We start from the raw sequence: 72,089 nt of genomic DNA, 5'->3' as shown, positions 1-72,089 counted from the left end.
TGGCAAATAACAAATAGGATCCTAAACAGAAGAGTGCGTTCTATCCCAACCATTATCAATGGACCAGAGGTCATCTCGTCAGCGTCAGACAAGGCCAAACTATTTGCAAAGAACTTTGCAGCTAATTCTACCCTATGCGACGAAGGCCATCAACTCCCCATATTTCCTCCTATAACACAAAACAAGCTAGGTAACATACAAATATCCGTGCATGAGGTCGCCAAGCTAATAAAAAACCTAGATTCCAGTAAAGCAACTGGCCCTGATGGCATCCCAATTATAGTGTTAAAAAAGCTTCAACCAGAACTTGCTCCCATACTTACGAAACTATTTAAGCGCTGCCTTAAGGAGAAGTGCTTTCCGACCCCCTGGAAGACCTCATCAGTTTGCCCTGTATTTAAGAATTCAGGTGATAAGTCATCTCCCTCTCAGTACAGACCAATAAGTCTTCTCTGTGTTATGAGTAAGTTGCTGGAATCCATATTAAATAGAGAAATAGTCAACCACCTCAGCAGGAATAACCTTCTTAGTGACACACAATATGGTTTCCGCTCTGCAAGATCTACCACAGATGTGCTGACGGTTATATCCCACAGGATTAGTTAATCTCTTGACAAAGGCTTCCTTTCTAGGGCAATTGCTCTTGACATATCAAAGGCCTTCGACAAAGTATGGCATAAGGGTCTACTTCACAAGATTTCCAGCTACGGTATAACTGGAAATGTTTTCTCAATCATTAAATCATTTCTCTCCGATAGGCTCATAAGAGTAGTGGTAGATGGTCAAAAATCGGAGGCCTGCAATATAAATGCTGGAGTCTCTCAGGGGTCAATCCTGGGCCCAACTCTCTTCCTGATCTACATCAATGACCTCCCTAAACACATACTTAAATCATTCGTTGACATCTATGCTGATGACATCTACGGCAACACATCAAAGGCTGTAAATGACGAAGTTCTCTCTGATTCTCTCTCCTCTGATCTCAAGCGCATGGTTCAGTGGGGGAAGATGTGGCTAGTTACCTTTAATGCATCCAAAACCAAACTCCTATCCTTACATCATCAACACTCTGATCCCCAGCTGGCATCAATTGGGATGGATGGCTCTCGTCTGGGTGAGGCCCCGTGTTTTGACAAGCTTCTGGGTTTGACCTTTACTCCTGATCTGAAATGGAACACGTACATCAAGTCTGTTGTTGCCAAGGTCGCTGGAAAGATGGTGGGATCCTTCTACCGCTCCAGAAGATATCTCACTACTGATGCAATTCTCTATCTATATAAAAGCCAAGTACGGCCAAGGATGGAATACTGCTGCCATATCTGGGCAGGAGCTGCCAAAAACAACCTATCATGCCTTGACAGAGTACAAAATAGATTCGTGGTTTAGTGGGGGATGCCCTTTTCTCTACCCTGCAACCCCTCTCCCACAGAAGAGACGTTGCAAGCCTATCCTTGTTTTATCGTTATTTTCATGGCAGGTGCTCGTCTGAACTCCAATCCCTGGTCCCCCCTCGCCAATCTTTCACGAAAAACACCCGTCTAGCTGAATCCACTGTGAAAAATTTCCCCCACTCTATATCTGTGCCTAAATCAAAACGCGGATTTCATGAACAAAGCTTCTTTCTTAGAACTGCACGCCTGTGGAACTCTGTTCCGTCTGCCTGCTTCCCTCCGGACTACAACTTGGATGTCTTCAAGTCCAATGTTAACAAATTCCTAATGAACCGCCCCCTTTAGTAAACACTTCATCAAATCTCCTCACTAATGTAATGTACTTGCAATAACCCTTATCCCTGAGTGGCTTCTGGGCCTTGATAAGTGGTGATCTCTTTGTAAAAAAAAAAAAAAAAAAAAAAAGTAAATTTATTGAATATATCTTTTTTTCAAGAAAAGTTGCATTTTGTATTGTTTATTTATTTTTATTAGGTACGGGCAAAATGAATGCTGACACTCAAAATGTATAAACATTTTGACCCCTCCCTATACTTAAAAAATCACCAAAAATCAGAAAATAAACCAATTTTAATGAAATTTTCAGTATTTATCAAATAATGATCGTGGAATATAACGGACTAATTGTTTTTATTTAAATCTGAGTGGAAATGTATTATTTTGTTTAAACAAAAAACAAATTTACTAAAGTTATGGTTTTCAGTAGTAAATAAAAAACGCAAGAATTTATTTTTGCTTTTTTATATAAATAAAGCATCGTAATTTGTAACAATGAAAATAAAATAAAATAATTTTTACAGGAATATTACGAAAAAGTCCCTAAAGTCCGTATTAATGAATTCGATATAACTCAAAGAAAAATGAATTTCTCAAGCTACCGATATTACCATTGAATTAAGCATTATTTATTTAATATTTTCGCACAAAAAAATTATAATTGCAAAAAAAACTTTTCTACTTTTTTTTGAAAATTACAGATTTCGCATAATTTTTATATGCAAGATTTTAATAATTTCCTTGCTCGCAAGAATGTGAAACTTTCGGCGTAATGTAATTTTTATATAATCTCGAACAATAATTAAAAAAAAATTAATTTAAAAACAGAAACATAATAAATAATTAAATTAAAAAAGGATAATTTATGCCGTTTAAAGTTTATGAAAGTTTAAATTCTATTAATAATTGTTTGAACTTTTATGACCTTCACCTTCACCGAGGTGCACGACTTATATGATCTTCACCGAGGTGCGCGACTTGACACACAAAAAAAAAACAGCCTCTTAATCACCTGCTAACGCACGCATCACTGTAACGTCCAATGACAACAACAACAACAACCTTCTCACTCGACCTGCCTTTTATACCACTATCTCAATCCCTTCTCTTGCGCATGCGCCTGTAGATTCCTGACAACCTCGAGACTTCCACTTATAAAAATCCAAGTTTTGTTGTCGCGCATGCCTATACAAGGCACAAACACGTGGGCGTTTGTTTTGTTGGTAAGTACTACACTCCCCCCTGATCTGATGATCACATAGAGTGCACTCCGGGGGTGGCCTCTTAGTTTGTTGGCTTCTGCGAAGGGTGGTATTTACAATCTCGGATTCAGGTTCTGGTTCTGGTTCTGGGTGTAGTTCTGGTTCTGGTTCTGATCCTGCCTGATCAGACGAACTACAACTACCACTCTCTTGCTCGGTGACCTCACTCATCAGCAGCTCATCATCTGATGATTCATCACTCTCTGTAGTTGTGGGATGTACTTCACTAGCTCAGCGAAGATCGCGCACATGGCGTGGGGTTCCATCAACAAGGACCGACTGCTGGCTGACCACTCCAGATATTCGTCCTCGCTTGAATTTGGTGGTGCACCGGTTTCCAGGGGGTCTAACCCAAACTGGATCCCCTACCTTGTATTTGTAATGACTCTCCTCGTCGATTGGTTGGACAGTGTCAATGCCCTTTATCCTAACACGGTATTTGTGTATGGCATTGGCCGGTGCTGTTGTTAGTGTCTTCCCATCCTTTGGTGTGATATTATACCAATACGTGGCCTCCGTAATGGTGCATTGCTTTCTGGCAGCAATTCTCTTGATGCTGCGATGACTCCTCTCAGCAATGCCATTCCCTGATGGCACATGAGCACATCGCAGTCGTAGTCGGACACCCCACTCATTCAACAACTGCCGAACTTGGTGGCTACAAAAAGCAGCATTGTTGTCCGTCAATATCTCTTCCGGCGCACCTCGCTCAGAAAAGATAGATGACAGTTGGCGGACAACATTCGCTGAGTCCTGCCTGGTCATTTGCCGCCACACCGCAAAACGAGTGGGTCCACAGTCGATAAGGGTTAGAAAGGGCTTACCACTGTAATGGGTAATATCCATCGCTAATCGTTGCCACACATGCTCAACTTCCAATCGCCCCTTCTGCCATTTCTCAGGTGCAGGATCGATAGACTGGCATGCATCACAGTGCTTGATGATCTGCCTGACATCCGCCCTTGTCACTGCCAGGTCCGCATGCCTCGTAAAATACAAAGTTCTTTTGATACCTGGATGTCCACTCTGCACATGAATTCTTTGTATTTGGCATGAACTAATCGTGCCAACTGCGCAAGATCGAGCAGCGAACTCCACGCCTGTCTTCACAGCTTCATACCATTTGTGAGGCACACGGGTTAGTTGGTCTGCACGATTACAGTGTGATGCCACGAGCGTTAAACTCACCGACAGGTCATACTCTGATACCAGACTCTTCAGGGTGTTTAGCCTCCGCCAGATAACATCTCACTGGCTGCCTTAGTGCGGACTCTCGTTCGTCCCGAAAGAGTGTCGGACACCCAGTGGTAGACGCAGAGATAATCTGTGTACAAGTGTAACTTCTTTGACTGCCATTGCAGTGCCAGATTTAAACCCTTCACAACAGCATCCAGTATCGCCAGGTTGATGTGTTGAGCATCATTCACGGGTCGCAGCCAGCACGCGTCTTCAATTACATTTCCACGTTGCTCCAATAACACTCCCAATACCAAAGAACTAGCGTCAACCCACACATTCACAGTGTCCCCATTGACACACCATTCTCCACGGGCAGGGTCCTCCTTGTTAACTCTCTCTAGGGTTTCTGTCGTCATCAGAGTTAGAAGAGTATCATCAGATACATCATCCCAACCTGTAGTTACTAAACTTGTCCTGCGTTTGATGACGCCCACAGCTGCTCGGAGCCAGCCACACGCTGGTAAGTGACCAATAAGTTTCCCACACAAGGAAAAAATAGTCCGCCACATAATAACATCAGGGATGTTTGGAATCTCACTGCCACGCCTCTATCGTAAGGTACCGTCTTTCCCGCAAACATCCAATCCTAATATCCGTGCTCCATCCCTCAGACGTTCGGGATCCTTGCACTCCAACCCAAATTGAGCTAACTTTTCTCTGACATGCGACGCAGATTGTACGTCTTCATTGACGTACACATCGTCAATATAGGCCGATGTTGCGTCCTCAGTAGTCTTTTCCTGCGACAACACTGCATTTACGATGGTCTTCATGATTTGCAGTGCCACATTCAGCCCAAAGCCAAGTCGAGTAAGGCAGTATCTCTGACCCCGGAACCACACTGTCTGGAACGGCCACAATGTCTCATCCACTCGCACCTGCAAATAAGCCTTCCGCAAGTCTACTATAGACACATTGGAGCCCTTCTGGCGCCATTCTCTCAGCTTGCTGGCGCACACATCAGCATCGGCAGTGTACGTCTCAATGTATCTATTGAGTTCACGATAGTCCAGCACCGGACGAACTTTTGATTTGTTATGCTGGACTACCGCCATTAAGGGAATCAGACCCTTGGGTAGTCCCAGCTTGTTGGGGTAGGGGATCAGCCATCCATCCTGGATCCATGCCTCAAGTTCCTTTTCGTATTCATTACGGGCCTTGTCGGGTATCGAGTACTCTGCAATGCTATTCTTGAGTTTGGTTGGCGCCCTTCCTTCTGACCACTTCCACGATGCAGTCCATGCTTTTCGGTGAGGGTCGTAGTCCACCTTAAAATCAGGCCGATCAATGTGAACTGCAGCACACACTGGGGTTTCCAAAAATCGTACAGTCCCATCTCTTCCGATAACCACTCCCCCCAGTGTCTTAATAGCATCATATCCCAACAGTACATCGAATCCCAGCAAATCCCCTCGCATCACCAGCACATTAATGTCTGCGGCCACACCAGAGTCTGTGTGGACTTTGACAGTTCCGACTCCACAGTAAGCTTGCGTATTGCCACCTATTGTGGTTACTTTGATGTTCTGCTTTGTCCAGTTTCGACACAACTTGGCACTTATGGTGGTGTGTGAGCACCCGTAGTCGAGAAGAGCTGAACAAGGCACTTGGTTCACGTACACATTTATTGTCTGTTGCGCCTCAATTAAATCTTGTCCGGGGAACAGGGCGGCGCTGACGTCCTGCCCCCTGATGCATTTCCCCGCACAATTTTGGGATAAATGTCCATAACTACCACATTGGAAACAGCGCGGGCGCCCCCGCCCCTTGTTAGTACAATTTCTTGCAAAATGGCCTCGCTGGCCGCAGCAGAAACATCTCCCATTGGTCGTGGGTCTCAAACTGGGACTCTTTTCAGCATTAGTCTTGGCTGCCTGCGCCATCATTACAACCGGTTCCCTCAGGTCCTCCTCATCTCTGATAATGGCTCAAGCGTGTTCTAACAAATGTTCCATGGGCGTTACAGATACGCTGGTGGAAGCCCTCAACAGTTGCTTAACATGGGTGGGAAGGCCGGCCACAAACGCATACGCCAGTGTTTGCTCTGACACTCCATTGCCAAATAGAACTGCAAGTTTCTTCAGCTCCACGAAGAAGACGTCAACGGTTTCTCCTGGCATGAGCTTCCTAGCGGCAAATGGTTCATAGGCCGTGCAGGGATCCATGGCAAATGCCTTGTATAAAGCATTTTTTATACAGGTAACATCAGCCTTCTCCACGGCACTAAGTTGCTGATATACACTTAGGGCGCCTCCAGCCAATCTCAGGGGAATCACGGTACGCACCCCCTTTACTTCACAGAGGCTGCAATCAGCTCAACCCTTTCGACCCAGTCGACAACAGAAGTGGATCCGTCGAATTCGGGTATCAGTTTTAAATCAAACTTTGCCCCAGCCATAGTTGTCCAGGAAAAGAGACAAAACGAAATAGCCGAAATAGCTTATGACCTTCACCTTCACCGAGGTGCACGACTTATATGATCTTCACCGAGGTGCGCGACTTGACACACAAAAAAAAACAGCCTCTTAATCACCTGCTAACGCACGCATCACTGTAACGTCCAATGACAACAACAACAACAACCTTCTCACTCGACCTGCCTTTTATACCACTATCTCAATCCCTTCTCTTGCGCATGCGCCTGTAGATTCCTGACAACCTCGAGACTTCCACTTATAAAAATCCAAGTTTTGTTGTCGCGCATGCCTATACAAGGCACAAACACGTGGGCGTTTGTTTTGTTGGTAAGTACTACAACTTTTATAATAAATTGTCATTGTAACTTAGTGAATTAAATTCATTGAATTTAATTGAGTCAATTAAATTGACCTTCCAACACTTAAAATACATTTGTAGTTTTATTAAAAAAATAATTTATCAACGCATTTAGAGTAGTCGATGAAGCAAAAACGAGGGAAAAAAAAACAAAAAAAAGCAATAAAACAAAAACAAACAAATATTATCAAGGCAAGCTATCTTTCTACATAACTAAATCAGTTTTTTGTGTGTGCTCTAACTTATTTTTAAGTGTTTTTTTTTCTATTAAAAAGTAAAGTTATCAGAAAGCCTGCAGAGTTAGAACTGTTTTGGAGTTGCATAAACTTTCGACTCCAAAACAAAGTCGGTCAAAATTCTGGAAGAGCATAATGGCTTCATTGTATTCTATGATCATTAATTCGTAAATACTAAAATATTCATAAAAATTGGTTGATTTCCTGAATATATATGAATTTTTAAGTGCAGGGAAGGGTCCGCAACTGCAACTGCAAAAAAAAAAAAAAAATGCTCGATAAGCCGGAACATTGTTAAATAATAATGTAATTATGTCATTAATGTGGTTCCGTACTTCTTTGAATTTTGCCGCCATGACTTTTTTGGACACGAAACTAATTTTGTTGCTACCATGGCCATATTATTGGATAATTATTATTCTTTTTTTAGCAAAAGTTAAGTACATTTATTGTATTAATTCATTATTTTAAGACTTTAACTTAATATTTCAGTTGGAAATAATTCCAGAAAACTTATATTTCTCTTGCCAGAAAAATGTAAACACGATATTTTTCATGATGAATTTTTACGTGAAATGTACGGTTTTTCAGATTTGAGATAAAATTATTCCATGTATTTTTTATTTCAAACACTTTTTTTTCTTTGAGAAATTAACTTTAATCTTTTAAACATAATCAAAAGTAACCGCAAATTAAAAAAAAATATTATGATTAACCGGCGTTCAAAACCAGGTCCCATACCTAATCAGCCATCAGAATTGCCCGTACCTAATTTTTATTATATCTATTTTGCATTTTTTTATCAACAAAAGTTGTTTTTATCTTTTTTTCAAGAAAAGATGATTTTTTTTTTTATCGTAACTTGTGAAAGTACATTTTTTTCAATAAAACTTACATTTTTGAGCTTTTGCTTTTTATGGAAAATTGACAGTAAACGTTTTTTTTTTTTGTAAACAGAACTTGTTTTTTATAACAAAAGATAAATGCTTTTTATGAAAAACGTAAATTTTAAGGTGAAAGTACAAAAAACTTTTTGTTCAAGAAAATTTGCAAATTATTTTTTGTCAACAAATGTTAAAAACATAAACAGAAAAAATACCCCCCTCCATCACCCAAAAAATAATTAAAAAATTACATTTTTTATATAATACAAAAAGCAACAAAAAAAATGTCGGTTTAGTGTTTCAACATTTGAACAACGCTCAGCTTAATCCGGCGATTACCGATCGAGCTTGAATCATAATTGACGGAAAATCCCGAGGATCCTGGTCAAATTCTGCAAGAGTACCATTTTTTTAATACAACGTAAGTAGAAGTTTGTGGTGGGTTCACAATGAAACTTATTATAACTTTAATGTTTTAATGTTATTTTTTAACATAAAAGTAATATTTATGTTTGGATATAAATTCCAAAACACATTTCACTCTAAATAATTTAGGTGACTGAAATAGGAATCAACCACAATTAGTAAAATTGTTCTTGAACAATGACAAACAATTAAACAGATTCTTCAATAATCCGGTTTCGTGTATCCATTGAGAGGTTCTAATATGGGGGATAGATTTACCAGAAGATTTTATTTGAAACTGAGCAGCCCCTAAAAGTCATTAAGTATTTTTTTTTGCTTTTTGCATTTTCTTTCGGAAGATTAAAAAATTGAAAGAAAACGAAAAAATATAATGGGTGTGTGCATTGTACAAATATAATTGGTGTCACGTGACCGGCGAATCACTGGCGGTGATAATTCCCCATTTCCATTAGAAGGAAAATTCTGAAACTAAACCAAAGGAGAGGGAGGCCTCTTCAGTCTTGGATGACAACCTTCCTAGAGCTGGTGACTCAAACAAATTACCGGTTTGCAAACCTAAACTGCTTAAGGAGTAGATAGGCTCTGTCTATCGCCCAGCTTCCATACTCCTTCTTTGCCTATTAGTCAGGCGCAAAATGCTATCACAGTGATTCGACAGAAACACACAGTGGTAAATCTTGTTTCTTATCTATGGCAATGAACGCCGTTTTCCCCACTCCCGACACATCCCACCCCTCAAAACTGGGCACTTTGGAGTGCTTGAGTACCACATATGCCTGTGCAATTAGATTAGGTTGACCTTCTTCTGATGGGTTGAGGGTACCGGATTGACAGTTCCTGGCTGCTGTTTTCGACTGGTAGGACAGGTGCTCTAACTCTTTAGTGGCGCTTAGAGCGGCTGCTCCATCAACAGTTGTATAATATCGAGATGTTTGTAGTGCCATGTCGTGCATGGAAAGGGACCCTGCACTCATCTCCTGTGAACTTTCTTGAGACCACAATCCTAGTTGAAGAACGGTCAGCTGATGGTCTACTTGTGTTGCATGTGTGATACTCTGCATAACCTCCTGTTCAGCTCCCCCTTACCTAAACTGAAACTCTTTAAAAAATATGACGACAGTACGATCTAAAAATGAGCTTAAACCAGGCTTAGGGTCAAACAAATCCAACTTGCCTCCTCCCTTGAGGCTTGCATTTACGAACATCCGTGAGCTTAGAACTAATTTAGCTGATGTTGAAGCATTTCTCTCAACAAATACCCTGGATATCTTAGCAGTAAGTGAGACTAATCTACGCTCCTCCATCCCCTCAAAAACGACTTTAACATACCTGGATATCTCCCACTCTGCACGGACTTAGAGTTTACATTTGACTTCCCTTGACTAGAGAAACAAATCTAGAATCGGACGATCAAGCCTTTATGTGTTTTAGACTTAATATGCAACATAACATTAGCTACTTTTACTTTCTCTACCACTCTCCCTCGACCCAATAAACAAAGTCTCTGAAAGCATAGATTCAGCACTTTCCCTCGACACTAACGCACAAGTACATGTATTTGGTGACTTTAATGTCCACCAAAAAAACTGGCTTGGATTCTCTAATTACACAGACGCAGCAGGCAGCAGAACACATAGCTTCTCTATATCTCACTCCCTATCACAAATGGTTACGTTCCCAACCCGTTTTTCTGACCAGCAAGAACAACACGCATTACTTCTAGATCTGTTTTTGACCACAGTTCCCGATGATTGTATAACGAATGCCGACAGCTCAAAACAAGGAGATATTATAAAAAGGCTGACTGGGAAGCTATCAGAGATCTTATCAGAGATGCCCCATGGGAAAATATTTTTTCTCTTCCTGCTGAACAGTGTGCAAATGGGACCACTGAATGGTTCAAAACTGCAATTGAAGCACCCATGTAGAAATTTTATAGCAAGCCCCACTCTCCCCAATGGTTTACTTCAACTTGCACAACTGCCATTGCTCAAAGGCAGCATGCTTACCGCAGATTTAACCGACATAAGTCCAGTTCAAACAGACAGAAGTATATAGAAGCTAGAAGTAACGTTAAGAAAGAAATAGTGACAGCTAAGAGAGAATTTACTGAAACCACTAAAAAACGCATCGAAGCACAAAAATTAGGAACTCGTGACTTCTGGAAAATCTACAACAGTGTAGTAAATAATGGGCAATCAACAATTCCCCCACTAACCAACAATCACGAGGTTGTTTGCTCAGTCGGTTTGCCTCAAACTCCACACTGGACCCTCTCAACCACCCCCTACCTGACTTTCCTATGTGGACAGACATCACGCTAGACGATCTGAAAATCACCCCTGCTCAGGTGCATACTATCATAAAAAACCTTGACACTTCAAAAGCATGTGGACCCGATCTCATCCCAGCTGTGCTATTAAAAATGTGCCCAGCCAAAGTAGCTCCAGTTCTCTCCAAACTCTACAACAAATGCCTTAATGAATATTGCTTTCCAGGCTTTTGGAAAACTGTTTCTATGGTACCAGTATTCAAGAATTCTGGCGAAAGAACAGACCCATTAAATTTTCTTTCTGCCAAAATATTTGAGACCTTAATTAACTATGCTCTAGTGCATCACCTTACAGATGCTAAACTTCTGACTGACCAACAATATGGATTTAGACAAGCCCGTTCCACATCAGACATCCTAATTGTAATCTCTGAACGTATATACCACTCACTGGACAAAGCCGGGGAGGGCAGAGCAGTAGTTCTAGATATATCCAAGGCTTTTGACAGGGTATGGCATGAGGGTCTCCTCAGGAAAATTAGATCCTACGGTATCACTGATAGAGTACTTAACATAATTAAATCCTTCTTAGATAAGAGAAAAATCCAGGTTGTCCTCGACGGTCGTACATCTAAACAATATGACATAAATGCGGGCGTGCCCCAAGGGTCTATCCTTGGACCTCTGTTGGTCCTAATATTCATAAATGACCTCCCCGACAAAATTGCCTCTGAGATGGGTATATATGCTGATGACACCACACTCTATAACAGGCATGACAGGAAAACAAATGAACACATATCTAAAGAAATGGTAGAAACACTAGAGGATGACCTCCAATCTGTAGTGGAATGGGGACAAAAATGGATGGTCACGTTCAATGCTGCCAAGACTAAACTAGTTTCCTTCAATAATCACAAGAAACCTTCTCTACCACCAATAGCAATGGCCAACGACTCTTTATCTGAGAGTACATCTTTCAAACTCCTTGGCCTAACGTTCACAGGAAACATGAGTTGGAACAATTACATTGAGAGCATTGCCAGAAGAAGGTAGGCTCTCTCTACTGTGCTAGAAAATTACTAACACCGAAAGCATCCTGTACCTCTATAAGGCCACCATTCGCCCATGTATGGAGTATTGCTGTCATATTTGGGCTTGTGTATCTGCTACTAGTCTCTCGCTCCTAGATTAGGTTCAAAAGAGTCGACAATCTGATAGGCCCTGAACTGGCATCTAAGCTTCAGTCTCCGTCCCAGCGATGAAATGTCGCATCCCTCTGCCTGTTCTACAAGTATTTTAATGGAGAATGCTCTGACGAACTGCACTTGGGCCCCCACGACGTGAACACACTCGACAAACCCGACAGGCTGCTAAATCCCACCCCCACACGGTAGAGATCCCTAGATGTAAAAGATATTTCTACTCCAGTAGTTTCTTCCCCAGAACTTTTTTTTTTTTTTTTTTTACATAGGCATCACCACATTATCAAGGCCAAGAGGCCACTCAAGGGTAAGGGTTAAAGAGTGTACAGTAGAAATTGGACAATATAGTAATCATTAGTAATGAAAATTCGGTAAATTTGATAACTTATATGGAACGGCTCATCAAGAACTTATTTACGTTAGACTTGAACACAACCATATTGTAGTCAGCCGGAAAGCAGGAAAACGGAAAACAATTCCACAGGCGTGCAGTTCTAAGAAAGAAGCTTTGTTCATGGAATATACGTTTAGGTTTAGGCACAGATAAAGAGTGGGGTGAATTATTGATAGTGTTTACAGCTAGACAAGTGTTTCTTGTGAAAGTTTGGTGAGGGGGGACCATAGATTGAAGCTCAGTCGAACACTTTCCATGAAAATAACGATACATCAGAGACAAAATCGCAACATCTCTTCTGTGAGATAGAGGTTGCACGGAAGAGAAAAGGACATCTCCTACGAGGCTACAAAGTCTATTTTGAACTCTATCAAAGCAGGACAAGTCCTTTCTAGCAGCTCCTGCCCAGATGTGGCAACAGTATTCCATCCTTGGACGTACCTGGCTCTTATATAGATAGAGAATAGCATCCGCAGTGAGATATCTACCGGATTGATAGAAAGATCCCACCATTTTTCCAGCGGCCTTGGCAACAGATTTGATGTACGTGTTCCATTTAAGATCAGGAGTAAAGGTCAAGCCCAGAAGCTTGTCAAAACTTGCGGCCTCCTGAAGACGAGAGCCATTCATTTCAATTGATGCCAGATGTGGATCAGAATGTTGATGATGTAAAGAGAGAAGCTTGGTTTTAGATGCATTAAAAGTAACCAGCCACTCCTTACCCCATTGTACTACGTGCTCAAGGTCAGAGGAGAGAGAATTGGAGAGAACTTGGTCGTTTACTGTCTTAGATGTGCTACCATAAATGGTAGTGTCGTCAGCATAAATGTCTACAAATGATGTAAGGATGTGATTTGGAAGATCATTAATGTAGATCAGGAAAAGAGTTGGGCCCAGGATGGACCCCTGAGGGACACCGGCATTAATACTGTGAGTTGGAATTCCATTCCAGGTCCCTGCTTCCCCTACTGTACTGACGTGCAGTTCAAGTGTAACGTGAACAGACATCTTGCTGCCCAAATCCCCACATAGTACCCCAGTAGTTGTTGCCCCTGATAGTAGCCCCCTACACCAAATTGGCAATGTGCCTTGTTTGGGGTGAAAATGTAATAAAAACAAATTTTTTAAATACAGAAAACCACCTAATTTATCAAATAAAAATTAAGTAGAATGTTATAATTAAAAACACACATGCGTATGATGAAAATGCTATACCAAAATGTCAATGCAGTATTTTTTTTAGATTATTGGTAAGTAACAAACATACATTTCCATATATATATATATATATATATATATTTTTATAAAGTAATAGGGTTCGGTGTGTTTCTGTCTGTGTGTACAGCTCTCCATCATCAACGAAATATAAAGGAGGTAAGAGGGTAGATCTCTCCTGGTAGAGAAACATTAGAACCCATTTTAGGATGTTTCTGTTATAGGAGACATAAGAATATATGCCTAATTTCTTTATATACTAGTCTACACCCCACCCCCATATCGAATGACTTATGTTCATTTGCATATCACATTATATTAAATCTCTTTAACTAATTACCTCGACCTTATTACATATTGGAAATATTCTAATCATTTCAACTGTACTATTTACAAAATCTATTTAACATTTAATTATTTAATATATTTTCATTTAATTTTATATTCGATTTATTTCACTTTACGTATATTATCAAAACAATTCATTGGCGAGCAAATTTCAATTTCGTTCCGTTTTAATCTTTTATATTTTACTTGCCAATATAATTGAAAGAATACAATTCAACTATCGTAATTTTATATAAATAAACAAAAACAAATATTTTAAAATAAAACTTTATTAAAAAAGAAATAATTTTATTTTTAAATGAAAAAAAATCAATTTAGTAAAATAATTGTATTAAACACCCCCAGCCTTGTCAGCAAACCTGTAAACCTATAAAAGTTAACATTTCGAATGTAAACAGTGATTTTTCGATTTTCTTAGCGCTTGCCGCAATTAAAGACAATTAAAACGGAACTAACTTTATTTCCATTCTATTTTTTAAACAACCCCCAAAACATAACGCTCTCTTCCAGTTATAGCCATTTTTTTTTTAATTAAATAAAACAGGTCAAAATAAACAGATAAGCGCATTTTCTTTTACATTTTTCTTACAACCATTGTCATTTAACCAACTGCAGGATATCGTTACTTTTGTGGGGTTGTTTTGAAAATGGCACGGAGATTATAATTTCGTTCCAATTTAATCTTTCTGGTCGAGCCTATTTCGAAAGCCTGTTTATCATAGGTTTGAACTACAAATAATTTATTACATTTTGATTATTACTATCTTAAGACTTAAAGCTTATATTTATTTCATTTTTCTATTTATATATTGAATTAGTTATTTCCAGTCTTATTTAAACTTAGTGCTTTCTTTAAACCGGATGAACCTTTTATAAAAATATGAGTTTAACGTAAAGAACACGAACAAGGTTTTATTCAACTGAATTTCTTCCAGTTTACTAACAAAATATATAAATTTAAAAGAGATATAAATAATAAAATAAAAAGGTTATGTAATTTAAAAGAAATACACGTACTCACAAAAGCAGAACTTTTTTTACACATTTTTTTCTTTAAAACCATAACAATGAGACTAACAATTACCTAGATCTTAGTAATTATTTGTTTTAATTGTACTGTTTACTTAGTTAACCTAAGTTGGTATTACATTTATTTTACATTTACTTTTCTTTTTAATTATTATTTTTAGACTGTGACGTTTACACCCGGAAGTAATGAGTCACACGTAGGTCGCTTTTATTCATTCCTTTTGGTCAAGATCAAAGTGTAGTATCTGTTCCGGCAGATACTGCAAGCTATGACTAGCTATGACTAGCAAAGACCAGATGTGGGGGCAACCCCACATGCCTGACCTTTAACCAGCTCCCATTTCCCACCTCTCGGGAGCTGGTCCCCTTTTCCCTTCCCCTCCCTTCACTCCTCACATTAAAAATTGGCCTTGTGCCTAATTTGCTAGGTGGGGGAGCAAATAAATACCATCTGTTCCGGCAGATACTGCAAGCAAAGACCATATGTGGGGGCGACCCCACATATAAGACCTTGGTCAATGTAGGGGCAACCCTTCATACCAATTGTCACTATCCAGCTCCCCTACTCCCCGGGGAGTTGGTCCCCATTTCCCCTTCACTCCTCACATTAAAAATCGGCCTTGTGCCTAATTTGCTCGGTGGGGGAGCAAATAAATACCATCTGTTCTTCAGATGCTGCACTTCATTTTCTTGTTCTCTTTCGGTGGAGGAGAAATCCTTCACGACTGAGACAATTTTTATTTTTGTACCTTTTCTCCACGTTAAAAAACGACCCTGGTGTCTAACTCTGTCCCGTGGGGAGGCATAGTAAATAGGTACAATATAATTGTTTATAATTGTACTATTCAGAAATATTATTTATAGTTCGTCCATTTCAGTTAGTATACATTTCCTTTATGCTTAATTAATTTACAATCATTAATATCGTTAAACAATTCCGTTTAAAACCGAAATTATGCCACCCAAACGAAGTAGAAACGAAAGTGAGGAAGAAAGAATGGAAAGATTGGAAGCTAATAGACTAAGAGTTGCTGCAATTCGCCCCAATGAAAACAATTCAGATAGAGAAAGACGTCTAGAACTTAACAGGATACGTCAAAGAGAAAGGAGAGCAAGACTGTCAGATTTGGAAAGAGAAACCCAACGTGAAGCTGACAGAACTAGACATGCTGTAAGGCGGTTAAATTCATCACAAGATGAAATTCAAGAAAGGCAAAGATATGCACTGGAAAGAGAAGCAATATTACGATCGAATGAATTATATGAGGTAAGTAGACGTACACAAGGTCAGTTGAGAGTGGCTCAACGACATCAGAATGAATCGGAAACCCAACGAAGCTTTCGCCTATACCAAGGGCAACAACGAGAGGCTGCATGGAGAGAGAGTATGACTTTGCCCCAGCAATTGACAGAAAACGAGGCAGCTAGACAACGAATGACTGCTTTGAGACACCATGAAATAGAACACTGCAATAGAAAAGGATTGCTCTACAACAAAAATGACTCTCTCACTACAGCTGATATAGGAAAAATGGACAAAGTATGTCAACATTGCTCAGCTGTAAAATTTAAAGGAGAAACCCCTGGTTGTTGTTGTTCTTCTGGCAAAGTTGTGCTTGATAGCTTTCCACCACTGCCTCAGTTGCTTCAAGATTTGCTCTCCGGCAATGGTCCCATCTCTAAAGATTTTCTGCAAAATCTACACAGTTATAACAATTGTTTTGCAATGACATCATTTGGTCACAAAATTGCGGCAGTACATGGGTGGAATCCTTCTTTTAGAATTCGAGGCCAGGTTTGCCACCAGATTGGGAGTCTTTTACCACCTGAAGATGAAACAGCAAAGTTTATTCAAGTCTACTTCTTGGATAGTCTGGAAGAGGAACTACATAATCGGGGATGTGACAGTAGACTCAATAGAGACATTCTCCAAAGTCTGACTGAATTTTTACATGAGAACAACAGCTTTATTTGTCAGCTTAAAACAACAAAGGAGAGGATTGAAGAAGAACACTTGGTAGAACATAAAGTTGTCATAAGGGAAGACCGAAGGCCGCAAGAAGAGCATCCACGGCGATTCAATGCTCCAACAACAACGTATGAGATTGGAATATTAATGGAGAATGAACCAACAGCTAACCGGGATATTGTCTTGCGTTTTAGAAATGATACATTAAAATGGATCTCCGAACTACATCCCCTCTACGATACTTTAATGTACCCGTTAATGTACCCCTATGGTTCTCCATCTTACAACATCTACATGAAGGCATCCAATGGGCGAAAAGTTACCCAACAGCAATTTTATTCGTACCATTTAATGACTCAGCCTGGAAACTATTTTCTCTGGTACCGAAGGCTATTTCAACAATGGCTGGTGGATGTGTACTGCAAGATTGAAACAGAACGTTTACAGTTCCTGAGGCGTGAGCAACAGACCCTGAGAGCTGACAATTATAGCAACTTGAGAGATTCAATTCTTAGGGAGGATGGGAATCCAGAACAGTTTGGTCAACGAGTTGTACTTCCGGCAACTTATACAGGAGGCCCTCGATACATGTTTGAGCGTCAAAGTGATGCCATGGCATATGTTCGGCGAATGGGCCGAGCCGACCTCTTCATCACGTTCACAACAAATCCAAAGTGGACAGAAATTACAGAAAATTGTCTTCAAGGGCAAGACCCTCAGGATCGTCCAGATATTGTTGCCAGGGTTTTCAGGCAGAAGCTAAAAAAGTTACTTGAATTTATTAAAAAGGGAGGATTTGGCAGGTTGAGGGCTTTCCTGTACAGTATTGAATATCAAAAAAGAGGACTGCCGCATGCACACATCCTCACCTGGCAGGCCCCAGAGGACAAACTTCTACCAGAAAAAATGGATCTCTGCATATCTGCAGAGATCCCTGACAAAGAGGAAGATCCTGATCTTCATGCTAAAGTGATGGCACATATGGTGCATGGACCTTGTGGACCATTTAATCCAAATTGTCCATGTATGATTGACAACAAATGTTCCAAAAAATACCCAAAAGAATTTCTTCAGTGTACCAAGCAAGGCCAAGACTCTTACCCCAAGTACAGGCGAAGAAAACCAGAAGATGGAGGCCAGACTGGTACAATAAGGATGAAGAGAAATGGTCGGTATGTTAATCAAGAAATAACAAACCAGTGGATTGTTCCGTACAACAAGGTCCTCCTTCAGCAGTTCAACGCTCACATTAACGTAGAAATTTGCAGCTCGATCCAAAGCATCAAATATGTCCTCAAATACGTGAATAAAGGATGTGATCAAGCAGTGTTTGAACTACAAAGAACTGATGGAGCAGCTAACCAACAAGGCCAAGTACAAAGTCACATTGTGGATGAGATCCAGCAGTTCCAGAATGCAAGGTATGTCGGCAGTTCAGAGGCAGCCTGGAGGATATTGGAACATCCCATCCATGAACATTTCCCCCCAATTGTACAACTTTCTGTTCATCTTGAAAATGGGCAGCGTGTCATGTTCTCAGCTGATACTGCTCTGGAACGAGCCCAAGGTCCACCGCCTGCCACAACTTTGACAGCATTTTTTCAACTCTGCCATGAGGATGACTTTGCAAGGGGTCTCAAATACGTAGAAGTCCCTGAGTTTTACACTTGGAACAAATCGACAAAGAAATGGATGAGAAGAATGCGTGGGGTACAAGTTGAAGGTACTGAAAATGATGATGTATGGAAGGCACCATGTATTGGAAGAATCTACACGATTAGTCCAAAAGCAGGGGAGTGTTATTTCTTACGCCTGTTGCTCAATGAGGTTGCTGGTCCAACTTCATTTCAAAATTTGCGAGCATACAATGGTCAGGTGTTTGAAACATACAGAGCAGCGTGCCTTGCTCGAGGCCTTCTAGAAAATGACCATCACTTGCATCAAGCAGTAGGAGAGGCAAGTGCCACTCAATCACCTTCAAATTTGTGATAATTTTAACAGCCTGTGAGCCAAGAAATCCTCTTGAAATCTGGATGGCTTTTCGTGATGTAATATCTGAAGACATTCTTCACAGATACAGGCAAGAAGTTAACAATCCAGAAGCAGATTTTAATGAGGACATCTACAATAAAACTCTTTGTCTAATTGAAGAAAAAGTTCTCCTTATGTGCGGTCAACCATTGGCAAGCTATGGATTACCTGCACCAATGCAAGGGAGAGATGAAAGACTCACGAGAGAGTATCAACGTGAAGTTACTTATAATCTTGAAGAACTTCCCTACAAGCAGAAAATATGCAAGAAAAACTGACCGATTCTCAAAGAGAAGTTTACAATTCATTCATGGCAATGTTGGAAGCACAAGGTGAAATGAACAAAAACATGATGTTTCTTGATGCTCCAGGTGGTACGGGCAAGACTTTTGTAATCAATTTGATCCTTGCAAAGATTAGATCCATGAGAAAGATTGTGCTTGCAACAGCATTCAGTGGCATTGCTGCTACTCTACTACAAGGTGGCCGCACTCTTCACAGCACTTTTAAAGTACCCTTGGATACTCATCGAATGGATCAGCCAGTTTGCAAAATTACTGGTAACTCAGCTTTGGCAAATGTAATTAGAGACACCTCTGCAATCATTGTAGACGAAGCCCCAATGACGCACAAGAGTGCTTATGAAGCAATTGACCGAACACTGCAAGACATCACAGGAAACAAGAATCCCATGGGTGGCATTCCAACCTTATTTTGCGGTGATTTCCGTCAAATCCTCCCAGTGGTTAAAAATGGCACAAGGGCTAACATTGTCAATGCAAGTTTGAAACAATCCTATCTCTGGAGGCACGTTATAGTGAAGAGACTGACTACTAATATGAGAGCCTATATCTCTGATAACACAGCTGCAGCAGACTTCTCAAAATTGCTTCTCCAAATCGGTAATGGTCAGTTTCCTCTCACTTCTTCACCTGACACAATTAAGATTCCAACTGCGCTTGGTAAATGTGTCGGTAATCAGAAGCAACTGAAAGACAAAGTGTACCCAGACCTGCAAAACAATGGAAAATCACCGGATTGGCTTGCTGAGAGGGCTATTATTTCGCCATTAAACAGCAATGTGAATCATTTGAACAATTCAATAATGGATGAATTTCCAGGAGACACAAAGCAATACAAGTCAGTTGATTCAGCTACTAATGAATATGAAGCTGTTCACTACCCTGTGGAGTTTTTAAACTCTTTGGAGATATCTGGAATGCCTCCACACATTTTAAATCTCAAAATTGGATCGCCAATCATGATTCTTCGATCCTTGGAACCGCCAAAAATAACAAACGGAACCAGATGTGTTATCACCAGATTGCACACCAATGTACTTGAGGCCACCATTTCCTGTGGTCCCTACAAAGGCGAAACCGTTCTACTGCCAAGGATCCCCTTAGTTCCATCGGACTCAGTACTTCCATTTAAATTCCGGAGACTCCAATTTCCTGTGAAGGTGTGTTTTGCAATGAGCATAAACAAAAGTCAAGGTCAGACATTTAACACCATTGGTGTAGACTTGACATCAGACTGCTTCAGTCACGGTATGTTCTACGTCTCCATCAGCCGGACAGGAAGTTCAGAAAAACTCTACATTCTGGCTCCAAATCAAAGCAGCAGAAATGTAGTTTACCCTGAGGCTCTTTAGTGAAAAGTTCGAGAAATGGATATGAGGAAAAACTGACATGATCTGATTGTGGTAAGTTTTTAGTATTGAATGTGCAAGATAAAATTTAAGCAAGAGTTGAAAATGACTTCAATGAAAAATTTACTATGTAACATCAAGTAACCTTCCTTTTTGATGAAAATGTTTTGTGAAGTTCCTGATTGAATTTCAGTCACTACAAGAGGTAGTTAAAATGTTAATCACCTTATGCAATCGTTGCTCTTACAACATCAACTTACTGGAAAGGTGCCCACAGATTTTGGTACCCGAGTGCGCAACAAAGCTCCGTGCGAAGCACGGGTATCTTTGCTAGTATATATATATATATATATATATATATATATATATATATATATATATATATATATATATATATATATGTATATATATTATGATTATAGACCATTGTAATAAATCGTTTGGCAGTTTTCTGCAGTTTCATAATAAATCCAATCATCAAAAGTGTATTTCTGACCCATATGCTGTATATTATTATTATTATTATTATTATTATTATTATTATTATTATTACATGTGTCATTCCAAAAGTAAGGCATTCTACCTTGTTACTAAAAAAAACTGAAACTTTGAAGTGCTACGAAGACAGGAATAGTACCATTTAAACAAGCGACCGTTTATGTTTTAGAATTTATTTTTCTACATAGTAATCACCATTCTCAATGCATTTTTGCCAGACTCTTTTGAAGCCTTGGTCGTAAAAATCAGGAACGCGCTTTGTCACTCACATCTCTGCCGCCACTCTGAAATCGATGAACCCGTCTCAACTGCATCGGCTTCGTAAACGTTCAACAGACGCCGGTGAATGGTGATCGCTTCAATTTTGCTGCACGGAGGAATTCACTGACTCATCTCTGCTTCTGACGCACTTTCACGGCAGAGGTTGCTTTCTTCCACATCGTCAATGTCTGCAACAGAGAGATAGAGCTTTCGGGTTATGAATGCAAAAGTTCAATCATCATAACAATGCAATTTGTAATCTCCTCTGATCCATTTGACCGAAATATAAAAAGGAGGCATTACTTTTGGAACGTTCCTCGTATTATATATATATATATATATATATATATATATATATATATATATATATATATATATATATATATATATATATAAGATAGTTTTACAATGTTATTGTCATTAGGATTAAAGTGGTATAAAAACATTTGTCTATTTTTGTCTGTCTTCTCCGAGAGATTCATTTTTTCTTCATGTCATTCGCTATTTAAATGTGTGTGTCTCTATGTAGATAGATACGCCATCGTAGGGGGAACGAGGGATGTTGTGGCGTCGACGTCTACACCGCCGCCGCCGCCGCCACCAGGATGAGCTGAGAGGCTGTCTATGATGTGACGACAGCCGGCCCTTTCATGTGCCGTGCTGTCAAAATGCTGTACATCAAGTGTCCCAGTCGCAGGTATGGCAGCAGCGGTGAGATCCGTGTTGGCATATAAATGGATGTTACAAGGGCAATTACTTTTCATTTGGTTGAATTAACAAAGCACTTGTCGTTGGTCAGCCAGGATGTATGTGTCTGCCATGGGTGAAAGAGAGAGAGAGAGAGAGAGAGAGAGAGAGAGAGAGAGAGAGAGAGAGAGAGAGAGAGAGAGAGAGAGAAAGAAAGAAAGAAAGAGAGCTTGGGGGTGGATATCGGTCATTGTCACATGTCTAACACTTTCTCCTTCCCTTCCTCTCCGCCCGGGTATTATCCCCTCCCATCCCAACAACCGGACCATCTTTCTGATTTTCTCATGTCACGTATCATTCTTTTCTTTTTTCTATGTTTTTTTTTTATCTAATTTATTTTTTTATTTTGTAAGATTTATCGCTTTCTTGTTCTTTTTCTTGGGTGTTTGGTTAGTTATTTGTCTGTTTGTGTGCTTGTCTTGTATGCAACTGGTTATTATGGTGTTGTGTCCAGTAAATGAATAGAAAGGCGGGGTTGAAATCTATCTTCTTCTTCTTCTTCTTCTTGAGAGAGAGAGAGAGAGGGAGAGAGAGAGACAGACATACAGACAGACAGACAGACAGACAGACAGACAGAAAGAGAAACAGAGACAGAGACAGAGGGAGAGAGAATGAATGTGTGTGAAATTTAGACGTGAAGAAGTTAGACTGTCTTATACATCCCTAGACGCACACATGCTAGTTATAAGACTGTGATACTCGGATTAAAAAACTCAAGAATTTTAACGAATCACTTGTATAAATTAGAATATAACGTTTAGATTTTAAAAGATAGAAAAGGAATGCTGTGGTTGGTTAATGCTACATTGGTTAATGTTCTAGTTACTGTTACTGACTTTCCCATTCATTTATAATGGACTCTTCTAACCATTATAAAAACCCTGAGTTAATATTCTCGTGGGGAATTATCGCGACACAACGCGAGATTACAAACTGCCTAACTCAACAGTCGGAAATAATCACCAACTTTCTCGTGCAATATATTCTTGCTACCTAAACCTGTTGTTCGCGTCTTTGTTTGTGATCTTTTCCACAACAGCTGGCGATAAAGACTCAAGAACGCACGTTGAGAATCGAATTTAAAATATCACAGTGTTCCACAAGAACTAATGATAAGGTGTTCGAATTAACAACGTAGTATTCAATGGACACGCCTCAACAACATCGACCTTGCGATGAAGTATTCAAACGAGCAAATAAGACACTAACAATGAACCATTCAAAGAATCGGTACTGTAAAACCGGACGACTAAACGTTTTAAGGACCAGAAACTTTGAAAGTTACACTGAACTTTACAAGATTCTACAGGATTGTTTTCTAGCAACCACCAACTCTCATTTCGCCGCACCAATTAAAAAAAAAAAAATATATATAAATTAAAAAAAAAAAAACAGATAATAAGATAGATTGTTCAACGGGTAAAAATTATTTAAAAAAATCAACTTACGGATTTGAAAATTCCGTAAGTTGATTTTTTTAATTGAACTAAAATGTAACTTCTCGTCCCCTCCCCCTTTTTTCTCGCAAAGAGAAAATTAAATAAAACAATAGGATTTGATTTTAACTTTTTTCAGCCAAAGAAATAAAGGTGAATAATTGAGAGAAAGAGGTCTAATTATTTTTTTTTACCTCAAGATCTACATTGTGTTGATCGAAAGTAAGGAAAAAAGGCTACGCGGAAGATTATAAAATATTTTTTCACACGTTCAAAGACGTATTCATTTTTTTCCTAAGAAGAAGGATTTTTAAAAGAAAAACATAAGAAACATTCGAGGACTTAAAAGCAACTTTGGCACATTGGTGGAAATATCAAATGGATTAGCAGCAAACAAAACGAAAGACAGGCTGAATGGGTAAAATATCACATGGAACAACAACAAAAAATGAATGAAAGATTTCAAAAACTGGAATAACAAACAAACAAAAAACTTTGTTACAACAAACTTTTAAAAAAAATAAAAAACCATTGTATTTTGCATATGCAAGAGTATACCTAGATTATATTATCATAATAAGTAAGACTAAAGAACAACATTGCGAACATGTCCACAGGGGATTCTCTAGAATGCAGGATTTTGGATTTAAAATAAAACAAGGAAAGTGTCATTTTTTATGGAAGAAATAAAATACTTGGGAAACGTCATCGACAAAAACGGTAGTAGAAAACCAGACCCGGAAAGGCCAGAGCTATAAAGGATTTGTCGGCTCCCAAAATATTACAGAACTAAAATGTTTGTTGGGGTGGGATTCGCAAACTATCAGGCATTTATTCTCAATTTGTATAACCTACGGGCCCCACTAAACGATCTACTAAAAGGAGACAGTGTGTATGAAAATGCACACCGGAATGCTAGGTAGCATTCAACAAAACTCTGACGTCAGATTTATTTCTCACAAACTATGACCCAAAACTAGATAGTCGCTAGCGATACAAAGCTCACATGGAATTGGGGCCTGCATCTTACATAAAATGCCAGATGAAAATAAAAGAAAAACGATTGCACATGCTTCAAGCTCTCTGCTTCCAGAAGAAAAGCACGTTTCACATATTAAAAAACAAGTTCTTGCTATTATCTTCACAGTTACAAAGTTCAACTGATATTTACGCAGATGATTCTTTATACTACAATACTACGGACTGACCATTGACCTCTATTGATCATCTTTAGGTCGAAGAAAGGGCTATCTGTCTAGACAGCGAATAAACTGCTAAGGTGGGGCACTATTCTGCTTACTATTTTCTAATGACAATTTCAAGTTAGAGTACTTCTTCTCTAAGCAGATCGGACATGCAGACGCATTTTCAAGGTTGTTCCCGAGACGGAGTGAACCTCTTGGAGACCCAGTAATTGCTTTCTTACGTACCAATAATAAAATTAAAACTATGATGTGCAATATTATCAGAAACCTTCCGGATTCATTACATTAAATTAAATGCAAAGCACAAAAAGACTAATTTATCAGTGCTACAAAGCAGAAAATCACAAAGAGACACCAAAGAGACACCAGTGAATAATGAACATTTTTCTGTGGGATGACGTCCTACTATGCAGTGAGAAGGTCATCATACCAAAAACAAAAAGGGATAATGAAAGATTTTCATATGGGTCACCCAGGAATAAACAGAATGAAGAGCCTCATGCGTAGTTACATATACTAACTGGTGATATAAAAAAAACATCAAACATGGTCGACTCATGCAAGAGTTGTGTTTTGATGGTTAAGGCAACTATAGCCAAAACAGACCCTGATCTGGAATCCAAATAGATTTTGCAGGGCCACTGGAGGAGGTGATGGACAGCTACACAAAATGGCCAGAAGTGCTCAGATGTAAGAGATCCACTACCGGATCATTATTAATTTGCCCAGTTTGGAGTTATTGACTGTTTAGTAAGTGACAACGGGACTTAATTTAAGTCTTCAGACTTCAAAGAGTTCTGCAAGACGGGCCAAATTAATCAGGTCTATAGGATCATATAGTTAATATTCTCGTGGGGTATAACAGCAGCACAATAACTTAACAGTCAGAAATACTAACAACCTTACTTTGTATTCACTTTCTTGTACAATATATTCTTTTTTACCTAAATCCATGGTTCACGTCTTTCTTTATGACCCTTTTCTAGGGCCACAACAACACATGAATATACCAAAGTTTTCTATTTAACATAAGATTTAGCTGAGTTGAGAGGAAAATACATGAACCAGTAGATAAGGAAAATAGATGGACCTGTTCTCAGTGTCGGGGATAAAAATCTGTAATTCTGCAATTTGGTAAATAATTGTGACCAATAAGGAGGACTTCATACAGACCAAGCAATTCTGGTTCATTATCTCCATGAAGAGTTTCTGATGGGTAGTTATTCTATACAACAAATCCTGGAGATGACGAATTCTCAGTAGACAGCTGTTCTGTACAGGTTCCGGACTTTATAACTTTGCAGCCAAAGAGCAGAAGATCCTTCTCGTGTTGACACGAAGAAAACATATGCAACGTTGCTAAAATGCTTTAATTTTTATGAAGCAATTCTGATTTCTGATTGGTTGATAGGAGAACTTGAATTAATTTGATTCGTCAGTTCCTAACAGCAGCATTTATAAATAAAATCTCCCAACTGTGAGGGACCATACCCCCATTACTCGTCTGATGGGGAAGGTCTCCTAGCGGCTTCGGCTGCAGCGAGACAGGGTAGTACACGTCAAGGATTCGTCACTTGACCCTCAACCCAACAGGTGAGGGGCCGGGAACCGGCCCAGCACCTGTTGGACTGAGGTACGCCGCCTGGGTAATGCCTAGGAGGTTAACCCTCCCAGGCCTTGCCACCAGGCTTTCCGGTGGGGCAAGTTTATTGCTTGCTGTCTGAGGCGCCCCGACTGGGGAATACCGATGGGGTTACTCAGGCAATTTTTAAAATTGCAGGAGTGCCCCTCCTTTAGGGGAGCCTGCGGGGTTCCCACTTTCCGGCCTTGTGCCACATAATGCTGATGTGGGCAGCATTTAAATATATACCCCCATTATTCGTGGTGGGGATGAGTCTCTTTACGACTTCGGAGGCTTGGAGACTGGGTAGAAAGTACTCATCAAGAATCTGTTCTTGACACTCAGCCCAACAGGTGCAGGGCCGAGAACTGGCCCAGTACCTGTCGGACTGAGGTACACTGCCTGGGTATCACTCAGGAGATCAACCTTCTCAGGCCTTGCCACTCGGCTTTCGGATGGGTTAAGTTTATTGCTTGTCACAGAGAATGTAACCGAGATGTTCAGGCAACTTTTGTCGTGGCAAGAATGCCCCTCCTTTAGGGGAGCTTGCCTGTATCCCAACTTCTAACCTTGTGTCACATAATGCTCTGGTGGGAGCATTTAAATATCTACCCCAAAGTCAAAAATATTGCAACAATATGAACTAATTTTACCTTCGCTAGGACGGGTAATGTACAACACATATTTAAAATATTTTTACCTACCCTCGAACGGGTAATGTAAATACATATATGAAACAATTTAACATACTCTCGACAAGTATCGTAAAACATATATGAACTAATTTCTCTTCACACCAACGCTACTTAGTTGTAAGAAAAAATGAAGTCATTTTAGAAGATAGATCAATTTTCGAGTAAAATTATTATTTCAATACGGTCCGTATTTTATACAAATTAGTCTTTTGTTCATTAAATTGTTAGATTAAAGTACAGAATAGCTTTTAAAAAATTATCCTCCCTATATATGACTTTCTAAATAATAACGTTATTATTTCAGCACGGTCCGTATTCTGTATAAGTTTTTTTTCATTAAATTGTTAAACGAAAGTACAGAATAGTTTTAAAAAATACCCTCACCTCCCTATATTAAGAATTGTTATATTGTTAGGTGAAAGAAATGATGGATGGCAAAAAAAAAGAAGAAAAAAAAGAAAGAATGATGTACAACAGTGAGGGGGAGAAAGAGGGGAATAGAAAGAGGAGTGGGGGTGACAATTATATTAATATGTATTTGACAAAACTTCTGAAATGACGTATTCATATTATTTACATGTTTCGGCGAATAAACCACGTTATCACTGTTCTAATCCTCCCAACGTTTGTCCAATGCACTTTCTGGTAATCTTCAAAGGTCCTATTTTGACAATTTCGAAGTGGCCTTTTTAATCGGACTGGTCTCAATTCCGTGTCTCATGCATGTTGGATATCTTTTATCAGTTAAAAGGTATCAAAACGAACGAATTGAATAAAGGCTTCAGTGATAACAACAAAGATAAGACTAACAGTTCGAAACATGTGAATAATATTAGAGAAAATGAAAATCGAATTGGACCAACTAACGTGCAACGTGTGTTTATTATAAAATAAAATACGCATCATATACGTTTGAAGCCAAAACAACGCATTATTACAAAATAAACAGACATTTATTTTGTTTGAAATTTATATTGAAAATATAAATTTCAATTTCAATTAAAGTTTTGGCTTCAAACGTATATGATACGTATTTTATTTTTTTCAAACCCAACCAGCGCTTCTAGGGAACAAAAAGCTTAATGCGTTTATTATACTTTTGCTAAACAACTGACTAAGTGTAAAATGTAAGATTAATAATTCCCTTTGTGAGACGCATGAAAAGCATAAACGTAGAGGAAGTTTTTATTAAACTTTGAATAAATCAAAGTCAAGGTCTTTGTCATGTCTGTAAGTTAAATGAAAGTCGAACTGTTTAAAACTACAAGAGAAATAGCATTTCATAACGCCACAACAAACCTTTCTAGATTAAACTACTTTGTCTCATTGTTAACTAGTATAGTTATTGGTTGGCATTGAAAGACAAAAACTTCTAAAAGACCGCCAGATCAATAACAAAAAATAAAGAAGGAAAAAGCAAAGTAGTTTTGTTTTATTAACTCTGCTTGAAAAGATGTCGATGTTAAAAAAAATAAAGTTTCAGTGTACTTTTCAACTTTTATCCAATGAATGTGACACTTGTTTTAATGTTAGAACTCTACCTTTGCCCTTGTGGGCAATAAAACTATATTTTTCTTCAGTCTTGGTGGTAGAACAGTCTTGTCTCATGAGAAGGCTCATAAATTTAAGCATTTAAGGGGGATTTCATCACGTCTAGCTAAAAGGAAAGTTAAAAAAGAGCCGTGACATATTTTAGATTAGAGAGCATGAAAATAGAATATTTTATGCCTTATAAAGCAGCTGGGAAAAGGTTAGAGAGATACAAACTTGTTGCTGAAAAAAAGCAGAATTCTTTTTTATTCTATTTATTTTATTAGAATCTCCTTTTTTTTCCCTTTTGATGTGACATTTCTTTTTATCTTTTTTCTTATAGTTTTTATTTCTTTTTAGCTCAAAATTTGAAAAAGTATTTCTGGGTGGAGGGCAGGTTGATTACGTCGTAGGCTGAAGCAGGAGTTGGTTTTCAGATAGAGAGGCCAGTTTACAAAAACAGAAAGTTAAATAGAAACGACAGATGCGGTGAGGCGCGAAAAAAAAAAAAAAAGAGCAAGCGAAACAAACAAACAAAGAATAAGATTCAATTGTTGAATCGTTTAAAAACTTTTATATGGATTTTATTTTTCTTACAATCGCGTGTTTAGAACAAATAGTTCTGTAAAATATAAACACTTTTAAGGGAAGTTTTAAAATAAAAATAAATATGATTTTTTAATTTGGTTTCCATTTTGTTTTCTGTATTTTTAAAGAAGTTTATTTTCTCTTTTAGAGAGATACACGTTTGTCAAATTTGTGATTAATAAACACACTTTATTTGTCATTTTCGTTAGTAGAAGAGAGAGAAAAGTGTTCGATGCGTTTAAAGATAGATTTAATATCATGCCGACTGGTTAAAGAGAGGACAGTTCAGTTCCATTTGCACATATTTATAGCAAGTAGCCGTCGGTCCGAAGGAAGCCGGTTAAAGGAGAAAGAAAGGGAAAAGTCTTCAGTTTGTTTGCGTGTTTGCGTGTTGTCGTGGCTGAGTGTGAGTTGTATCGACGAGAGCAGTTCTTTATCATGATAAATAAAGTTTGAGTGGGTATTGCACGTGGAAATAAAGGTGAGTTTGAAGAGAGCTGTATTCATGTTTTGCCTGGGGGCCGAAGCCCCAGGCGAAGTCTGCTCCCAGGCAGGGCCAGGATCAAAGAGGAAGAAAAGTTTGTGATTTCGCCTTTTATATACTCTGTCACATGATTGAGAGCTTACTTGTGATTGGACAAGCCAGGGAGAAAATGGATTTCAAATCTCGAAGTTGTGAGAAGTTGCTCTTGCCTGTGTTTGTAGCAAGTGTCGGCTGCTACAGATACTCCCTTGTTGGATTCGTTTTCAGAAGAAAACCAAAAAATGTTTATCGAAATAAAAGAAAGGTTCTTTTATTTGTGCCAGTTGTAATTGAGAAAATTCGAAGTAGTGAGGATTTTGTAATATCTCCGTCCGTGACAGTTGCTTGCAAATCCGTTCTTTTTTTGTGTGTCAACACGAGGCGTGTTGCTTGTGACCGTGTTCAAATTCGTTTCGTAGAATTGAATATAATTTATAATTTCTTTAAATTTGAACGATTCCAGTGGAATTTGAAGTCATTGTTGCTCGTTGCTAAACGTCAGTGACGAGTTGGATTGTTGACGAGTTTACGTCGGTGGAGGTTGTGAAATTTATGTTGTGCGCATAAAAGGCAGGCAGTTGGTAATAGCAAAAGATAGTATGAAAACAGTGAAAGTCCAGGCCAGATATTAGAATTTTTCTTACACTAAGTAAGTGTAAACTCTTTTTGGAGGTGTTTTTTATGTTTTTTATATGTTTTTTTTTATATGTTTTTTATATGTTTTTTATATGTTTTTTATATGTTTTTTTATATGTTGCTATTGTGAAAGAAAAGGTATTTTTTCTTTGTTTTGTTTTGTTTTGAGGAAACGTATCCGGTTGAAACGTTTTATCATTTTCCATGAAAATGTACGATGTATTTCAAGTGAAATGTATTTCCGCTAAAATGCGTTTAGCTTTGTTCATGTGAAACGTGTTTTTGAACATGTTTCAGCTTTGTTAGTTTATTGTGTTCGACGAGACTGTTTTGTCTTTCTTTTCGGTGAAAATGTCCGGTGTTAGAACAGTGTTCTAGATAATTCTCAAGTGATAAGTAAGCGACATTTGAAGATTGTTTTCGCTCGTCCATGTAAAGTGGCATTTTTTTTTTTTAATGCTCCTTTGTTTTGTTCGTGACGAGTATGCGGACAAAATGAGTTTTATTTTTAAGGAAACAAATTCGAAATGCGAAATGCGTAATGCGAAATGTAATGATGCTGAGAAAAAAACGGAATGGGGTTGCATGTTCATATCACGCCAGGGTCACTAAATATAGAATATAGGAGACAACAAAATGGGGTTGTGTGTGTATGTTCTTTAGCATAATAAATAAAGTTTGTGTGGGTACCGCACGTGGAAATAAAGGTGAGTTTGAAGAGAGCCATAGCTAGCTTGTTGTACTCAGGTCTGTTTCCAGGCAGGGTTAGGATCAAAGAGGAAGAAAGGTTTGTGCTTTTGCCTTTTATAAATTCTGTCACGTGATAGAGAGCTGGCCTGTGATTGGACAAGCCAGGGAGAAAATGGATTTCAAATTTCGAAGTTGTGAGAAGTTGCTCCTGCCTGTGTTTGTAGCAAGTGTCGGCTGCTACACAATTAAAACAAACAAACAAACAAACAAAAATTAAATATTATAAAATAACGTTGGTATGTATTAATTATAGAGATTTGGTATCGATCTTTCTGAAACCAAAACTATACTATTAATTCTATTAATAATGGAGATTTGGTATTTGTCAGTCTGAAACCGAAACTATACTATTACTTCTATAAATAATGGAGATTTTGTATCTGTTTGTCTGGAACTGAAACTATACTATTATTTCTATTATAAATGGAGATTTTGTATCTGTTTGTTTGAAACCGAAACTATACTATTAATTCTATTATAAATAATGGAGATTTTGTATCTGTTTGTCTGGAACCGAAACTATACTATTATTTCTATTATAAATGGAGATTTTGTATCTGTTTGTTTGAAACCGAAACTATACTATTAATTCTATTATAAATAATTGAGATTTGGTATCTGTTTGTCTGAGACCGAAACTATGCTATTATTTCTATTATAAATGGAGATTTTGTATCTGTTTTAAGAATTAAATCTTTGCTCAGTTTAGTTTATTATTTCAGATTAATATGCTATCCATCAGCCCAGGAAAGGAGAATTGTCTCTCCTGTTTTCATGATAGCATCTTCATCTGAAGGAGGGGAGCCGTGTAATCTATGTTTTATTGCCATTGAAATAATTTATATATTTTCATATGCATATATAATTTATATATTTTCATATGCATATATAATTTATATATTTTCATATGCATATATAATTTATATATTTTCCATGTTATTTATGAAGTTCCAAGGCATAACAATTGAAAAAAAATCTATCAGTTTTTTTCATCAAACTCAGTAAAGACAAAATAAATAAAATAAATAATTATCACTAAGTAGAACAATATCAAATAAATATAGTTTATATAGATCTAGCGGATACACCAAGCGTTTCCAGGAAATCTGTGTGGACTCCTGATCCCAGAAACTAACCTAATATTCCCATTTTTTTCCATTTATTAATTTCTGACATAAGATAAAATGCTGCACAGATGCAGACCCCATGACATTATTGTATTATAATATAAAATTAATACCACGGTTGGATTCTTTGTATCATTTTACTCAAGAAAGTTATGCTAGATCTTGGTATAGAACTTCGTTTTTGATTGCACCACAAATGTATCGGAAGCATTTCAAGATTTTTTGTGGTTTCCTCATTTACTGACTATATAAACATCAGTTCGTCATGAAATAATTTACTGACTATATAAACATCAGTTCGTCATGAAATAATTTACTGACTATATAAACATCAGTTCCTCATGAAATAATAAAAAACAATTCTTGATTAAAGAAAAGTCATATGTCTTTGGAAAAACGTGCACTGGAAAAATATTTGATGATTTTTTATTTAAATTAAATGTTTATGTTTTGTTTATTTTTTTAAATAAAAAAATAAACATTAGTAAATAAAACAAAATTGAATTATTTTCAATTTTTCAGGAAAAAGAATATTTATATCCCAATCTATAGTCAAAAGCAATGTGTATTTGTAAATAAATATTCGACCGGTCGTACAAAACTCTACCCAATGAAAAAAAAAAATGCTTTCTTTATTTTTTCTCTACCAATTTATTCGTTTTTCTTTCTTTTTTTTAATTTTCCAGTTTAGGACGTTTTCTTTTGTCCTTTTTTTTTATTTCTTTATGTGAGTCACAGTTGTTCTCTTTTAGTTTCAATTTAACCGCTACCATTTTTGGTGTTTTTAACATTGTCACCATTTGCTTAGCAGCTATGTTTTTAACATTGTCACCATAGTTTAGCAGCTATGTTTAAGGGGGGAAAAAGCAAAGTCAATAGTTGGTGCTTTTTTTTTCTTTAGTTCATCGAAAATAACATTTTTTTTTTCACAATATTTTAAAAATAAAATTTAAAAAGCATTTCAAGACTTACATTGGAAAGCAAATTAGGCAACCTCAGCAGTCTGAAATGAATTTCAAGAGACATCCTCCACTAAATAAAGTCGCTGGTAGATGATTTTTTTCCTTTAGGTCATCAGAAATGATAGTAATAATTGACATATGAAAATATACAAATTATATATGCAATTACATATGAAAATATATAAATGATATATGCAATTACATATGAAAATATACAAATTATATATGTACTTGCATATGAAAATATATAAGTTATATATGTACTTGCATATAAAAATATACAAATTATATATGTAATTGTATATGAAAATATATAAATTATATATGTAATTCTATGATTTTATAAATTCAGGAGAAAATATATTTCACACTCTTCTTAAGTTTTGTGATTTTCCTCATCTACTGGTTATATAAACATTAGTTTCACATGAAATAAATAAAAAACTATTATATTTGTGCAAACACTGGCAAAGCATATTTTTCTGTCATTTTTATCAGTTTCTCAAATGAATAAAGAATAGATCCACAAGGTTTTATGAGATTTGTTGTTCCCATATAGAAGTGTCAGCTTTTGATCTGGAAAGTTCAGTCAACCTTACACCCTACCTTTTTGACCCCTTCAGGGTTGAGACACCTGGAGTGATTAAAGACAAATAAAACCATAGAACCCTAGCAACACAAATAGCAGCTATTGTATTTTGTGTTCCGTCTTCTCACATTGATATTCGGGAACCTATTGGGGTAAACTGTATTACATTTTACTGACTATCAGTGAAAATTATGTATATCTGTTCCACGTCCAACTCCTAGTATTGTCTATCTTATTCTCTCTTATTCTATGATGGTTTGCCTCCATTTTAATTGTATATTGTCTCGCTTCAGTGACTTTCTTTCCCTCTCTTTCTCTCCCTGTTTACTAACAGATAAAGATGATAAAATAGAAAAAGGAAAAAGATTGGAATAAATAAAAGATATCATGGTATCAGGAAGTAATATTATTTAACCTGTTGCTCTACAGAGACAGAGAGGAGTAGAAAAAATGTGATATAGCAAACAAAAAGTGACTAAGTTCGGATTTTTATTTTGAAATCACTCCAGACAAAGCATGAAACCACTTGATATACTATTTCAAGGTAAAAGATTAGGCAGAGATAAGTGTAAGATGGGTAGATTCTGGCTGAGAAAAATTGTGGAATTGTGAAGAATGGAATCAAGATTGATTGTTTTTAGTCATGAAATTATTTGGAGTTCAGTCGTCAGAAGAATGACGTTTGGAGGTTGCTTGGATGTTGCAATGAAGCTTGTTTGATGTTGCAATGAAGCTTGCTTGATGTTGCAATGAAGCTTGTTTGATGTTGCAATGAAGCTTGCTTGATGTTGCAATGAAGCTTGTTTGATGTTGCAATGAAGCTTGCTTGATGTTGCAATGAAGCTTGTTTGCTGTTGCAATGAAGCTTGCTTGATGTTGCAATGAAGCTTGTTTGATGTTGTAATGAAGCTTGTTTGATGTTGCAATGAAGCTTGCTTGATGTTGCAATGAAGCTTGTTTGATGTTGCAATGAAGCTTGCTTGATGTTGCAATGAAGCTTGTTTGATGTTGCAATGAAGCTTGCTTGATGTTGCAATGAAGCTTGTTTGATGTTGTAATGAAGCTTGTTTGATGTTGTAATGAAGCTTGTTTGATGTTGCAATGAAGCTTGTTTGATGTTGCAATGAAGCTTGTTTGATGTTGTAATGAAGCTTGTTTGATGTTGTAATGAAGCTTGTTTGATGTTGTAATGAAGCTTGTTTGATGTTGCAATGAAGCTTTTTTGATGTTGCAATGAAGCTTGCTTGATGTTGCAATGAAGCTTGTTTGATGTTGCAATGAAGCTTGTTTGATGTTGTAATGAAGCTTTTTTGATGTTGTAATGAAGCTTGTTTGATGTTGCAATGAAGCTTGTTTGATGTTGCAATGAAGCTTGCTTGATGTTGCAATGAAGCTTTTTTGATGTTGTAATGAAGCTTGTTTGATGTTGCAATGAAGCTTGTTTGATGTTGCAATGAAGCTTGCTTGATGTTGCAATGAAGCTTGCTTGATGTTGGAATGAAGCTTGTTTGATGTTGCAATGAAGCTTGCTTGATGTTGCAATGAAGCTTGTTTGATGTTGTAATGAAGCTTGTTTGATGTTGTAATGAAGTTTGCTTGATGTTGCAATGAAGCTTTTTTGATGTTGCAATGAAGCTTTTTTGATGTTGCAATGAAGCTTGTTTGATGTTGCAATGAAGCTTGTTTGATGTTGCAATGAAGCTTGCTTGATGTTGCAATGAAGCTTGTTTGATGTTGTAATGAAGCTTGTTTGATGTTGCAATGAAGCTTGTTTGATGTTGCAATGAAGCTTGCTTGATGTTGCCATGAAACTTGCTTGATGTTGCAATGAAGCTTGTTTGATGTTGTAATGAAGCTTGTTTGATGTTGCAATGAAGCTTGTTTGATGTTGCAATGAAGCTTGTTTGATGTTGCAATGAAGCTTGTTTGATGTTGCAATGAAGCTTGTTTGATGTTGCAAAGAAGCTTGTTTGATGTTGCCATGAAGCTTGCTTGATGTTGCAATGAAGCTTGTTTGATGTTGCAATGAAGCTTATTTGATGTTGCAATGAAGCTGGTTTGATGTTGCAATGAGATAATGAACAATTCTTCCATTTTATTGTCTTATTTTGGAATTTATCTGAATCAACAGAAACCAAAATACTGTAATTCAAAGTTAATTATTTGAATTAATTGATATGGTAAAATTTTAATTTAATCTATGTGTTTGACACAATCATGTTGATCTTAAAGAATTTGGTCTATGTATATGGCACAATCACCGGTTCTTGCCAGATCACTGAAGTTAAGCAATGATGAGCCTGCTCAGTACCAAATGGGTGACCATTTGGGAAGGTTAGGCGCTGTATGTACTGCATCGTATCATAGAAATTTCAAGGTTGGTATCCGGGGATATGGTTAACTCACGGGGGGAGTGGGGAATACACTTTCAAATCAAGACAGAAAGCAATAGGAAACTACAGTCTTTGTCTTCCATAGATGAAGATGGCTCTACAATTTGGAAAGCTGTTGTAGTCGATGCTGCAAAAAGAAGTAGGACCACTGCATGCATGTGCCCTATATAAATGATCTCAATACTGAAGATTGAATGCACTTTTTTCAAGTGCCATCTTCAAATGCTTCATCAATTTGACAGCTTCCTTTTTTAATGGATGGCAGTCGATATCATTTATTTATTTTTATTCACAGATCATAGTTTTTGGAAATTTATTTTTATTCACAGATCATAGTTTTTGGAAATTGGGAGGCAACAAGTCTCACCAAGGTTTCATCGTGACTTTCTAGTGGAGGTCTGAATGGTCCTCTCTCATCTCGGTAATTTTATCTTCCTTTACAAAAGTTTTGTGTGGTATCAGCTGAGGTTGATGTCCCCATTATTTTTTAATGGGGGATATCGGATTATGAGATTTGAATCTTGAAGTCTGAAACTCAAAGTTAGAAAAAAAATGAATGCAATTATTAAAGGTGGACAAAAACTGTAGAAAAGAAGGAAGCGGAGCTAAAACTAGCTGAAGAAAAACAAACGTTGTAGCAATTAAAAATGTCCTAATCGAAAAAGGTAAACAAAAATACAATATTTTAAAACGACAAATAAAGAATCCTTTTGAAGAAAAGTGGGAGAATATTTAAAAGTTTATTCAAGCATTTTTTTTTTGTTGTGGATAAAATTAACGTGTGGTGCTTTAAAGATTGAGTCAACTACAACAGCAGATGTTTAATCATTATTTATTAGGTCATGTGGGGCAGAAATCAAGATCTGCATTCTTAAAGAGCTGTGTCTTTTTGAATTCTGATATTATATATATATGTATATATTGTGATATATGTTTCAGGTAGTAGATAATTATTGTTCATCATCAAGGTCGAATAAGTAAGGTAAATGTTATAGTGCCAAAGACTACAATGTTTAAAAGAATTCTCTTTGCTAACCTTAAACAACGCATTTGCATGTCCATCTATCTACCTCACTTAACCCATATGTTACCTAGCAGACTCATCTCCTTCTTTCTAGATGACAAACGATACTGTATGTTTTAATGTTTGCAATTCATTTTTTAAATGAAATCTTCCCCCTTTTCTTCTCTCTATTGGCAACGTACTATTAACATTCTTTGCTTTGTTATAACCAGATGCAGTATATAACAATAAAAATCGTCCCTTTTGAAATTCATGATTTTTCAGGTTAAATGAGATTTGGTAAAATTAAATATTTGCATCTTCAAAGTCTTTTGAGTCTGATACTAAAGAATATCTAAAAAAAAAATGTTTCTATCAAATGTGGAACTTTGTGTTGGACTGTACGGTAGTCATCTGTTGTTCTATGCATTGTACTTGACAAAACAACTGATCCTATTCCAGTCATAGAACCCAAAAAGCTGCAATTGAAACCAACACCCATTCTTGCAAAGCTATTCAATCGATACGTAAAGGATAGATGCTTCTGAACATCTTGGAACATATCATCAGTTTACTAAGCATTTAAAAATACTGATCTGTCTTCTGCATGGAGTACTGTTGCAAAATCTGGGCAGAAGCTGCTTGGAGCACCTTATCCTGCCTTGACAAAGTTAAAAATCGGCTTAATAACCTAGTAGATTATGCCCTCTTTTCTTCCCTACAACCATTTTCTCACAGAAGAGATGTAAGCCTGTCTCTTCTCTATCGTTATTTCATGGCAAGTGATCCTCTGAGCTTCGATCTATGATCCTCTACTGCCAAACTTTCACAAAAACTACTTGCCTAGCTACAACAACGATCAACAATTTCTCCCACTCCTTATTTGTGCCTAAATCTAAATGCATGGACAAAGCTTCTTTCCTAGAACTGCCCGCCTGTGGAATTCTGTTCTGCTGACTTGCTTTCCTGCTGACTACAACATGGTTTTTTTCAAGTCCAGTGTAAACAAGTTCTTGTTGAGTCCCCTCCTTAAATAATCTAATTCCACCCAATTTCAACCAATAACAATAATAACGCTGTTGCCTTGGTGATCACCATAAACTCATTAACCCTCATCTTCAAGAGGCCTTCGAACCTTAATAAGTGGTTACTTCTTTGTAAAAAAACAATGGTACCAAAATAGCGCATTGATGGAGACCACTAGACCAACAAGTCAAACGTACTGAAACAAAGGAAGCAGGAAATAGATTAGACATTTCTGCAGAATACATGCCATAATAATATTTAAAGAAAAGATTAAGACTAGTAACATCATGTCTGTGAGATGTTGCAATGAAAAAGAGAGGGTGGGAACGAATCAAATTACAGATACGTTTATTAAGAACACTCAAATGGAACAGAGAGTATTCCATGCATGGTTCGATAGATTCGTAGAGATAGGAAATAGTTTCAGTTTTACAAGAAGCAGAAAGAGAAATAGATCTAATGTATGAACTCCAAGAAAGATTTTATTAAAAAAAAAAGTTTCAAAGTCGATTTCTCCTCAATCGTAAAGTCATTTATGAGAATCCCACGCGAAAAAGGAACATGCTTACAATTAAAAGACATAAGCTGAGTCTTAACAGGATTAAACAAAAGAAGCCATTTTTTTTTTATTTCAGTCCACAACCAATCCTTGGTAAAATTCAAGATCAATTGCATATCTCAATTGATCCCAGGGAGATGGATGAGAAGCAATCACCAGAATAGAAAGTGATATCATTAGCATTTAATCTTTTGAATAATATTTTATGGAAGATCATTGGCATCAATAATAATCAGCATGGCCTGACGGACACCAGAATTGATAAAACTGAGAATGAGGAGACAACATCCGGAATTACTTGCAAGCTTTGATCCCCTAAAAACGGCTTAATAATGTAAAAAACTTTACTTTTAATACCATAACCCTGAAGTTTGTGCATAAAATCAGAATATCATACTTTGTGAAACACCTTTGAAATATCAAACACAATGGTCTTATCTATCCTGAATTATCTATAAACCAACTTATCTGCTCAGTTACAACAATTAAAATATCAGTAGTTAACCGAAAACCATGAAAGCCATATTAAATATCATTAAAGAGGCCCAGACTTTCCAGAAAATGAATAATTTTTTTAAAAACCCTACTAATAACAGAGAGGAAACAAACAGGACGATACTTAGTTGGGTTAGACTGATCACTAGCATTGTTAAAGATAGGGACAACAGAGAACTCTTTCTAACCAGAAGGGAAACAACTATGATAAGCAGACATGAAATAATTTGGAGAAGATAGAAGAAAGTTCAGGAACATAATGTTTGGGAACAACAACAGGAATTGAATCAAGACCAGAAGCCTTAGAATGGTCAAAACCAGAAAGAACTCTAGCAACCATCTTTAGGGTGATAGATTTAAGAGAGTGATCAGTTTTGCAAAAGAAAATTAGGAAGAACATCATGAGAATAATCGAGAGAAGAATTATCAGCAAATAAATGAGAAAAAGGGATCAGCTTTATTCTTAAAAGATGAAATGACCCAAAGATTATTAAAAAGAGGATGAATAGCAGACTTTCCACTATTAGCAACACTATTGTAAATGCTACAGAAATTACAAGAGCCAACCATTAAGATGAGATACACTCACAAATCTTTTAAAAATATTAGACTTAGCTCAAGAGATTGCTTTCTTGCAGGTATTCCTAGCCCTTCTGTAGGATTGTCTAGAAACCTTAGAACCATCATGACGATATCTATTACAGTCATGATTACAATGGACAATGGAAGAAGGACAAACATGAAAACCAGAGAACAGAATAGAATTTGGTTTGGTGTTAATCCTCTCTTTAATTCCAATTTTCATGCTTTTTGGAATTATTCCTAGCACTCACACAATTATTAGTATCATAGTATATTTCTTGGTGTTCCATAATCCTTTCAGCTCTTTGTCAAGCTCCATATATTTGTATAGTTTTTGTTTCCTTTATCTCCACACTGTAATCTGCTGGGGTGATGAAGTATTGCTTCAATGAATTTGTGTTCCAGTATTTCATATTTTGTGGCGCACAAAATGGTGATTCTCTTCTTGGTCTTTCCCGTCTTCCAGACCCTTCACAACAATTTTTATTTTTACACAAATCAATGCATGTGTTACTGGCTTTGTTTTATTGTTGTTGACGATTATTATATCCAGTGTCCTTGCTTAGATGAGTTTGTTTGTTTTGACTTTCATTTCTCAAAGGATTTTATGATTTCCATTTTCCACTATTGTTCGTGCCATTTGTTTTCATCTTCATACATTTGCAATTCCTAAATAGTTAATTCTGTTTTTGCATTTCTTTTGGAAAAGTTTAATGCATTCATTTAGTGTTGGGTTTGCTATCTCGTTTCACATTCACTTTTTTCTTTATTCTTCGAGTGAAGCGCGATGTGCATAGTCATTTGTTTTCTGACTCTAACACACAAGTTCTTCTTTACTCAAGTTTATGAAGTGCCTAAAGTATCTTACTAATGAATAAAAGAGAACAATGCTTTGGCAGTCCAAAGCATTGTTCTCTTTTATTCATTTTCTGCCATACAATTTCATTTCAGGTATTTTTCTTGTTCTTCTTACGTGTTCATTTATGTTGTGTCTTCTTCTAGAATGCACAGGTATTGATAGCTCTCACGTTCACCAAATATTCTTACCTCGATTCTATTGGGTTTCTGCCTCTCAGTACACACTGATCAATCTCTTGTGCATCATCTTTGCAGCTGTTTGAATCTGTGATAAAGCAAGAAGTTGTCAATCACTTACTTAGCGACAAGATATCTGGATGTGTCTTGCATTGAATCAGTGAATCTATCACTAATGGCTTCGTCTCTAGGGAAATAGCTCTTCACTTATCAAAGATCTTCGATAAAGTTTGGCACAAAGATTTGCTTCATAAGCTTGTTACTTATGAAATATCTGAAAATGTATTTGCAACCATGAATTCCTTTCTCTCTGATCTTTACTCCTGTAAATTTTTTTTGTGTGCATTGATATTCATATTAAAAACCTTTCTTTCTATTTATTTAAAAAGAAAATACAACTTTGTTATATATGGGTCGTGGAATTGCATTCCTCTGCAAAAGAGCTAATTTGCATATTCTTTTAAACTTTCATTTTAATTAATTCCCAATTAGTTTTTTTTTTTGGGGGGGGGTCTTATGGGATGATCATCTTTTGTTAACTATTACATGTAATTATATTCATGCAGATATTCTATATGGTTTATACTTGTGTAATATTTAAGTAAAAAGCTTATAGTAAACAGAAACAGAAACCTCTTTCTATATATATGTATATATGTTTGTTTTAAAAATTTTGCCTACCAAACTCCTTTGTCAGTTTTTGGTCTATAGACATGAAACTTACATATAGGGTATTCGAACCGAACTTTATATTTGGGTTTTAGCCGGGGAAAATCGGTGCAAAAGTGTGAAAATTAAAAACATGGAATTTGTCAGGTAAAGGTTGAATGACAGCATTACGAATATGCATGCGTAACGTAATAGCTGTTGGTTCATATTTTAATGTTTAGCCTTGCAGTAAACATATCTTCATAGCTCATACGTTAACGTCAAAGGAAAAAGTAAATCATAAGTTAAACATTTTGGTTTCGATGCTCGGTGGTCATTTTTTTTCAAACTTTTTTTAAGGATCTGGTTCCAATCTTGTCTCTGGTGTTCTTTGATGATGTTCCAAACTCTGAGATCATTTGCAGACGATGCAACTGTTTATGGCGGCAGTGTTCTTGTTCTCTTTATTTCCATCTGGAGCATGTGGTACAATGGAGAAAAAGTGGTTTGTTACTTTTAAGCTTATACCAAGCTTCTCGCCTTTCACCACTAATGCTCGGATCTGCATTTTGCCTCAGTAGAAATGAATGACTCAATGTTTGAAAGAGTGCCTAACACTGACTTTCACTCCAGATCTGAAAAAAAAATAGTTTGATTATGCTATCCATCTAGAAACTATGTGACTGCTGCCACATCTCGAGAGGTGCCACTCAGAGCACTCTTTCCATTCTTAAAAAAAATTACAAAGTCAACAATTTTGTGAGAAGATGATCTCTTTTTTTCCCTCCAGACTCTCACAGAAGAGATATTGTTATCTTTCCTTACGCTGTCGTTATTTGTATGATAGATGCTCTACTCCAATCAACGGTTGCATTTGTAAAACTTTTACAGCAAAAAGTTGTAACGCTTTCTTTTCTTCCTTTTCAAAAACCACATAGAACTTCCGTTCAGAATGTCAAAATAAAACATTCGATTTCATTATCTTCACCACAACAAAATTATATTGTTTAAATTGCAATTCGTTTTAATATCAAGTTCGTTATGTTTTTCAAAAAATATGAATTAAAAAGCTTTCATTGAAGTTTTATTGAGACAGAACTGTTTGTATTTTTGAATTTTTAATGAGGATTGATTATTGTTTGGAGTCTTTTACTATCGTTCTTATCGTGGATGTTATTTTCTCAACGTTTTAATCGATGTAACCTTCGAGTTTCTTCTTCAAACTCGGGAATCGTAGTGTACTTGGAAAAATTCAGTTGTAAGTTCTTCTGGAGGTTGAAAGTTCTATCCTCAGTGTGGCCGACACTCAAAAGACAATTGCAAATTCCTTAGAACTTCTACTCAGTCATGGCTGACGAAACGAGAGCATACCATACCTGTGAAGCGTTTCGTTCAATATTCTGTGCAGATTCCTGAGTATGGCAAGATGGACAAGGTTTAAGAAATACATCGACCAAAACGTTGTGAAAATAACACTCAAGATGAGAAGAGTAGTTTGAAAAATGAAAATAATATGAAGAAGTGTTTGTTATTTTTCTTGAAAGATTTAAAAATGATAATGTTCCAGATTGAATGAGATCAATACAGTTGAGATTTTAGAAAGATTCTTTTGAAATAAATCAATTAAATCTCGTATAATTTCCCCATGGCCATTTATTACGAATCTACAAGAGCCAGTGAAACAAACATTAAAAAAAAATTTTTTTACATCCTGTGATTAGAAAGATAACCATTAAAAGCTGTTAATAACAATAAAAGGACAATGAAAGAAAACATTTGATCGTTACTTCCAGGAAAATGTAGAAAAAAACTTTAAGGGACAAAGTGTGACAAATGCAATGGACAGCAGCAGCAAAGTCGTCATCGTCATGATTGTCAGGGAGGGGAAATGACAACGGTTTGTTTTCTGCCTTTGTTGTTGACCATGTGACAAAGATTGCTAGCCTGTGGCCATGTTATTTAATGGGTGGAGAAACAGTTGCAGTTTTGCTTGTTATATGGTTGTTACACTTGACCAGTCACGATGCCGTCTAATAATAGTGATTGTTGCTTGGTCATAAGAAAGGGGAATGTACAAAGCATAGTTTTAGTCGAGAGAAAAATATAGGTTTCAAAATAGCACTACTTTATCATTTTCTCGCATGAAATAAAAAAAAATATGCATTTCACATTTTTTATACAGAAAATATTTATAAAACCGTACATATTAGTTTGTTCGGTAAATAATGACCGATTTCAGAAAGAAAGATTTATTTATCAAAAATTGAACACTACAAAACTAGTTTGACAGTATACATGGTCATTTTTTAACATCTATATATTTGTACCTTCATGAAGAAAATCATTTAAGTTTTGTTGATTTAGGGTTCTGCTAAAAAGAAATCATTCCATTCAGCCCCCACCTCAATTTTGAACTTGATATTTTGGTGGTTAAAAAGTTTGTAGATATTTGAAAAAAAATTAGTAGTTAGTGTGGGGGGGGATGAGGAGAATACGAAAGCTGTGGTCGATCTCACATGTCATGTTAATGAGTTTTTGAAGAAATGTCTTCTTGACAATATTAAGCTCACTAATTAAACTTTTCTACCAATTTGTTTCAAATGATCAAACACTGTTGAAATACTGAATTGAAGTGCCTTGCGCTGACAGTTCGTCAAGGATTTTATTCAATAATGCCTTTCAACTGTTAATTGTCAAGTATACTTCGCCGTCCTCTACTTCCTTCAACTTAAAATATATTTATCATTTATATCATGTTTCAAAAACGTGAATTCACACATTTGCCATAAATAGATAAATATCAAATGTGTTGGGAATTATTTTGCTTTAGCTACTGCATATTGGTTTTATAAACAATTTAATATTAAATATATACTAAAATGTATGTCTGTAGGACTCATAATTCTAATATATTCAAATTTATTTCTTACTACAACAAATAATAAAGATTTACTTTCCATTGAATATAAATAAGCTAAAGGTTTCAAATATGGCGACCCATTTTAGAACAAATAACGAGGAAGTGACTCCAATCCTTATATATTTTTATTGTTTACACAACAATAACAATTATTGAATTATAGATTATTCATTCGTGAAGTAACTATCCATTCATGATTAATTTCAAATTTATTCCAAAAAATTTGCTACAAAAATTAATGAAAATTAATTCCAAATTATGTAAATGCACAAAGTTCCACCGTTATGTAATTTTGGTGCATGTTTTTTATTTTCACCTTTTTTTTTCAATTTTTTTAGCAGATTCTGAACTGATCTTAATGAGACTGCTGGTATTGAAGTTTTTTTTAGCTAGAAATTCTATTCTCTGGGCTCTATTGTCATCTTCAAGTTGTCTCCCACATTTAATTTACTTGTTTTTAGGGATGAGAAGTTGAGAGAATGTTGCTTCACATAAGTTCTTGGAAACAGTAATAAATTTCTTATGGCAATTTTAGGGAACTTTTTTGCCCTAATTCCTGGAAATTGCAGTTTATAAATATGTTTTCCAAAGTGTTTTGTATAATATTCACAGTTTGCTCAAAATCAATTGGTGACCCCATGGTATTAGTATTGCGACCCGAAATGGAGTTGTAACCAAAAATTTGGAGACCCCTGAGTTAGATTTATTTCCTCTTTATATGAAACAGCGTTTTTTAATACAAACTATTTTTATTACAAATAATATGCGTTACAAATAATTTGTAATTCAAATAATCTGTGAGACAAAAATTTTTTAATACAAATAATTTGTAACACAAATAATAAGTAATACAAATAATTTGTAATACAAATAATTTGTAATACAAATAATTTGTAATACAAATAATTAGTAATGCAAATAATTTGTAATACAAATAATTTGTAATACAAATAATTTGTAATACAAAAAATTAGTAATACAAATAATTAGTAATACAAATAATTTGTAATAAAAATAATAAGTAATACAAATAATTAGTAATACAAATAATTAGTAATACATATAATTTGTAATACAAATAATTAGTAATACAAATAATTAGTAATACAAATAATTAGTAATACAAATAATTTGTAATACAAATAATTAGTAATACAAATAATTAGTAATACACATAATTAGTAATACAAATAATTTGTAATACAAATAATTAGTAATACAAATAATTAGTAATACAAATAATTAGTAATACAAATAATTAGTAATACAAATAATTAGTAACACAAATAATTAGTAATACAAATAATTAATAATACAAATAATTAGTAATACAAATAATTAGTAATACAAATAATTTGTAATACAAATAATTAGTAATACAAATAATTAGTAACACAAATAATTTGTAATACAAATAATTAGTAATACAAATAATTAGTAATACAAATAATTTGTAATACAAATAATAAGTAATACAAATAATTAGTAATACAAATAATTAGTAACACAAATAATTAGTAATACAAATAATTTGTAATACAAATAATTAGTAATACAAATAATTAGTAATACAAATAATTTGTAAGACAAATAATTAGTAATACAAATAATTAGTAATACAAATAATTCGTAATACAAATAATTAGTAATACAAATAATTAGTAATACAACTAATTTGTAATACAAATAATTAGTAACACAAATAATTTGTAATACAAATAATTAGTAATACAAATAATTAGTAATACAAATTATTAGTAACACAAATAATTAGTAATACAAATAATTTGTAATACAAATAATAAGTAATACAAATAATTAGTAATACAAATAATTAATAACACAAATAATTAGTAATACAAATAATTAGTAATACAAATAATTTGTAATACAAATAATTTGTAATACAAATAATTAGTAACACAAATAATTTGTAATACAAATAATTAGTAATACAAATAATTAGTAATACAAATAATTAGTGATACAAATAATTTGTAATACAAATAATGAGTAATACAAATAATTAGTAATACAAATAATTTGTAATACAAATAATTAGTAATACAAATAATTAGTAATACAAATAATTTGTAATACAAATAATAAGTAATACAAATAATTTGTAACACAAATAATTTGTAATACAAATAATTAGTACCACAAATAATTAGTAATACAAATAATTAGTAACACAAATAATTCGTAATACAAATAATTAGTAATACAAATAATTTGTAATACAAATAATTAGTAATACAAATAATTAGTAATACAAATAATTTGTAACACAAATAATTAGTAATACAAATAATTAGTAATACAAATAATTTGTAATACAAATAATTAGTAATACAAATAATTTGTAATACAAATAATTAGTAATACAAATAATTAGTAATACAAATAATTAGTAATACAAATAATTAGTAACACAAATAATTAGTAATACAAATAATTCGTAATATAAATAAATAGTAATACAAATAATTAGTAATACAAATAATTTGTAATACAGATAATTTGTAATACAAATAATTAGTAATACAAATAATTAGTAATACAAATAATTTGTAGTACGAATAACTTGTAATACAAATAATTAGTAATACAAATAATTTGTAATACGAATAATTCGTAATGCAAATAATTTGTAATACAAATAATTAGTAACACAAATAATTAGTAATACAAATAATAAGTAACACAAATAATTCGCAATACAAATAATTAGTAATACAAATAATCAGTAATACAAATAATTAGTAACACAAATAATTCGCAATACAAATAATTAGTAATACAAATAATAAGTAATACAAATAATTTGTAATACAAATAATTCGTAATACAAATAATTAGTAATACAAATAATTAGTAATACAAATAATTAGTAATACAAATAATTTGTAATACAAATAATGTGTAATACAAATAATTAGTAATACAAATAATTAGTAATACAAATAATTAGTAATACAAATAATTTGTAATACAAATAATTTGTAATACAAATAATTTGTAATACAAATAATTAGTAATACAAATAATTAGTAATACAAATAATTAGTAATACAAATACTTTGTAATACAAATAATTAGTAATACAAATAATTAGTAATACAAATAATTTGTAATACAAATAATTAGTAATACAAATAATTAGTAATACAAATAATTAGTAATACAAATAATTTGTAATACAAATAATTAGTAATACAAATAATTAGTAATACAAATAATTAGTAATACAAATAATTAGTAATACAAATAATTTGTAATACAAATAATTAGTAATACAAATAATTAGTAATACAAATAATTAGTAACACAAATAATTAGTAATACAAATAATTAGTAATACAAATAATTAGTAATACAAATAATTTGTAATACAAATAATTTGTAATACAAATAATAAGTAATACAAATAATCAGTAATACAAATAATTAGTAACACAAATAATTAGTATTACAAATAATTTGTAATACAAATAATTAGTAATACAAATAATTAGTAATACAAATAATTTGTAATACAAATAATTAGTAATACAAATAATTAGTAATACAAATAATTAGTAATGCAAATAATTAGTAATACAAATAATTTGTAATACAAATAATGTGTAATACAAATAATTAGTAATACAAATAATTAGTAATACAAATAATTTGTAATACAAATAATTTGTAATACAAATAATTTGTAATATAAATAATTTGTAATACAAATGATTAGTAATACAAATAATTAGTAATACAAATAATTTGTAAGACAAATAATTAGTAATACAAATAATTAGTAATACAAAGAATTAGTAACACAAATAATTAGTAATACAAATAATTAGTAATACAAATAATTAGTAATACAAATAATTTGTAATACAAATAATTAGTAATACAAATAATTAGTAATACAAATAATTTGTAATACAAATAATTAGTAATACAAATAATTAGTAATACAAATAATTAGTAATAGAAATAATTTGTAATACAAATAATTAGTAATACAAATAATTAGTAACACAAATAATTTGTAATACAAATAATTTGTAATACAAATAATTCGTAATACAAATAATTAGTAATACAAATAATTAGTAATACAAATAATTAGTAATACAAATAATTCGTAATACAAATTATTAGTAATACAAATAATTAGTAATACAAATAATTTGTAATACAAATAATTAGTAATACAAATAATTAGTAACACAAATAATTAGTAATACAAATAATTAGTAATACAAATAATTAGTAATACAAATAATTTGTAATACAAATAATTAGTAACACAAATAATTTGTAACATAAATATGACAAATTTACACAACTTTGAATCTGTGCTTTGCATTTGTATGTTAAATTAATTTCTGTGATTTTTACAGAATTATTTGACAATGGATGCTATGATTTTTGTTTAGTTTCTGTTGGAACTTACTTTTAGATATTGTTGTTTATTTGTGTTTTACCTGAACATTTTGTTGCGAACATATTTTTATGCTTAAAATGAACATTGCTTTGAAACAGCTGTAATACTTGTGTGTATGCTTTTATTTGGAACTTGATTTAACAAATGATTTAAATCTTCAAATATGTTCAAATAAATTCATTGATTTATTAGCTATATAGCTTTATTAGCTCAGACAATAAAACTATAAATAATATGACATGTTCAATAAATGTTCAACACTTGATGTCATCGAAATATAGAAAATGTGTTAGATGCTTTAGTGTTCCATCTCTCTAACCGATTTTGTCCCTTTAAGTCTAAGAAAGAATGGAAAGTTGGCAGTTTGTCATAAAACAAACAAATTTGGCAGTCTGTCATATAGGCACCTAACCCTCACTCTTATTTATTAAACTTTTTTGGTAATATCTTTTTTTTTAATCAATACTAACATTTCAGCTTGAAATAAATTCTCACAGAATAATATAATGCAGAACAAGTTTTCTTAAATATTTCGCCAGATATTTTGAATTAATTTTTTGCCATTACATGCTAAAGTTTCAACCATTAGAAGTATTTTTTTAATCTAATTAGACAATTTGATACGAAAATATTCTACCATATTAAAAGAAATTGTTTAAGTTTTTAAATCATTTTACCAATAAATTACTAGTACAAAGAAAGATTTTAAAAAATATGTTCCATATTGAAAAATTATGTTATTTTGAAGTTCTCAATAAAGTCTCTAGTAAAGTAAGATTTTAGTCTTATTCATTTAATTAAGTTTTTTTTTTTCATAAATAAAATAAAATAGTCTGGCATGAACGCAGAACCTGCAATATTATTGTACATCATTGATCAGAAAAAATATCTATAAAAATACTTAACGTGATTGATTTAGTTTGGTGATGGGTTCTAATTTTCAAATTATAAATAAAATAAAATATTGTTGAACAGGGCAAATGACGAATCAACAATTATACCCGTTTTAATGAAAATTATATATATTTATACAATAATATGTATTTATATAAAATATATTATACAGAAAAGAATATACATGCTAAATTTCATAAAAATCTTTTCAGTATTGGTAAATTTATTTTTAACGTGCTTTAAGAGGGCTCTGCTGCCTTTGCTCGCCTAAAAATAATGCAACCATAATGCATTGCACCCTATTTTATGTCTACTAGTTTATAAATTTTATAGAACCTGTCCAGATTATTAGTTGGTTTTTGTAATTTGTTTTTCATAAACAAGACTTTGGTGATAAAATTAATGTTTATGCCAGCATGTAATACAAGTATTAAAACGTTGATGACGATGACTTCAATGATGATGATCATGACGACGACGACGACGACGACGACGACGATAATGATGATGCTGATGATGATGAAAGTAAAAAACAAAACTTGTGTTATTTTGAACTGCTCTTTTTACTTTCTTGAATAGCAAAAAAAAAAAAAAAAAAAAAAAAAAACAAAGAGGAAGAGAATGTCTGCCCCCAACTTTAGCAATGACCAATGTTTAAATTTAACAAAATTTGATAAAAATCAAAAAAGAAAAAAGATGTCACTTCACACATCAATAATAAAAGAGAGAAGAATACATCCGTTTTTATTGGTCTTTGAAATCTTTTTTCTCCATCCTCATCCTTTGTTTCTTATATTCCTTCTCTCACTGACTGCACAATTGATTGTCCTTTTCTTCGTAAAAACTCAAAAGTTTGAAAAACGTTTCTCACTATTTCCTCTTCGCTGTCACTTCCACTTCACCTTTTCACTTTCTTTGATGTCCACCTGCAGCAAAGAAAAGATGTATGAATTGCCTGTGAGAATAAAAGCTGAGTTGATGTCATGAATGATAAATATTTGAAGCAATATTTATGATTGGATGATGAAAATAAGGACTGAAGCTGATGGGGGAGAGATGATATAGCAATACAAATGAAAATCTTTAAAATAGAAAACAGTTCCTCTGTTGGTAGTTTATCACAAAAATCCAACAGAAACTAGCTAGACGTTGTTATATTTGTTAATAATTAGAAATAAATTCACGCATCAAAAATCAAAAGGATCATATAAATAATCATAAAATTAGGAATGGTAATTATTTGCAACGAAGTAATTGAAAAATAAAATTAATGGAAAATTATATTAAATATCATCAAAACAAAATTGATGGGATATAATTTTTTTTACTGTAAATATCGCTTTGTGTGTGTATTGTTTTATTGTAAGTCAATATTTTTTAAATTTTGAAATAGCTATGACACGTAGAGAAGTGAAATTTGGCACACTTGAAGAGCCATAACTAGGTGCCTTATTTTCCTAATTTTTGTGGAATTTGAACAAATATTTAAACAAAATTATGCTACTTCTAATATTTTCTGGTAATTTAAAGTGTGTATCACTTTATTGCAGATCTCCAAAATGCCTAGAAATAATCGATTGACAGCTAGTGAAAAGGAACATGTTGTTGCAGGCCTTGCAGAAGATTTATCTCTTTACATCTAGCCAAGGAGCTTGGAAGAGACCGAAGAACATTGTCTTCATTCGTTGAAAATCCAAATATCAAATGCAAGGAAGGACAAAAACACAAGAAAGTCAGTTTTTGCTCATGATGTTAGAAAAATTCACTGTTAACTTATCAAGCAACCGAGCAGCAACAGTGCTGCTATATTTGACAAAGCTGGAATACCTTCCTTGTCCAGAAAGACACGCTGTAATGTCTTAAACGAAATGGCAAGAAACACAAAGCAAGACCTGTTTTAAACCAAACATATAAGGAAAAACGTTTGGCTTGGGCTCAGAAATATAAAACCAGCTTTGAAAATGTTCTTTTCACTATTGAGACAAGAGCAACCCTTGATAGACCAGATAGGTGGGCCAAAGTTTGGAATCTTCTTGGATTCCCTACCCCTTAGCGATTCTGTCATCAACAGGTGTCATGTTTTGGGCTGGAATAATCTGCGATGAACTAATTGGACCTTTTCGAGTGCCAGAAAGTATCAAATTGACAAGCCAGTCTTATATTTTATTTTTAAATGAGCATTTGTCACCATTGCTTGATGACCTTTCATAGGCTTGTCACTGCAAATTGATTTTTATGCACGACAATGCGCCATCCCACTCAGCCAAGCCTACGACATCCTATGTTAAACCATTAGGCATTAGTGAAGAAAATTTGATGACATGGCCACCTTGTTCTCAAGATAAAAACCCAATTTAGCAGCCCTGGTCAATAATAAAGATAAAAGTTTATGAAGGAGGTGTTCAATTTTCGACAAAGGATGAACATTGGAGAAAAATTTTTGAAGTTTCCTATAGCATCACATCATCTCAAATCCGATTATTGACATCATCAGTTGAAAAGAGACTATTCAAAGTGATTTTGAAACATGGAAGTTATGTTGATAAATAAATATTTCTTTAAACAAATTAATGTGAAATTCGTTTTTGTTTTTGTTTTTGTTTTTGTTTAATATTATTACTGGATATGTTCTTTATTTCATATAAATAGAAATATGAAGTTATAATATTCTTTTATTACTGAAAATATACATTTTTAAACACTGATACACACTTAAAATTACAAGAAAATAGCGAAATTAACATAACTTTCAAAATATTTGTTCAAATTCCCCCAAATTCAGGGAAATAAGGCACCTTGTTATGCTTTTCAAGTGTACCAAATTTCACTTCTCTGTGTTTCATAGCAATTTAAAATTTTTTAAAATATTGACCTACAATAAAGCGATACACAGGGTTTATAAAATATTAAAAAATAGAAAAATCCTTTTTATTATTTGGATTCTTTGAACTACTGTTCTCATCTTCAGTGTCATTTTCACAATGTTTCAGTCGTATAACCTTCGACCTTCTTCAGGTGTATCTTGTCAAACTCAGGAATGTTTCTGTCAACAAAACTCAGGAACATGCACAGAATTTCGAACAGAACACTTTATTTATTTCACAGGGATAGTATGCTCTCATCGCACCAGCCATGACTAGAATTTACAATTGTAGTTTTCAGTTTCAGTTTGAGGATTGAAACTTCAACTTTTAGGAGAATATATCTTTACAATTGAATTTTTCCCAGTACTTTAACAACTGTGCTATGGGTTCTTGCGGATTATTTAAGATGTCTATCCAGTCATGATCAAAGAGAATGAGAGCATGCTTTTTCCTTTTTTTTTTTTCTTTTTTTTTTCATACTCTGGTAATTTCGTGTCCATTTGATAATAATCTGCTGAAAAAATTGACAAAAAGACGAAAAATAGGGGAGGGGGGGGTACCGCTGGTATGTAAACCTTAATTTTTAACAACTTCTTAAGAGAAGGAAAGATTTGGTAAAGATTTGGTAAAGGTTGATAATTCAAAGACTTTTTAGCTGAAATAAGATGTTTCATGTGTGAGGAGAAATTGAGTACACATGTTTATTTCAGCTGTTGCATAGGATAGGTATGAGATATGTTTGTGTGGGTTTGTTTTGTTAGTAAGCGAGTTTATGTGAGGACTTATATGTACTGCGTCCAGTGAGCAGTGTATGTGTGCTTCGCTGGGTATCCAGTAGCCTGAGAAAGTCTCTGGTTGCAGAGAAAAAAATAGCTATTTAAGTTTTTATAGACCACATGAATATTCTAGCTTCTCTGATTGGCTAAAAGACATTGCTGGTTGAGCTTTTGTCAATATCTAAAAACAATATGCATTGCCTTTGCTGCTCTACACAACATAATTTTATATTCGATATAAGTGTAAGTTTAGATGTCACCAACTGTATATTAAAAATATATTTTAATATTTTATCCTTCCTCTTAAACAAGATGTTATTCAAGAAGACACAAAGGGGAAAATTCTTAAATACATTTATTTTTATATTTTTAGCAGAAACGGAAATATTTATGTTAATATCATTGTAAGCAACTCACTCACACGAGGGAGAAGTGAGTTGATATTTTCCATAAAATGTTATAATAAAATATCATATTGCTCATATCAAAAGGGTTTTCTTGATAATTTCTGAAGTGAAATATATATTCATTTTAAAGTATATGTTTGTCGTATATGTGGTTATAAGCACTTTATTTGTTGGACCATGTTATTCTTCTTGCTGAGAAGAAATTGGAATCAAAGGGAGGATTGACATGATACATATTATGTCAATGATGAAATCAGTTGAAATATTAAAGAAATTCCTTAAGCTCAGAGACCAGATAACATAAGAAAGTAACAGTGACTAACTACAGGTTAGTTTAAATAGGAAAAAAATTATAGAAAAAAACATTACAAGAACTCAAGGGGACTGAAACTGCTGCAAATCTCATAATGTGACATACACTCCCCACCTCCTCCACATGTAGTTAAAAAACTATGGTGGTACAAGTTTTGAATGATATCAAACTAAAAGGTGATGTCTCTACTTAATTGTCTCCCCACGAGGGTAAAGTTATAAACAAGGTCAACTTTTAAATGTGTGAGGAAAACCCTAGCAAATATGTCTGTTTCATAGAAAGGACATACTGAATGAACTCTATTTGACCTCACCAAATGGGTCAGTGAATGGAAGTGACCGTCATTCTCTCAGCACAGTTGTATCGATTTCTGCTTTATAAATTTGTTAAGCGATTTGTTACCTTTCCCTTCTGCTTGAACATTTGAATGAAAAATGAAGGCTTCTTTATCAATGATATTTCTTATATTTGCATTTAAAATTTATATGAAAGTAGTTTAGTTTCACTTAATAAATTTATTTCACACATAGAAATGATCTGAAAATGGTGCCGGGAAAACTCGTCTCGGGAAAACTCGTCTCGGGAAAACTCGTCTCGGGAAAACTCGTCTCCGGAAAACTCGTCTCGGGAAAACTCGTCCCCTTTCGCTAGGTAGGAAAACTGGTCCCTTATTGAATAAATATCGATTGAAAACACATTTTATGATCGTTCTTGAAGGAGATATTGTTTTTTAAAATAAACTATAGCCCGCCCCCCCTAATATTTAAAAAAAAATATTTGTACTTGTTTAATGTTTTTTTGTGTTTTTAATAAAAGCGTTTATTATGTTCATAAACGAGACCGCATATTTTTTTTTATATTAATATGAAAATAATTTACTTATATACTGTTGCTTATAAAAGGGTAAAATCGATTTTTCTACCTCGCCGACTATGTTGTTTATTTAATTTATTTTGAATCGTTTATTTGGTAAAGAAAAAAAAACAGAAAACAAACAAAAAACATGTCGGTCGAGTGTTACGGGAGAACGAGGGGGTCTTGATAATCGCTAAAAAAATAGAAAATTAAAGAAATTACTGAGGGAGATTTGGTTTTAAAAAGAAAATAATAAATTTTAATATTTTTTAAAATATAATTTAGAGAGAGAGGGGGGGATAAAACCTCCCTTCGAAAAGCAACCAACAAAAAATGAAATTAAAAAGATTCTTGATAAACGATAGCGAAGTTTTCAATAAAATTGATTAATAAATTTATTTAGTGATTACTTTCTCTCTTAATGATTGATTTTAGAATTTTGAAGTAAAAATTTAAAAAATTAAAAATGAGTTAACGAGAGATTGTTAGCACACATGGCATCTCTCGCGCCAAAAAAATATTTCGCTTTTAATTTATTAGTTAATTTTTGCAAAATTTGACAGGACGACAATAAATGTTGATAATTGATAAAATCATAATTTTAAATAACGCATGCGTGCATTTGGTATGACAGAAAACAAAAACATAACAAAAAAAAAACTATCATAATTAAAAAACAAAACCAAAAGCGTAACGAAGAATCGAATCGCTCCCTGTTTTTTAATTTTTGGGTTTTGTTTTTTTTATTGTTTTTATGACTCCAAAAAACATCGTTAAAATAAGAACAAAAAAAATTTGTAATTAACTTTGTATGAACATAATAAACGCTTTAAAATAAGTTCAATCACTAAGAACTTAGCCAGTTAGGTAGAAAACGGACACTTAGAAAATCGATTGTATTTAAAAAAACAAAAAACAAAAAAAAAACATTAAACAAGTAAAAATATTTTTAAAAAAATATTATGGGGGGGGCTATAGTTTATTTTAAAAAACAATATCTCCTTCAAGAACGATCATAAAATGTGTTTTCAATCGATATTTATTCAATAAGGGACCAGTTTTCCTACCTAGCGAAAGGGGACGAGTTTTCCCGAGACGAGTTTTCCGGAGACGAGTTTTCCCGAGACGAGTTTTCACACATAGAAATGATCTGAAAATATATCTTACATATGTTCTTTAATTTTTCACCCAGTTGATGCAAATCATTTTTATATACACTTCCAGAAGTTGTTGGAATGGTACAACAAGTGCATTGCAGTTGGTGGAGATTACTTTGATTACTTTGAAGGGGACTAGAGTTTCATGTGTGTTCTATCAATAAAAGTGGTCCTACGAAAAAAGTCTGGAAACTTATTCATATTTATCCCAGGACACAAACAACTCCCAAATTATTTCTTGCTGTCATCGTACAGTATTAGATTTGATCTGAGCAATGGCTATGCATCTAAAGAATTTTAGTTGTGTCTTTAAGTCTACAATTAGCTGCCAGTAGGTTAGAGGGAATTACAGTTTCTTCATACTTTGTGTCTCTTTATGTGTCTTTGCTCAAGCTTTTATGGAGTTAATTTGATTAAATTTACTTCCTTTTGCTATTTAATGGTTTCTACTGTTTTAGGCATTTCGTCCGCAATCGTTTTAAATATTAGGTCTCTCGCCGTATTTGTAGCCTGGATGGGCTTGGTAAGACATCATATACTAATTTGATAAAGAATTTAACCCTATTGTAATTTGACCACTAAAAGTAAGACCAGGTAATTTTTACCGCTCAACTTCTTTCCACTTTGCCGAGGTCCCCTGCTGACATTGACCATTTTGCAGTAACGTTTTTTTGCAAACATGCACACTTCCTTTTAAGCAAGCTGTTGTCGTATTTACCTTTCTTCATTTCTTGTCTGATCTCATCTGAAATCCTGCAGCACCCAATTTGGCCCTCTCTCAATTCTATGTATTGCAAATGTTTTCTTATTTGCATAACGTTAAACTTCCCCCATAAGGCTGCTAAATATATATATATTATGTATATATTAATACATAATCTTTCATCATTATTATTATTATTATTATTATTATTATTATTATTATTATTATTATTATTATTATTATTATTATCTTCTTTTTGTTGTTTATTTATAAAATTATTATTTTATTTAATTTTTAACAAATGAAATATCAGTATTTTATGCAGGGCGGAAGTTTAGCAGTCATTAAGCACATAGAAACGGTGTTAAGCCGAAATATAGTTGCATTTAAATTTAATAGTAAATCTATTTCAATCTTTCTATTGAGATTATATCTGTGTGTGACTATTAGTACTGGTGTTCTAGTCATTATATTATTTGTATATATTAATACATATTTCTTTATTCAATTAATTCTTTTTTATTTTATTATCGGGATTTTACCGGTCACTATTCAAAACATGCTTTAATCAGCAGAGACGTTACTCAGATTCATGCATTGTCATGGAAAAGCAGTCTAAGATTACAGTCGTATCTATTTATTTTATTTAAATAATTTAATTATATAAATTATGTGTCCACATTATAAGTATTTTGCTTTATATATTATTATCATTATTTAATTAATTTATTTTTTACATTTTTATTTTATAGTCATTCATTTAGTTTTTATATATTCTATATATTATTAGCACTATTAGTACATTTAGTATCAATCGTCAATAATACATCCATTTTTAATTATTTGTTTGGATATTAATTTATTCATTTATTACTATTCTCATTTTTTATTTAATTATAGATAATTCATTTTTTTGTATAATTTATTAATGTGTATTTTTATTTTATTATTTTAATATTTATATGTATGTAAGTAGTTATGGAATTATTGGCATTTGACTATTTTATTTATTTATTATTAATTAATTCGTATATTTATTTATTTTTAATTTTATTATTAATTATTAGTGTCGGGACGATTAATTGGAATTGGAAAAATTTGTGACTGTTTTCCGATGTCAAAATGATTCTTTTAATTGGCCTTTTTATTTGATCTTGTTTAAAGCAAGTTCATCCACTTTTGGTAGTAATGATAAAATAATAAACATTTATTGATTTTAAAGTACCAACAAAATTAAAGAATCAATAAATCATACCCGAAAAGTGTATTTTTACTTTAGGAAAATATCTGCACATTTAATGCTTTTTATTGTAAGCAGGGAAAACTAACAACTTTATAGTCAAATATTTAGAGATCTATAAAAAATTGGAATCAGTAATTGCATCAGGCTCAGGAATTTAGTATGGAATCAATAATTGTATCGGAATTGGGAATTTAGTATGGAATCAATAATTGTATCGGAATTGGGAATTTAGTATGGAATCAATAATTGTATCGGAATTGGGAATTTAGTATGGAATCAATAATTGTATCGGAATTGGGAATTTAGTATGGAATCAGTAATTGTATCGGGCTCAGGAATTTAGTATGGAATTGGTAAATGTATCGGAATTGGGAATTTAGTATGGAATCAATAATTGTATCAGGATCAGGGAAAAATTGTAATCGTCCCATCACTAGTAATTATACACACATATACGTACATATATAAATATCTAAAAGATATTAAAAAAATAGTAATTCCTTGAATACATTATTTTCTCATTCATTGCAGCTTTCAAACAAGCTAAACTTGTTGAATTCATTTCAGATAAATCTCAACAAATCTTCTGTTCATGTTAATATTTGATGTTGATGATGATGATGATGATGATGATGATGAAATCTGTCAATAAGCTTCTTTTTTTTCTTTTTTTTTAAAATTTTTACTAATAATTTATGTGGTAAAATTATGTTCCACAAAAATAAATAAATAAACATCTCTTCAGCTTATATGTTGCCAAAATGAAGGAAAACATCCTCTTGGTTATTTTTTGCTTTCTTTTAAATTTGTTTCTCTCACTGAAACATAGATTTTAGAAGAGTAATAAAAAAGAAGGGAGATAATTCATCATGTTGACACATGAACTGTCACATAAGAAATAAGGATCAATCCCTCACTCTGTCCTACGTGTAATATGTATTGTTTTTGACCTTGTTAAAAAGGGTAAGTTTCATTGCCTCCTTTTCCCTTGTCAAAAAAGGCTTCATACTTTTGAATATATAGAAAAAAGAGAAACAAAGTGATAATAGAAACGAAAAAAGAAATGATAACCTCAGTGTCGGAAACATGTTCACCTTTTGTGTACACATTTTTGAAGAGCTACATTGTTGTTGTCTTTTAATTTTTTGTTTTTGTTTTTTTATTTTTTATTTCCAGAAAAAATAAACATTTTGCTCCTCTCATCTTTCTAGTTTTGTCCAAAAAAAAAGAAAATAATCTTCCGTTGAGAATGTACTTTCTTGCGACATTTTAATCACTTGCCATGAATAATGGCACCACCATCAAAAACAAGTTTTGCCGGCCAAAGACAGGCGTTTAGAAATGCTTTTCAATTTCTATCCATTGTTCAGTTACTGAAAAAAAAAAAAAAAAAAAAAAAGAAAAAGTCGAGGAAGACATCTTAGCTACAATTTACTTTTCTGCTTCAAATGGAATTGAAATTGTAGATGATGTAAAAAAAAAAAAAAAAACTTGCTTTCGCTGTGTCCCCCCACTCACCCCTTCTTTATCCTGTGTCTCCCGTCCCCCACTGTTTTTCTTGTCTCAGTTTTCTTCTTGTGATAATAATAAAAAAAAATCCTGGGGAGACAAGTGTTCATGTCAAACATAACTTAGTAATGGACTGACCACTTTGTGAAGTAAAACAAAACAAAAATACTTTGAAAGAATTTCCAAATTTAGCAAAAAACGCAGGTGCATCAACTTAAATGGTTCGGTTCCTTAGCTTGTTTCTTTTATTTGTCTTGATTTATTTTTGGTAATTAAAATATGATAAGAAAAAAATGAAAGCCTTTGATTATTGGTTCTCTCCCTTTAATGACACCAGTCCTCGGTTATTTAAAAAATCATAAAGGAGGGAGGTTGGGACAAGTAAATGACGTAGCATTATGATTTTCAGGTAGTACAGCTCATACCAGTGCTGAATTACACCTTTTCATTCTTTCCTGGGAAATGCTTTTCTACATAGAAAACAAATACTTCTGTTTATATGCATTAGCAATAAAGAGCATCAACTTGATCAGTACACATGGCAGATATTCCTCCATTTTTCTGCATTTTTATCAAACTCATTAAAATCGCAACGTAAACGCAAGGTAAACGAAAGTTCATTTTTGTTCCTGCTCGTTATACAGAAACGTTTTGATGAATTTCATTTACGAACAGAGATACTAGTGTTCTGTGTTGTCTCTGAAGAATCAGTTTCTATAGTTATTTCTTAAAAAAAAACAAAAAAAACACATGTGTTAGTCCATACCGCTGGAACTATTTGAAAACCGCGATTAGAACACTTTGTACTGGTGTATCTGGTTCCATTTCTATCGAAATCGTTTGGTATTTAAGAACAGTTCCAGTGGAGATGCTAACATGAATAAATGTCATATTCCTTATTTCTGGCAACTACTTGGCTCGACAACTTAGTTCCCTTTCTATAATACATACATGCCGGCCAGGCCGACCCTCCTATATTGCATAATTATGTTGCAATACCAGTTCTCATTAGATCATTAAAGTTAAGCAGCGATGAGCCTAGTCAGGAGCAGATGGGTAACCATTTAGGAATGCCAGGCACTGTATGAACACATTGACACCACCCTGCAAGAGTTGCAAAAACCTTATATCGTTCTGATAGGAATATACAAACGACTGGGGACCACTTGTGAAAACCTTTTTTTATATCCTTCTTGTCTTAACTCCTTCCATGTTTTGCATTTTTAAATTGTCTTTTTAACTGGAACCTGCTGACACTTTTCCTAGTGGGATGAATTCGATACATAATGGCGATATAACAAGCTTCTCAACCTCTTTAGAATTAGCCATTATGACATGTATTTAGTTTTGTATTTAAATAGATTGTATTTATTTTTAATTATCACGGTTGAATTCCTTACAAGATGCTAGATTTCAATATCATACATTATTATGTTAAAATAAAATTAGCCTGTTATATGACAAGTGACATGTGAGTTATTATCAATAAAAGACTAATTTCATTGTAACAAACAATAGACGAATTTCATTGTAACATATAAATTTGAATGTAACATATAATAGACGTATTTGAATGTAACATGCAATAGACTTATTTGAATGTAACATGCAATAGACTTGTTTGAATGTAACATGCAATAGACTTATTTGAATGTAACATGCAGTAGACTTATTTGAATGTAACATGCAATAGACTTGTTTGAATGTAACATGCAATAGACTTGTTTGAATGTAACATGCAATAGACTTATTTGAATGTAACATGCAATAGACTTATTTGAATGTAACATGCAATAGACTTATTTGAATGTAACATGCAATAGACTTATTTGAATGTAACATGCAATAGACTTATTTGAATGTAACATGCAATAGACTTATTTGAATGTAACATGTAATAGACTTGTTTGAATGTAACATGCAATAGACTTGTTTGAATGTAACATGCAATAGACTTGTTTGAATGTAACATGCAATAGACTTATTTGAATATAACATGCAATAGACTTATTTGAATGTAACATGCAATAGACTTGTTTGAATGTAACATGCAATAGACTTGTTTGAATGTAACATGCAATAGACTTGTTTGAATGTAACATGCAATAGACTTGTTTGAATGTAACATGCAATAGACTTGTTTGAATGTAACATGCAATAGACTTGTTTGAATGTAACATGCAATAGACTTGTTTGAATGTAACATGCAATAGACTTATTTGAATGTAACATGCAATAGACTTATTTGAATGTAACATGCAATAGACTTGTTTGAATGTAACATGCAATAGACTTGTTTGAATGTAACATGCAATAGACTTGTTTGAATGTAACATGCAATAGACTTATTTGAATGTAACATGCAATAGACTTATTTGAATGTAACATGCAATAGACTTATTTGAATGTAACATGCAATAGACTTATTTGAATGTAACATGCAATAGACTTATTTGAATGTAACATGCAATAGACTTGTTTGAATGTAACATGCAATAGACTTGTTTGAATGTAACATGCAATAGACTTGTTTGAATGTAACATGCAATAGACTTGTTTGAATGTAACATGCAATAGACTTGTTTGAATGTAACATGCAATAGACTTGTTTGAATGTAACATGCAATAGACTTGTTTGAATGTAACATGCAATAGACTTATTTGTAATGTAACATGCAATAGACTTGTTTGAATGTAACATGCAATAGACTTGTTTGAATGTAACATGCAATAGACTTGTTTGAATGTAACATGCAATAGACTTGTTTGAATGTAACATGCAATAGACTTGTTTGAATGTAACATGCAATAGACTTGTTTGAATGTAACATGCAATAGACTTGTTTGAATGTAACATGCAATAGACTTGTTTGAATGTAACATGCAATAGACTTGTTTGAATGTAACATGCAATAGACTTGTTTGAATGTAACATGCAATAGACTTGTTTGAATGTAACATGCAATAGACTTGTTTGAATGTAACATGCAATAGACTTGTTTGAATGTAACATGCAATAGACTTGTTTGAATGTAACATGCAATAGACTTGTTTGAATGTAACATGCAATAGACTTGTTTGAATGTAACATGCAATAGACTTGTTTGAATGTAACATGCAATACACTTGTTTGAATGTAACATGCAATAGACTTGTTTGAATGTAACATGCAATAGACTTGTTTGAATGTAACATGCAATAGACTTGTTTGAATGTAACATATAATAGACTAATTTTATTGTAACATATAATAGACTAATTTTATTGTAACATATAATAGACTAATTTTATTGTAACATGCAATAGACTAATTTTATTGTAACATGCAATAGACTAATTTTACTGTTACACATAATAGACTAATATTATATTGAAAACAAATGAATACTTAGCTTTAGTTTAAGATACATTATATATGAAAGCCTCAAATTTGGTGATATGATAAACATATCACCATATGATTTATATATAAACAATTTATAAAAGGGTATTAACGATGCAAAAATATGGCAGGTGGTTAGGTGGAGAACTGAAAATAAGACAAAAATAAAAATGAAAATTTCTTCAAAAATCTTAATTGATTTCAGTGTCTTTGTTTACTAGAGATATATGAGGAAATCCTCATGATATTTTTAAAAATCCCCTTTTTCAAGTATTCAATTCAAATTTTGCAATGGGCATTAATAGCAAATGTGATGTTATAGAGTTATGTTCACAGTGGAATAAAATCTAAATCATAAATGATACAAAAGAAACAAATCTATTTCAGTTAATTACCGGAATAAATTGACAGGCTAAAAGAAAATTGGGTGAGCTATGAGAGGTTGCATATAGTCCTGTTGATACAGAGACCTGAAATTCTTGATCAAAAACTATTTAATATATACAAACAGATGAAGCGGTAGAAAAAAAACTTGGCCCAAACTAAGACTGCACTTTACAAGACGTTTCCTGCTTTCAAAGTCTGTGATTTGTGGCATAGATGCTACCTACGTGCGCTGAGCTGGTCTTCCACTGCATGTTTAATAGAATGTAAATTCCAACATGAACATGATGTCTTTAGATTGGTTGCTGGACTTCATGCAAAAATTGTAAGGGAGAGTTCTACTTGGGAATATGATTGCTACACATTCTATTACTAGAACATGGAAACTTATTATAGGTGTAATAGTCAAGACCACTCAATGCGAGGCTGCAGGATGTCAAAGATGCACTTACACTACTATAAGTGCAATCAGGAAGGACATCTGATCAGGGATTGCTTGAAAAACGAACCAGGATCAAAATGTTAACATCAGTTTTTGCTACAGCCAACACTGAGATGAAACACTGTCTGGTATGAATGAATATGTTAATAAACTTCTATTTCTGTAATACTTAATTCAGTCTATTTTCGAACAATAGGAAGAAGAGGAAAACAGTCTTAGGGATTACAATAAACAATGAGATGCACAATTATTGAATCAATAAAAAGGCTGAAAACTATTAAAGTGGATGCACTGGTAAAACTTGAGAAGCTACTGATCTTCAAGTGGGTATGATAGGATCAAGTTTTTATTATATTTTTTTTTATATTTACATAACCAAGCAAGGTACATAACCAAGCAAGGTACATAACCAAGCAAGGTACATAACCAAGCAAGGTACATAACGAATGCGACATAAGATGAGCAAAATCTTATTGCTACAGACTATATTATAGGGAGATGCATTAAAACATGGTTACACTAGCTACAACTACTAAAGAAGTTTTAGACTTGTATTCTGTGAAGAAAAAAATGTGATTTTATGAGATTTGGGAATATGAGAAGTTCATCCATTCATGGTAAAAATATTCAGTTTTTAGTCATGCCAGTAGCTTTTGCTTTGTTGAATTTAGAAATAGTAACAGGACAAAAGAAATGGAAATTCTAAAGGTTTAGAGAAACGGGGGAAAAATTCTAGGTTTTAATAAAATGGAAAGCAGTTTTTTTTGTTTTTGTTTTTTTTTGGCATTTTACGAAAGTCTAATTAAAACTAACACAAATAAATTATATATTTATAAAATTTGTCACATGTTGCAAGATGAGAAGTTATGTGTTGCAAGATGAGAAGTTATCTCAAATTAAATGCAATACTTTTTCATGTATGACTTATATGATTTTAACATTTAAAAAAAAAAATTGTTTTGAAAGTGCAGACGCATTTAACATTTTCTTAAACATTAGGGTTCTTCAACGTTATATTTACAAGAAATAGGAACATATTTTTAGTCAATGTCTTACTTGTATAGAGTTAAAACATCTAACATTCTTAATGGTATTTTTGCTTGATGTATAAAGTTAAAACGTCTAACATTTTTATAGGTATTGTTGTTTTAATTGTATTTTTGCTGGATGTGTAGAGTTACCAAGTTTAAATATTTTCAATGGTATTTTTGCATGATATGTAGAGTTACTTATTTAGCATTTTGAATGGTATTTATTCTTAATGATTAGAGTTCTCACGTTTTACATTTTTAATGGTATTTTTGTTTGATGTGTAAAGTTATAACGTCTAACATTTTAATGGTAATTTTGCTTGATGTGTAATCACGTCTTACATTTTCAATGGTATTTTTGCTAAATGTGTAGTTATCACGTTTAACATTTTTAATGGTATTTTTGCTTGATGTGTAGAGTTATCACGTCTACCATTTAGTTCGGAAAAAAGTTATTAAAGTTTCACATTTTATTCAGTTGAAGAGCTTTTTTTTTCTTTTTTTTTTTTTTACATGGGTGTCACCACTTATCAAGGCCCAGAGGCCACTCAAGGATAAGGGTTACTAGGTATACATTAGTCATTGTGATTTTAGCATAGTAAACAGTGGGAATTTTGTAACTTGGATTACTTAGGGGGACGATTCAATTAGAACTTGTTCACATTGGACTTTTTCTTTTTTTTTTCATAGGTATCACCACATTATCAAGGCCAAGAGGCCACTCAAGGATAAGGGTTAAAGAGTGTACAGTAGAAATTGGACAATATAATAATCATTAGTAATGAAAATTTGTTAAATTTGATAACTTATATGGAACGGCTCATCAAGAACTTATTTACGTTAGACTTGAAGACAACCATATTGTAGTCAGCCGGAAAGCAGGAAAACGGAAGACAATTCCACAGGTGTGCAGTTCTAATAAAAAAGCTTTGTTCATGGAATCTACGTTTAGGTTTAGGCACAGATAAAGAGTGGGGGGAATTATTGATAGTGTTTACAGCTAGACGAGTGTTTCTTGTGAAAGTTTTGCGAGGGGGGGACCATAGATTGAAGCTCAGTCGAACACTTTCCATGAAAATAACGATACATCAGAGACAAACTCGCAACATCTCTTCTGTGAGATAGAGGTTGCAAGGAAGAGAAAAGGACATCTCCTACGAGGCTACGAAGTCTATTTTGAACTCTATCAAGGCAGGACAAGTCCTTTCTAGCAGCTCCTGCCCAGATGTGGCAACAGTATTCCATCCTTGGACGTACCTGGCTCTTATATAAATAGAGAATAGCATCAGCAGTGAGATATCTACTGGATCGATAGAAAGATCCCACCATTTTTCCAGCTCCTTTCTCTTTTTCTTCTTCCCCTAATCATTTCAAATTTTAATCACCAGAAATACTCGATCGTCGAAGACTTTTATATATTTTTTCTCTCATATCGATTGACAATATGGAGTCATCATCGAAATGGTTAAGTAACAAAATCCCGATTATTTTGATTCCAAATTTTAAAAAGCCTGATAAATTAAATTTATTTCAATATTTTTTAACTTGGTTTATCTGATATTCTAATTAATTAGATTTCTTCTTTTCAAAGATCTATTTTTATTCTCTTCAGATGAAGGAAAAAAAAGAAAATATGTTGTGAAAGTGTATGAAAGAATTTCAACAGAAAATCTGTTAAAAAATCAGATCATATATTTAAACAAGTCACTCAAGACATTTCACCAGAAAATACTCAGCAAATATTTTCACACGTTTTTTTAAATGAAAAAAATTGATGAAATAAGAAATATTTCCTTGAAGGGATTATTTAAAGCATTTTGCTTGAATGAACCAGTTGAAAAATATTCATCCAAACAAAGCCATTTTTAGCAATTTTATGACATTTTACAAACAAATGTAGAGAAATTTTGTTTTGTACAGTATTTTTGTCTGGTAATTGGAATGAAAATACCCCCCAGGTGGGAGTGAGGGTATTAATTACAAGCTTCAACGATTATGAAACAAGCAATGCTCATTCGTAATTGTTTCATATTTATTGTTTTTAATTAAATATTCGAAACTTCAAAAATCTATTGGCATTAATCGTCCCTCAATTTGTATCAGAAACAATTATTAATAATTGCTTTGTATGAAAATACGATGCTAGCATATTTTCATTTCTTCTCTTAATATAAATATCTCACACATTTCACACAGCTCATTTTCAAAACAGCAATTGCTGAATATTTTATTCATAAAATTGGAAGAAAATTCATCCTTCAAAAATTTTTATCAAATATTTGAATTTGATGAAAAAATTTGAATTTATATCAATCTTAAAAAATTGAATAAATTGTCATGTAAAGATGTTTTTATTCAAAATTTTGCTTGTCAGTTCTGTTCCAAAAGAATTCATTGAACTTCGTAAAAAGATATAAAATGTATTACAATGTGTCATCTCGTATAATCAAAGCAATTGAATGTGATTTGAAAAGAAATGAAAAAAAAATGTAAAAGGATCAAGTTCAAACTTTTAAGTTTTATAAAGGTTGTGCACTTTACACTGCAAACAGGAAAGAAAGTACATAATTAAGGCCAAGCACTGTGAGGTAGACCTAAGATTATCAATCAAAAACTGTTAACATGATTAGACAGTATTGTCACATCCAACACATGTAAAACAGACACTAAACCAAATATGATGATGAAATGCACTCTCAAAACATGAATATATTTCATGCATGAACAAACTAGAAATTGGAGCAAGCTAGAAATTTTCTCTTTCTTTTGTAAAAAGGTTCCGCTTTCTTTGCTATGTAAAGTTAAAATCAAAGGAAAGCATATCGAGAGAATCAGGTTAGCGTTTACTCATGTGGACGACATAGTTGTCAGGAGGATGAATTGACAGCAAAAAATATTTTTACCATCAGTGGAACTAAACCTTAGTTAATTGGCTGATCGAGAAAAAGTTGGTAAATTAGATATAAATTCCTGATTTTGGCAAATACTAATAGAGGAATTATTAGCAAAATGAATAGCATTATACAATTTGGTGAATACTATTTTGAAATATATTCTTTTGGAATTTCACCAGTTTCTGCGAAATTTTAAAACATATTCAGGTCACAAAAATATAAGAAGATGTTTGCAAGGTGCACAAGAAGCACTTGTTTCTATATCATGTCGACAAAAATGAAGAAAATGGAATCAACACTCACAAAACTAAACTGTGAAAAACTAAAGTCAGATTATTTGATCATATTATTTCTCATTTGAATAAAACAGCAGAAATGATTTGTATTGTTAGGATTATCTGGAATATTATTGTAATCTTACATGTTATTAAAACGTTCAATTTAGTAGAACGTTATAATTGAAACCCGACCCCCCCCCCCCCGACGATAAAAGTCAATTTTTATTTATTTATTTTTTTTTCATTTATATATTTTTCCCCCTTAAAGTTAAGTTTGTAATCAATGAGTTTAACGTTAAACAATAAAACAAATGTGGAATTTAGAGCGGGGCGGGGGGTCAATTACATAAGCGTCCGCCGAATCTCTTACTAAAAGAGTTTTCGTTTCTTTTTTGTGAGGTGGGGGAAGGGTTCATTATTTATAAATGTGTTATAACGCGTTTCATTATTTTCGTTATTGAAAACACAACGAATTCAGCGGTGGGTCGCAAAAAATCGTCCCTTTCGGCAACCATGCATGCACGTCTACCGCTATTGGTTAAAATAGAATAAAATAAAACGTTATTTCAATGACGTCTATGTAGAGCAATGGATATCGAGTCCGTGGCATAACCTACGCGCTAACGTTCGCGCCCATCCAACGGATTGTTTTTTGTTTGTTTGTGTTTTAGTTTTAACATTTAAACAGGGTAATTTGCATGATTATTTTACGTTCGCTTTTTCCCCCCTGTTTTTATCTTGTTTTTTTTTTTTTTAAATTTTTCTATGCTCTTTTTAGCGATAAATACGTATAACATTTTGTGGTTTTTTTTTCTCCATTTTTCTCATTTTTTTTAATTATCGAATTCAAACAGTTTTATTTTTATAAAAAGGGTTGTTATTTGTTTTTATTCCTTTTTATTGTTTTTTTTAATTATCGAAATGAAACGGAAACTCTTCATTTGTTTTCGGTGTGTTTTCTTTTTTGTTTTTATTTTTTTGGGGGGTAATTTTTTATTTTGGTTTCATTTACTTATTTTTTCACGGTGATACGCGACATAATTGAAACAAAGTACTGCAGTAATAAATGATAAATACACGGAAAAAGTTTTGTTTCATTCCCTTAGGATAGGATTACATGTTTTCGTTCTTAAATAAATTTCTGCTTCTTAATAAAACTTTGAAACGAACTATTTTTAATTGCGGAGGCCAGTAAGTAACCAGTCAACATTACCACAGCTTCACAGTTAAATGGATGTTGTTGTTTTTTTGTTTTGTTTTTTTTTGTTTTTTTTTTTTACCTCTCTCCACCCGGGCTGCCCACTGGGTCTATTTTTTTTTCTTTTTTCAATCGCTGTTATTTAAAAAAAAAAAAATTCTATTGAAGCTAGGGGTTGCTCAATATCCTTACTACACCATTTCTCTCCACCCGTTCTTGACATTCCGATAGTCATTCTTACCATGATGGGATGGGGATGCCTATTCCGGAAGCAGTTCGTAACATGAGGAGGTTCGGGGGAGGGGCAGCAGCAGCAGCAGCAGCAGCAACACTTTACCTTTTACGAGGGAGGGACACGCTTCGACCGGGCAACGCCGGTTAGCTAGTACTGCTAGTACAAAATAAAAACAAAGCACTACTATCAAGCACACAAAAAGTTTAATAACAGACTCATAAAGCACTTATGAATAAAACTTTGAATAAAACTGACTGTGGAAAAATATGTGAACGCAGATACCTTAACATGTTTACCTATTAAAGGTAAACATTTATATGCTAATATAAACCAGATAGAAAGTACTATTATAAATGCAGTATTTTCTAGAATCTTGCAGTGAGTGCCTCATGTCAGATCACCGAAGTTAAGCAACGTTGAGTTTGGTCATTACTAAAATGGGTGACCAATTTAGGAATTCCAGGCGCTGTATGTAGGAGAACGTCAATACCTCCCTGCAAGAGTTGCAAAAACCTAACGTCGTCATCTCCTCTAACGACTGGGGCCGCTTGTGAATTTCATACTCCCATGGAACTTTCTCTTTGGGATGAGCGCGCATAGGGTTAGTGCCGATTCCGTACATATAAATCCATATATATCTAGTTGCAGTCTCTTATAGAACTATACCACTTCAAAACGGGCTCAGTTCTTCCCAGGTGTTAATGAGACATCCACTCCAGACTTAACTATTCCATTGAATTTAATGTTTTATGCGATAATAAGGCGTTTTGAAATTGTGCCAACTGGCATTTTCTCGTATTCCCCTGAAGTTAATATTAATCCACAATTTTAAGATGGTGCTTCTTCTCCCACCCCAAACTCTACCGTTATGCATGGTTTTGAATATTCCTTTGTTTTTGTAGTATTTTTTCGTGTATGTGAATAAAGGTCTTATTTTGGCGGCAAGTTTTCCCTCGTTGTATATTTATGTTGCTCTTATCTGCTATCATATTTAATGGGTATGAAATCAACATTACGAAATAACCAGACACCGCCAACAACGCCACACTGTACATGTTGTAAAGTAGTAGTGAATGAAGGAGGGGGTGATCGGTTATATATATATATATATATATATATATATATATATATATATATATATATATATATATATATATATATATATATATGGGGGGAGGCGCAGTCGCCCTCTGAATTAAATAAACAATGAAAACTAAAACAGGAAGTAGTTACACGTGCGAAGCGAGCGTTAAGCAAATTTAGTAAAAAAAAAAAAAAAATTGATGAATACAAGCATATATTTGTTTTAAGGATAGAGGAAGGGTGGGTAGGGCCTATCAAGAAAATGTAACGTCGTCGTCGGGTGGCCGAGGTTGGGTTAGGGTAAACGTGGGGCTACAAAAACGAGATGAATTCATTTATTCTTTTTTTTTTTTTTTTCTTTTTTAATTGTCGAAAATTGTTCAGACTGATGCAAATAACTAGTCGTTTTACAGAGCCCCCCCTCTCTCTCTCTCTGATTCTTTTTCATAACTAAGTTTCTATTATTGTACCGTTGCTACTTTAAGATTTGAAGGAAATGCCCGGACTACTTACGTTATCCGGCACAGAATAGAGTATGCTTCTGTGCGGTGAGTTGTCCTTTCAGGTTTCTCTATTCAGAAAAGAATCACTGTCTTATTAACAGCCATCTGAAGTGCAGAGGTAACTTAATCGTGAAGTGATTTCTACGAACGCTAAAAGCCAAATGCCTATGATTGCTTACACCTTTCGCTTCGTTGGAATTCGGTTTCCTGCCCACTTTTCAAAGCTAACAATTTTTAACATAATGGGGTTAAAGTATTTTCAGCCAATTGAAATCGTCCCAAACTATTCAGACTTCAACAGCCAAACAAAAGGAACTCGACATCCTGCAGCGGAGATGACAAGGCGAAAGAATTCCAAAACTCATGTATCCAGTCTTTATCAATCGCACACATTGTATGCATATATATATATATATATATATATATATATATATATATATATATATATATATAAGGACTTTCAGAACAAAGATAACGCACACACATGCAAAATGCCACACTGCCAAATACTCAAATAGGCACATTTTCACACCATGAACATTTGAACTTGTGATTAGTATTCACTCAACTTCTTTGCCCCGAACATGAAAGTAACTTTTACATTTTTCTCATGCATAAAACTGTTTATGTTTTAGATAGCACTTGTTACTTGGTGGTTCTTCTATCATTTTATTTAATTTATTATTCATGCCTGTCATATATATATATATATATATATATATATATATATATATATATATATATATATATATATATATATATATATATATATATATATACGTATCCATTCATTTTCTTCTTTCGTTAAAACAATTATTTTATTTTTACCTCAATTTATATTAAATGTCTGTGTGTTTCTTAGCTCTACAGAAAGACATTCTAAGACGACCTATACCAGGGACTACGCCAAAGTGCTACCACCGGGAAATATCAATCCAGTGTGCCTTCTTTTTTTGGGGGGGGGGGGGGATTTTATATGTTAAACCCGATCTTGTACTACAT

The sequence above is a fragment of the Euprymna scolopes genome, chromosome 8, assembly GCF_053919585.1.
Source record: "Euprymna scolopes isolate OS-2025 chromosome 8, ASM5391958v1, whole genome shotgun sequence".
In the NCBI taxonomy this organism is placed as follows: domain Eukaryota; kingdom Metazoa; phylum Mollusca; class Cephalopoda; order Sepiida; family Sepiolidae; genus Euprymna; species Euprymna scolopes.
Note: the sequence above shows the minus strand (reverse complement) of the source record.